Genomic DNA, 67,124 nt, shown 5'->3' with positions numbered 1-67,124 from the left:
AAATGGATAATATCATACCATTGTAGAGATTCATGGTTCCTAACATGGTATCAAAGCCATGCTTTTAACTTAGCCATGTTAACAAAATCCTTAAACGTCGAACAAAGAAGTTGTGAGCCTCGAAAGTGTAGTCAAAATTGACTCAAGTGTCGAACAAATGGTGTACTTTGTTCAAGTGCTCCAGAGAAGGAGTCGAGCCTCGACTAAGAGGAGGCTATTCGAGGGCTCCATTAGGTCTTAGGGAAAGCTCTATGATGTACTTTGTTAAAGGGAGGATTGTTGGGAAAGGAGTCTCACATAGGCTAATTAAGGGGTTGATCATGAGTTTATAAGTAAATGCGAAAAGTGGACCATTGTGATTTCTAACAAGAGGAAAATCTAGTAGCAAAAAAAGATTAATTTTCTGATTAGAGAACTGTGGCTTGAATTACATTGTTAGACAATTGACATGAACCAATTACTAATGGAAGCATTGCACAATTGTTCCTAGGACTCATAAAAGAAAGAAATGGGCTGTGGTCATGGAGTTTTTGCTAAAGCTAATGATCTATTTGAAAGTTCTCTTTGGATTATCTTGTCATCTGCTTCATGGAAGGCTTCTTCCATCACTAAGTGCATTGAGCATCGACCAACAAAGTTTTGGTGATGTGTGGACATGGATCACCGCCAAACTTATGATTCAAGATTGGAATGGAGCATTTAGCCTTCCCTAGACATAGCTGAAATAACATTAACACACAATTTTCATGTGAGTTATTGTCTTGACTACCTTATATTTAATGAGTGTTGATGTGTTTAAGGAACAAAACTCACCTGCTCTGCAACGGCTCTGGAGCTTGGGGAGTGACAGGTTCCAGTAGCGTAGCTTTGACAGTCACCAGAAGGGGTCCCGAAGCTTGCAAATAAGATGCTGGAGATGTTCTTGTTCGTAGGGCAGCTTAATCGGACCTTTGGCCTTCTACTACTCGCGCTCTGATTCTTTTCACCCATCCATGAAGCTACTAAGGGGTAATGTGATTCGGACACTTGCCCACATGTTTTGGTAATGGAAACAACATCCAAAGTGATCCCTACCGGGTTTCCTGTTTCTTCTTCAAAGATAACCAACAGGTTTCCGGTTGGCTTTAGGAAGGAACGTGGTACATGATACCTGGATTGAAACAACACAAATAATTGTATTAAAGATATGATATAATAACACCAGAGACTAAGGTCTTAATAAACTGTGTACCATTTCTGTGAAGCCTCCCCTTTTCCAGTGAGGAAGGAGACCCAGTACCGGCCAATGCCCCAGCCATTAACCCAAACTGCACCTTTCCCCATGGAACCAAGGTTCAGGGCGATAGGGTCATCACCCGGAGGTGCATCGAACTGTGTCTGTCAATTAGCAATGAATTTGGAATGATAACAGAGGTCAGTTTTTCAAAGGTCAGTTTTTCAACAATAGAATTTAAGATTGTTGTTGGAGTGTAATGGCCTAAACTTACCACTAGCAATAGATATTGTCCTCTTTGGACTTTTCCTCAAAGTTTTTAAAACGTGTCTATTAGGAAGAGGTTTTCACACCCTTATAAATAATGCTTCATTCTCCTCTCCAATCAATGTGAGATCTCACAATCCACCCTTTGGAGGCTCAGCATCTTGCTGGCACTTGTTTCCCTCTCCGATCCATGTCGTTCCCTTTTCCAATCGACGTGGGATCTCACAATGCACTCGTTCCCTTCTCTAATTGATGTCGTTCATCTTTCTTAAAAGAGGACAATATTTGCTAGCGGGTAAATTTGGGCCGTTACAAATTGTTTAGGGATTAGTACCTTATACCATGTGAGGGGCTGAGAGGATTTATCTAATTTACTCCATTGAGTATCATTTGACCCCGAGCCTGAAAATATTTGCGAGTTCTCTCCTGATAGGCCAACCTTTCGACAGATTGTAAAAAAAAAAACCAACAAAAATATGATTGAAGGTTAGCTTTTAAGTTTATATACATCAGATTCAAGTTTGTATTTATTTTCGTATTAGGAGATTAGAAAATTGAAGGACCTTGTATCCCCAAGTTTGCGCAGAGTAATCTTTGCCTCCAATTATCACTCTTAGTAGTCCAACAACTCTTCTCTCAAGATATGCTCCAGAATCCTTCACATAGAAGCTGTCAGAGCTCGCTCAGATGGTATAAATATACATCAAACTAAGGAAGAAAAGATAAAATATTCGTACCGCTAACCCGACCATCACACTGAGCAATGAGATGTTGTTGGTTCCATGTCTCAATGTAATATTATTATTTAGAGAGAAGTTTGGTTCATTTTTAGCTCCATGGGCGGAGCCTATAAAACATTAATAGATAAATGCTCAGTAATACGGTTTCTCCGAGTTTCAACCATAAAAATAAGGTCAAGACTAGCCTGCATAAACTCCATTGACGAATGCATGCACAACATGAGCTCGAGAACCCACTTCAAGTATTTGTTGAGAGTCGGGAGAATCCTGTTGAACACTGCCATTTGATAATTGTATGAGCTTATTATCTATATATTTTAGGAATGGAGATACTTAGATATTTTAGATAAAAGAATTAAGTTATTTTAGGAATAAGTGGTCAGCCATTTTAGAAATAAATTGTTTAGCTTCTACTGTAAAGACCCTCCAACCTAGGTTTTCATCCCAAAAATAAGTCTAGAGCAAAATGTAGTAGTATTCTACAAAGTGTGTTGTATTCTCCTCTCGATTAGATTGTGTTAGCAAAGAGTACAAGTATTTCCCACGAAGAGTTGTGTTCAACAATAGTTAGATTATCAACGGCAGAATTTCCACTTATAGTTTACCTCATAGTGTACCAAAGATAATCTGAGCGATCCTTTGTGGTATTTGTCTGCTCTAATAACATGTTTTCTCTTAATGTGGTTTCATCAAAGTTTGGTATCAGTTCCTTGAACTCTTGCCATTTTTCAGACGAATCAAACATTTGTACTGCCTTCATTGTTCTTGTATTGTGTTGTACGCTTACCTGATAAATAGTATTTCAAGGGTTAATATCAATAAGGAATAAGAGAAACTAGTTGTTGGTTTAAGCCTTACCCTTTTGGTGTTGAAGGCCACAGTTTTACAATCTGGTAAGATGCTGATGGAACTCGAAGGTAACTCGTATGTAACTTCCTGAAACAGAACACTCACATCCTCAGCTCCCCTATTCACCAAAAAGGCAGCACACTCTCCGGACTCAGTTTTGAACATAATGGCCTGCCAAAAGAGATTGATTAGTAAATAGGTCTATAATTTCGAAGAATTTCAACCTCAACAAGTAATCATTTACGTTCTTATAGTGTAGTCATTGTAGATGTCATTTCTTTTTCATCCTAGATTGTGTTGAACACAACTTTGAATTGCATGGAATGATGTTATTGACGGCATAAACTTACTTTTTGTAGTTGGCCGAGTGAGATGTTGGATTTTGTTCCAGAAAGCAAGGGTTTGGTACATAGCTTAACTGCAGCATGTAATTCCTTAAGATGACTCCATTTTGGTTCTCTAGGTAAACCTGTAGAAAAAAAAATGTGGTGAACAGGTTCTAGCTGATGCAAAAATTCAAATCGTTGAGCTAATTTAACGAAGATACGATTTTCGAAAATGTCATACCATATTCGTCCAGAGGTGCTTGATCATAGTAGCCTGTAATGACATATTCCGCTGTTGATCTTCCAAAATTGGTTCCTCCATGATACTATGAGAAAGTGAGTAGTGGTTTTTGGTTTAAAATAATCACATCTTTAAATAGGTTCATACGAACAAATAAAAAATTGAGAGAGAGATTTATATCAAATACCATATAATAATTGACAAAAGCCCCATTCTTTGCAGCAATGAAAAGGGCTACATGAAATGCAATATCCTCTGCTGATCTTATGTACGGTTCACCTCCATAAACTTGATAGCTGTAACCCATCACTCATAAGAAATTAATATCAATCTGGTTTGCATGATATGCAAAATATTTGGATACAATGCAAGCGCAAGACTTACTTGCTAGTCCAATTCTCAGTCCAAATAGATGGCTTATTAGGCGAGTTTGGTCCAACGAATGTTTCTCCACATTCTAGCCCATTACATGCATTTATCTACCAATTGAACATCTAAGTAAAATAGAAACAGAAAGGAAAATATAAGTCATATGGTTATGTTTACGTACATACCACAGGGTCAGGTGCATCGTCTTGCTTGCACATGGTCCATGGCACACCAGTCTGAAGGCTAACCGCCATGTTTGCTGCCCATTTAACATAAGGAGGTCCTTTCTCATGGAAGGATGCCTCCACCATCGAGTATTCATTCTCAATCTGCAATTCCATTGATGAGTTTTCTTAAAGAAGTGACATGAAAAAAGAATATAAAAGAAAAGGTTCATTGGTGGTGTTGCCCACTGGGCTCGAACCTGTGAAAGTATAATAGGCCCTCCCTGAGAAGCATATAAGCCTTCCGACTTCATCATGTTCACTATCTTCGTGGTGAAGTTTTGCATGTAAAGCTGCCATTAAAGGTGCAAGGTGACTATGAAATCGTAACAGCTTTACATTTTGATATCAATATTTCGGTACAATACCTTGAATGGTTCATTATCAGATCGATAAACAATTTCCGGAATATCATGTAGCCAAAATGGTAGACCGCTGCATTAGAAAGTTAAGACAAGGACTAAGAAATGGTCATTTTTAAAGGAAGCATATCATGTACCTCTTACCCATAATTCCATTCTGCCTCAATAAAGGGTCCAATCCTTAAGCTAGCGTATAATCCTTGTGCTTGTACTTCCTTTAAGAATCTTACTATATCGCGTCCACCACTAAAATCATACTGGACAAACAAGATTTTTATTTTTTGTTTATGCCATGGACACCTTTTTGACAAATAGAATGTATAGAAATTTAGTTACCGTTCCTCGTTGGGGTTCATGAATGTTCCAGAATACGTAGGTTTGTATCACATCTATTCCACCTGCCTTTGCTTTGGCTATCAAAGATGACCATGTCTACGTAACAACAAAAAATAATTCCCTAAATTAAAAATAATAATAATAATAATAATAAACCATACCTTTTAGTAGACATGTTCCCGTGCGCGTGAATCACTTTATTTTTATTCTTTGTTCGGTTTTGTTTATTATATTTAATATAAATTTTAAAATACACATCAATTTTAGACCCATTGCTATTATAAGAAAATACATACCATTTTTGTTTAATTCACAATATAAATTTAATATAACAAACTATAATAAAATTTATATACGTAATTTATAGATCAAACCAAAATATTTCAATTAAAAAAAAAAACAAGTATAAAAAAAATTAAATCATATTCAAATTATATTAAAATAATTAGATGCTTTTCATATTTAAAAATTATAACTAAATTGAATAAATTTATTTGAATTGATTCACCTCAAAACAAACATTTTATTGTATTATTCATTAAATGAATTTTACTTAAAATTAAATAATGTCAGAACGAGTAATCATATTCACTAAAAAATAGAAGAAAGATCGAGAAAATGTAAATTCATAAACAAACAAACATGAATGTTCGATGAACCAATACGACTATCTATTTCACTTAACAATAACACAACTAAACGCATTTTATTTCCAATTTCGAACTAACATAACACCCATTTCACTATAATGCCACATGGATGATCGATAGGAAACAAAAAAAACGTTTTCCACCAAAATTTTGAACACAGTGAAAGTTCATCCGTCTTTATTATTCAATTCAAACCAGAAACAAAAACTAAAGAACAAATGAAAAAAAGAAAGAAATCAAACTCACTTCGGGAGTACTCCGCGTATAGTGAATAGAACCAGAGAAGAGAAGTTTGTGTTCGCCGTTGATGATCAACGATCTTCCGTCGTAAGTTACATTGCTACCGTTGTGGTTGCCTCCGAGGATGTCGTCGAATAACGTTGTCATCAATACCAAAGCTGAAATCCACTGTAATCTAACTACGTTGTACTCTGTTTTCGCCATTGATTCTCGAAACTACCTTATTTTCTTCTCAGACTTTTCACTGCTGTCTTTTTATGTCAGCACCTAACAAGGTATTTTTCTTCCTTATATATAGAGCTTCATAATTAACTGTTAATTACCTTAAAAAAATTAAATTAAAATAAAAAGACTTAAGAAATTGACCGATTTGAGTCCAACTGAAATTAATTAACTAATAAAATATTAGATTAAATGCAACTTTACCTCTCCCTTATTAAAAAATAGCTACTAAATGTTTAAAATTTTAATTTATATCTATTTTTTTATTTTTTATTGAATAATCACTTTTTTATTTTAAAAAGAAGTTTAGTATTATTAAAAATAATTTATATTTAAAATTTGAATATATCATACCTACGTAAAATTACAAAATTCATTATAGGCCAGGTTACAAATTTATGGACTAAAATTGTAATTAAAAAAAAACGGGGTAATTATAAATTAATAATGGAAAGAAAAGTGAAAATAAGTAAAGTTATCAAGTATGATGGTTGAAACGTCGGTTGAGTCACGTGAGAGAGATAAGCCGACTCCCAAACATTCACACATGTGAGACTATTTTGTCGAATAATTAATTTTTTAAAATATGTTTAATTTAATAAATAATTTTTTAGTTAGTTTTTAAAATTTAAAATTTTCATTTAATTATTTTTAAAATTAAATAGGAACGAAAATTGATGTATACTTAAATTATTATTTTATTAAGATATTTAGATTTGTTTACGTATGTATAAATGCTGCATGTCTATACATTTAAATATGTAAATAAAAATAATAATTGAATGACATTATCATATAGATAAATTTGATAATTTTATTTATTTATTTATTTATAATCTGAAGATATATATGGTAATTGTTTTAATTTTTTTATTGTCAATGATGGTATGGCTTTTTGCTGTAAAAATTGCTGCCAAATTACCAAATCAACCCAATCTGAATTAAATTCAAATTTTCAGCTTAAATTTTTAAATAAGGAATTATGGTGAGATATTTTTCATGCCATAAATATTTGGAAATTTATATTTTTTATAAAATAAAAAAAAATTATTTCAATTATTGTTGAGTTTTGTTAATTTTGGTATCTTAATAAATATTTACTATAAAAATAAATACTTTTACCAAACTTGTCGAGACAATTTTGAATTTGTTTGTAATTTTCTTAAAATTAGAGTTAAACGTCAAAATTACCTAAAGTAACTTTTATGAAAAATTAGGAAGAAGACAATATGCATTAATTTTTTTTTTTCTTAAAAAAAACGGTACATCGAATTAAATATTTACTTTAAATTTGAAAGATTAAAAACAAACCACAGATTTGCCGTAAAAAAAAATTAACGAGCATGTGACCGTGAAGTTCATCTATTTCAGGAGGTTGTGTCCTCACGTTGCAAAAAATTGCTGTCAAAAAAATATATTAATATTATTTGCCAAATCAATATAATATAATTAAGAAATTAAACTGCCACGTCATTTTTTCAGGTTTATTTTAAGAATTAAATAACATATGTATATTACTTATCATTGGGTAGCCCAATTTTTTCAGGCCCAACAAAAGTGCAGCCCACTTGCACACATGAGGCCCGATTTTTTTTTTTTTTTTTAATATTCTTAAATTTTGATTGATTTTTAAAAAAAAAAAAAATTAGAAGATATTATAAGCTTTTAAAATGTAAATACAACATTTATTGGTATTTTGTATAATTAAAAATTTAGAAAATGAAAAACTTAAGAAAGGGGGAGAAGGGGTTGGAGTGAGGCCCAAGCCATTAATGGAGCTATACTAAAATCCACTCAGACTCTGGTTCCCGCATTTCTCTTTGCGATTCAACTCTCTCCTCTCTCAGGTTTGGATTTCTTCCTTCAATCTTCACAACTTCAATTCATATCTCTACATGTGTTAGTTTAGATTAGGGTTTTTGGAACAGGTTTGCGTTTCATTGATTTGATTTCGGCACAAACATGTCCGATTGCTCTGGGCTGACAATTCTCTCCTTTTTTATTTTTTTTGTTCTTATGTTGCAAAGATTTTCATACTTTGTTCCGGGGAAGCTTGAGTAGCGGACCTGATGTCGGTGCGTTTCTCTTCATTAGCATTATTGCCATTCTTTTGGAAGTTTTAGGTTGTATGTAGTTCAGACATTGTGGTATTAAATTGTTTTTGTAGATCTTTGAGTATAATGGAAGTGCCGTAGTTGCGATGGTGGGGAAGAATTGTTTTGCCATTGCTAGCGATCGTAGGTTTGGAGTTCAGCTTCAGACAATTGCCACGGATTTCCAGAAAATTTACCGGATTCATGATAAGCTATTTCTTGGCCTTTCGGGCCTCGGTACCGATGCTCAGACACTGTATGTTCCTGTGGTTGATTCTTTTCCGGTTGGTTTTCATTGCTTAACTCCTGCGTTTGAAATGAAGGTATCAACGACTTGTCTATCAGCACAAACTATACCAGCTTCGAGAAGAGAGGGACATGAAACCTGAGACATTTGCTAGCCTTGTCTCAGCTCGTCTTTATGAGAAAAGGTTGGACATCGATTGAACTTCTAGTTATCTCTTTTTCAGCTGTTTTCACGCATACTCTCTATTTTTCGCCGTAGACTGAAGAACATGGTTGGGAATGAGATTTCTATAGGATTTGTCCGAGCTTCATTTGTGTGTATATGTTGATTCTTCTACCAGTGTGATCCTCATGTTGATGTAATATTGTAAGCTGACTTGATAGAGATGTTGCCTTGCACTAAGTGTCACTCCAGAGTTTATGATGTCAACCTTCAATGCATAGTACAGATATGTCAAAGCGTGTTTATAGAATTGGTGTATGTTAAATTGACTGGCAAGATCTTTTATACGAATTTAGAAATAGGATTACAAGTTGGCTTGTTGGATATAGTTGAAAATGTGAATAAACTTGTGAACAATATTGAAAAGCGCACACAAAAAGGATGAATTCACTATTATTGTTTTGCCTTTTTAGGTCAGATTAAAAACTCATATATCAATTTTCTCATTCGTAGATTTGGTCCATACTTCTGCCAGCCTGTAATTGCTGGATTGAGTGATGAAGACAAACCCTTCATTTGCACAATGGATTGCATTGGGGCCAAGTGAGTACTCTCCTTTTTTTTTCTCTGTCTAGGTCACAACTTTTTTATTTTCTTTGGTTGGACTTTTAGCTTACATTAGTTATATGGGTATCTTCTTGTTGTTTGATTACAAAAATGTGCATCAGACTTGATGTTGCAGTCTCTGCAACGCATTGTAATGAAATATTATTTTTGGGATTAGCTTTTCTAGGTTTAGGATTATCTAATGTAAAACTAATACATCGAATTCACTGTTCCCAGAGAGCTTGCTAAGGATTTTGTTGTTTCTGGCACTGCATCAGAGTCCCTTTATGGTGCGTGTGAGGCAATGTTTAAACCTGACCTGGTATGTTGGTATAATCCATTTACATATGCTCTGTATCCATCATTGGGATTCTGATTTGCTTTGAACTGAGGAAGAAATATATGTAAGTTGCTTGTTTGCTTTGCGATTTAGCAATGTAGCCTTTCCATTGGTGTTGGTGGTTTGATTCAGGTCAATTTTTCGACCAAATGGATACTGACAGTTGAGTGTAAGATATCCAAAATAACTAAGTTGCTGATAGAATGTAAGCTTGTGTTGCAAGTAGATCTATCTGTTATAGGCATTATCATTGACCGCCCCATACCCCAAGGTAAACAATACTTTAGGAAGAGCACCTATCAGACTTGCTTTGGCATAAGAAGGAAGAATAAATGAAAATATATACCCAGAATTGAAATCATAGAAGAAAAAGGATTAAGCATATGCCCATAAAAGGAAGAGAAATTAGTGCATGTGTATGAAAGAGGAGAGAGTAGAAAAATAAAATAAAATAAAAAAGATAAGGACTCGAATCAACTTACACCATTACCTTAGACACTGGAAGAACAAATTAGGTACGGTAAAAATGTGACTTCCAGTTGGAGCTGTTAAACCAGAGAGTCATTGAACAAAGGGTCCAACAACTCTCATGGATTGAATCATTGGTCATTGTACATGTAGAAGATGAAAAATTAAGAGAATTGTTTGTCTATAGAACTACTTAATGGACTGTGATGAACATATGAAGTGCAAAAATTTGACTCACGAGAAGAAATTGAGGAGGAAGATAAGAGAGAGGAGAATGAGAGTGAGATACTGAGGGGTGGGGCGTCTGCTATTGAGGTTTCTGGAAAGGAGATGGCTAACTTAACGATGTCTCGGAATAAGAGTGGTTGAAGGTTAAGACATGTATATAGAAGTGGCAGTGGGCAGTTTATAATCAGTTGGTCAGATTGGTAGAGTAAAATATATTGAAAACTGAAACCAACCAACTCGTGTTATTTTCTTAGGGCATGTTTGGGAATGATTTTGACTGATTTGTTATTTTCTTATGCCATGTTTGGGAGTGGTTTTGGAAAATTACTTCCATACATGCCATGAAATTGGAAAAGCCGAAATTAAGTTAACCAACAGACCTATGAAACCAGTGTGTACCAACTTTGGTTTCAGTCTGTTTCCTTAATTTATTGAGTTTGACTTGCACCCTTAATTATTCAGTTGTGAGGAATTGGTCGAGCTTTTTGAAAAACAATCCAGCAGTCTTGCTGTTTCGGATTTAACTTCACCATATCTTGTTAGAATGGAAGGCACTGTAGTTTCTTTCATTTGATTATGCCAAGAGCTGAGCATGATGTTCAAATTTGTAATCTTGATAGGTAGTGGAAAATAATCTTAGTGGGGAAAACAATTCCCGTCCTAATTCTTTTGTGGGAATGTTCTTAACTTTATAATTAACTTTGTCAATTCAAATTTGTATTGGCCAGGAACCAGAGGAATTATTTGAAACCATCTCTCAAGCGCTGCTGTCTTCTGTGGATCGGGACTGTTTGAGTGGATGGGGAGGGCATGTCTATGTTGTGTAAGCCACGCGTTCTTGATTCTTGTTTAATCGTTGAGATATCTTTCTGGATTGTTTATTGGGTTTTTTCTGTTAAAAAATGAAAAAAAAGAAAAGTGGTTTGTTTATTGTTGTAAATTGTGATTATTCTGGTAGATGTTGCTTTTTCGAATATTTTGCATATCACCTGGGATAAAATGATAATATTTGTAATAGAATATTACTTTTTCTTGACACATATTAGCTCATCGTTTGTTATCGTAAAAATAACAATAATATTTGTAACAGAACTTGTTACGAGGCATTTTTGTTTAAAGTTGTGCAATTTATTAACTGTGTTTGAGGTATACATTATTTAGTCTCCTCTTTACATTTCCAATCTATATGATCCGTTGAGTGTAATTTTCAAATTGCACCCCTGTTGGTTTATGCTCTATCGTCTTTTGCTTTCTCTAGTCAATAATTTAAACCATTATGGGGCATCCAAAAATAACAATAATAATATTTTTCCAAAAAATATTAAACCATTATGTATGCCCCTGACAAACATTCCAAAAGTATCCTTTGGTATAATGCAGAATGGGTTTTTTCTTTCATTTCTACCTAATCCATTTTTTCCTTTTTGCCTTTTACCCTTATTTCTGTCGACCTTTTCCTGTCTTCCATTATATATTTGTGATTGAAATTATCCTATAATGTGTCTTTTTTCAGTACGCCAACTGAAGTAAAAGAGCGAATCTTGAAGGGACGAATGGATTGATCCTTCTTCCGATGTATGAAAGGTGACGTGTTTCGTGATTACTTCGTATTAGACTGCAGCCCAGGGATGGAGTACGCGAGTGAAATGCAAAAAACTTTCATGTTGGGCTGAAACTTGTACTCTGCTCTATATATTTGTCATGGGAATTGGCTTTATCTAGAACTGTCCACGTGAAACAAGGTTTATTAAACAAAATCTGCTTTGGTTCCAAACTTGATTAATTTAGATTCCAATTTTTCTATTTACTCTTTAATGGTAACTTAGCTTGTGCACATCTTTTACTGATCCAATTGCTTTATATTTTTCAACAACTTGTAGCCACAGTATATTCTTCCTTGTCAAAACATCCATACATTGGATCAGTTCTCGAGCGGCCTCCGGTATGGACAAAGGTTGTCAGCAAAGAGAGGCCGTCGTGGAACCGTGGAGAGGCAAGGTAAGAACTGGCTAGTATTTTGATATCTGAAATGTAGGATGGAGGTATAAAATAATGTTACTTGAGATATACAACTTTACTTTCCTTTCCTTTGCACAAAACCTGCCTTCTCTGCAAAGAAAACTAAGAACTCCTCTACTCTAAAGATTGATGGAGGGCTTGATAGGTTGAGGAACTAGAACAAGGTGGGAATCTAGAATATAGAAATGTCCATTAGAGTTGGTTTCCAGTTGCCTTCTATGAAAGTTGTCTCTCAATCAAGAAACCAGCAAAAAGTGCAACTTCATAAACCCTAAGCCATGGCTCGTGTTGCACTGCTCTCGGAGATTTTGATCATTTGTTGTAATGGAAGAGCAAGAGGATAAGCAACTCCCTCAGAGGATTTCCCGTGCTTATGTGGAACAGGTGAACACAGATTTTATTATGGCCTTGGCAATGCAGCAGCAGGAGCATGAGAGGAACTACACGATGCTCGAGACCATCGAAAGTGATAGCGAAGAAGATGAACGTTCAGATTCCAACAGCAGCAATGGTCTCGACCACACCAATGACTCCTTCCAAAGCCAAGAACTTCATTCCCCGTGGGGTTTTCTTGCAGACGACGAGGAGGAGACTACGGATGATAATGAATATATGGACGAAGACGAAGAAGAAGATATCGAGGAGTTTGATTTGGATGAGCTAAGCTATGAAGAGTTGATTGCATTAGGGGAGTTCATTGGAGAAGAAAAGAGGGGACTACCGATGAACGAAATACCTTCGTGCTTGCACTCGAGCAAGTTTCAAACCATCGAAAACAAAAGCGGTATAGATCGGTGTGTGATTTGCCAAGTTGAATATGAAGATAGTGAAGAATTGGCTGCCCTTCCTTGTGAGCATCCTTACCATTCAGAATGTATAAGCAAATGGCTTCAAATCAAAAGGGTTTGTCCAATATGTGGCACAGAAGTTTCATCTCCCAAGCCTTCTAAAAATGCTTAATATCTTCATGATTTGTTCATTAATTGAAAGGAATCTGAAGAATATCAAGAACTTCGCAAAGAAAACAGGGAGGTTTATTTCTTCATATTCATATACTTTTTAATGTCAATACCTCATCCTAAAGAACCCTCTTTAGCTTTAATTATATTGCAAATTGTTTTTATTACATTGATTGTGACTCATTGATAGTATTATATAGAATCTCCCTCACATTTTATGTATATATAATCTTCGAGCAAATAACCTCAAAATCTCTCTTCAAATAGTCTATTCGACAAAATTTAACCACAAATCAAATACGACTACTTTTCCAAGACCCGACCCATCACATCCTTGTTTCGCGCTCAAAGATTCTAAAGGTTCTGCCAACATAACTAAATCTATGCCTAATTTTACCATTTATCTTACTTAAAAATCTTCGAACCAATAAGAATACCATCTGTTTCACTAACGAGTGAGAACTCTATGTGCATCCCGAACATTGCGCTGAAAAGTAGCACCACGTGGGAAATTTAATGCAAAGAAGATAAGCCAATCCTCAATGAAGAATGGTAGACATGGGGTATGGACCAATTGGACAAGAAATTGAGTGTTTGACGGCAGAGAACTTAGTCGGCGCCGCCCTAAGAAAAGTTAAAAGGATCCACAATTTTGGAGGTCAGTTTGAAATAATAGAAATGTGTTACAATTCACTTGGACAAAATAAATAAATAAATAAATAGATAATTAGATAAATAAATAAATAAAGACAAGACATGGGCTGTCTTCTCTGGACACCACTTGAAGTCGACAAAGACAGTAATTTTGCAGCCAAGTTTGAGGTTTTCCCATTTCTTTTTATTAATTTATCTCAATTTAATTCTTTGGGTTTAATATTTACAATATGACTCACTATTTTGTAATTATTTTTTTAATTTTTAAAATTTTAAATTTTTTTTATTTACTTAATGTCAAAATATTATCAACTTGTCTACTATACGAATTTTAGTGTAATTAAATGCAATGTGACAAATTAGGACTAAATGGTTAAATTTGTCACATCGTTGATAAATATTTATTCAAATTATTTCAAGAAACTTTGGGTTCAAATATTATGGGATATATATATAAATAATTTTAAAACTAAACTTTGTTTTAATAATAAAATAAGCGTGTGGGAAAATAGTGCCAATATTTATGAAATAATATTTATATACTTTTGTCTTTTGTGTCCTTTTCTTCTAATTCTTATCCCTACCATTTACCAAACTCTCCTTCCTCCTTCGAAGGCAATATGTGAGGTGTCTACTGGACCGAACACAAACGAGGAAGGCCGTTCTTGTCTTTTCCCCCTAATTTTCCAAATCGACAAAATCTAGGATTCAGTTGAAGATTTTTTTTTTCATTTATTTTACTCTTTTAATTTTTAAATATCTATTTTAATTCATCAACTTTCATATATTAAAAAAAAAAAAAAAAAACAAGGAAGTATAAAAATGATTGTTTTTTTAAGTACAAAAATTTTAAACATTCAAACTAAAAACAATAAACATAAATTTAAAGTAAACGGAAAATAATTTAAATGTCATAAATTGGATATTTCTATTAAGGTATTTTAGAGTCAAACTTGGAAAAGAAAATTATTATTTCTTGCCCCCATAAATAAATAGATAAATAAATAAATATATATATATATATATATATATATATATATATATATATATATATATAAATAAAATTAGGTTAGGAACCACTAAAATTCATAATTATTCTTTCCCCCCAGAAATCAAATTAAACATGTTTTAAAAAACGAAAAAAAATTTTTTAACACACATAGTCCCATTAATATTATACGTGTGATGCGTGTAATTTAGAGTTAAAATATATAAATACCTATGTGGTATATAGGTTTGTTAATCCTAAATTATAAATTCTTCGTATTTTAAACTTTAAATTATTACGGTGAGATAAATATTATTTTTTAAAAAAAATTAACCTTCAACTTAAAAGAACACAAATAATTATATAATAATTTTTTAATAAATGGAATATTCGAATGTTGACCAGAATATTTCCAAGGTCATATATATATATATATAAATAAATAATTTCCTTTTAATAAAAAAATCAGACAAACTTTGTGAAAGTAAAATAGTTTCCAGTGGACCACTGGCAGAGCTTGATGTGATATATTTGTCAAATTTTTATAATATTTAATTGGTCAAACATTATTAATTATTTATTAAAAAAGGAAAGAAAAAGAATAATAGTAAACGATAGAGACGAGGAAAGCTAACCGGAAGCAGCAGGTGACTTCAAAGCCACCGTTCCAATAAACGCCAAACAACGTTCCATCCCCGCGATTTACGTGAATTCCACGGCGATTTTTTTTGGGTTGTTGGGTTATGTTTTTAATAAATATGAAAATATTTTTAATTTTCAATAATTTAGTTAATATAATTATAAATTTACTCTAATGTAAAATTAATACAATTGTAAAAATTTAGGGTTTAAATTGATAAAATTATTTATTTAGAATTTTAATATACAATTCAAAATTCAAAATTCAAAATTTAGGGTGAATTTTATTTTTGCCTAAAATTCAAGTAATAGACAAAAAATGAGAAAAAAATATTTAAACGATATTAATTAAAAAATCATAATTTATTAAACTAATTAAAATATTATTACAAAAAGAAAAGGGAATATCGGCTGATTTAAATAGTTAAATAATTATTAAAAAATAGAGATAACAGAACTTTTGACGTCGCTCTAACCCAAAACAAGATGCGTAAGCGATGACAAAATCACCTGAATGCGCGTCTATTGCTCACGCATGGACTTTCATTTGCCACGTGTCCAAGCCGGCACATATTTTCTCTCGCCGACAACTAAAACGCTTATATCCCACGTGCTTTCCCCTCTCTCTCTCCGCCACGTGTTCCTCTTCCAACTCCTATAAATACCCTTCCCATCCATTGTTTCCACGTTTGAACCGGCGACGTAGCTCACAACACACAAACGCATAGAAAGAGAAAAAAAAACCGGTTGAAGGAAAAACCACAGAGATTCAGAGAAGCGATTGAAATATACAGAACAAAAGAGATGACGGCCGGGATGATTCAGTTGCCGCCCGGTTTCCGGTTCCATCCGACCGACGAGGAGCTCGTCATTCACTATCTCTGCCGGAGATGCGCCTCGCAGCCGATTGCCGTTCCGGTCATTGCCGAAATCGATCTTTATAAGTTCGATCCTTGGGATCTTCCAGGTAAATTAATAGGAAAATTCGAATTCTGTGTCGAATTTTTTGATTTAGATGAGAAATTGAGTCTCTGATTCTAATTCTAACCGTTGATTTTGCAGAAATGGCTTTACACGGAGAGAAAGAGTGGTATTTCTTCTCGCCGAGGGAGAGGAAATATCCGAACGGTTCACGGCCGAACCGGGCGGCTGGTTCGGGTTACTGGAAGGCGACCGGAGCTGATAAGCCGATCGGACGTCCGAAACCGGTTGGAATCAAGAAGGCGTTGGTGTTTTATACCGGGAAAGCTCCGAGAGGGGAGAAAACCAATTGGATTATGCACGAGTACCGGCTCGCCGATGTGGACCGGTCGGCTCGCAACAAGAATAGCCTTAGGGTAATATTCCTCAACAAATTGAAGGGGTTTTGTTTTTAATCAATTGCGAATAAAAAATCTGAATCAACGGCTGTGATTTTGCAGTTGGACGATTGGGTTCTGTGCCGGATTTACAACAAGAAGGGCGTAATCGATAAGCGAAACCACGCTGCCGTGAATCGGAACACGAACGGCTTTAAAGTAGAGATGGAGGACGAGAAGCCGAACATTTTCGCGAATCACGGCGGCGATGGAGGGTTTATGCCGGCAGTCACGGCGGTGCCGGCGTCAGTGGACGATTGCATACATTTCGAAACATCGGATTCGATACCGCGATTGCACGCGGATTCCAGCTGTTCGGAGCACGTGGTATCGCCGGAATTCGCGACGAGCGAAGTTCAGAGCGAGCCAAAATGGAAGGAGTTTCAAAATGCCTTTGATTTTCGATATAATTACATTGATAACTCACTAGACCAGGAATTTGCGACGCCGTTTCAGGGCGGGAATCAGATGTCGCCGCTCCAGGATATGTTCATGTACCTGCAGAAGCCATTTTGAATATCCAGCGTCTGATTATTCTTTGAATCCTTAAGTGAACGAACAGTCGTTGATGGTCGTTCAATCGGACGGTCGCACGAGATTGACAGTCTGTGAGTGCGCCGCCGCGTATATAGGAAAAAAAGAAATACAGACTGGAAGCAGGAGTTGGTCATTGTGGTAGGGCCCGATTGTGGGGTCCACTTAGGTATTTAGATCAGACGGGCGCCGTTTAATCAGACGTTGCTTGTGAAAATAGGCTGTAATACACCGTATAGTTTCTTTGGAACTCCATTGGAGCCCTTGTAAGCTCCTATAATTTGTACCTAATTCTAGGTTTATTAATATTTTGAAAATTCTTACCATGCGTTTTTTTTTTTACCTCGCACTTTGCAATTTTACCAATTTTCTTATGATACTAAATTAGAATAAAAAAAAATCAAAATTTATTTATATTAAATAATAGGGTAAAAATCCATTAATTAAGCATGATACTAACCGCATTTTTATTAAAAAATTTAAAAATATTAATTAAATATTTGAAAAGTCCAAAATATTTTTTAAACCAAATTTAATTTATATTCAAAACTAAAGAGTATTTTTTTTAACCTTTTTTTTTTAGTCATATCCCTTCCTCCATAGTTTACATTCCCATATAACACCAATTATCCTCCCGTTTTCTAAAATCTAAAACTTTCTTTTTCTAAAACTTTCTTCTTGAACCAGAACTAAAAGCTCGAGTATACGTCGCTTGGCCGTAAACGACGCAAGAACGAATAGACTTAACTCACTTGTTGTTGGAAAGTGAGTACCACACAAGCGCAAATTTGCTGCCATCAAAGTGCGAAACTTAAAATTGTTTTAAAACTTTTTAAAAAAAGTTGAGAGATTATTGAAACTTCTAAAAGTTTAATATTTTTAAGACAAATTACAAACTTCGTCTTTATTAATTTAGCCTATTTTAAATTACAAATTTTTAACTAAAGGTAAAAAATTATAATTTATTTCTACCAAACCTATAAGACCAGAACACATTAGCATTAAAGAAACAAATGTCTTAGTCAATAACATTAATTGTTCAGAAAAAAAAACAAGATAATAGTAAGATAATAATTTTCATTAAAAACAAAACATAAATATTTAAGTTGGATAGCGTCTATAGATGTCTATACTATAGTGCTCTATCTACCACCTAAATTATCCATGCTTATCTAGAAGCATACTATTCTTTAACATTTACTTTTATATCTTATTTTTTTAATTAAAAGTAAAATTCAAAGGAGGAAAAATATATATATTCTAAAGTTCAATAATGCAATAAACAATGTCAGGGAGAACAAAAGATTGGTGGTTGTAGATAAACTACTATTAAAGATAAGCATGTGCCGAAATATTGGAAGTGAACCAGTCCAACTAGAACAAAGAAATACTTTAAATGTTATCTAACCTTTTTCTTGTAGACTTTCAAATATTGCATTTCCTTCCTATACACACAACATATCAATGTCAGCACTGACTTTTTGCATCAAAAGCTGGAGGTCAAATGAGGCATATGTTCATATTCTCTACAGTTTCGTACCTAATCGATGCACACGGGTGCGTGCGACAGATGGTTGGTGAGCGAACGAAGGCTCGCTTTAGCAACAAGACTAATCTGCAGCACCAACGAGTGCATATCTGGCTTGAGTAAACGATGAGATGAGCAATCCGAGTTGTAATTTGTCGTTGCATCCAAAACTCATTCTGTACCTACAAACAGCAACCGGTCAAACTGGTTAATTCAGTAACAGATCAAAAAACTTGATATGTGTCCTTTCTAGGTCTGTTTTTTTTTTAATTTGATTGAGTTAATATGTGAGATCCTACATCGGTTGGGGAGGAGAATGAAACATTGTTTATAAGGGTGTGGAAACCTCTCTCTAGCAGACGCGTTTTAAAAAACCATGAGGGGAAACCCAAAAGGGAAAATCCAAAGAAGATAATATCCATTAACAGTGGACTTGAGCTGTTACAAATGGTATCAGAGCTAGATACCGAGCGATGTGCCAGTGAGAAGACTAAGCCCCGAAGGGGGTGGACATGAGGCGGTGTGCCAGCAAGGGCGCTGGGCCCCAAAGGGGGTGGATTGAGGGGTCCCACATCGATTGGAGAAGGGAACGAGTGCCAGTAAGGACACTAGACCCCAAAGGGAAGTGGATTGTGAAATCCCACATCGATTGGGGAGGAGAATGAAGCATTCTTTACAAGGGTGTGAAAATCTCTCCCTAACATACGCGTTTTAAAAACCTCGAGGAGAAGCTCGAAAGGGAAAACCCAAAGAATTCACTACCCCTTACATAAGAAGTCACATGTTCGCAAATATTGAATTCAGTACCCTTAATTCCCTCTTCATACTTAGAAAAAAAGAATGTCATGAAATTTCGTTATCGTCTTTGGGACTTCGAAGACTTAAAAGCCTATTCTATTCTATTGATGAGTGGGATAGATTCATTGTACAGCCACGAGAAGTTCCAGCTTACAAGCAATGGAAGTATATGCTTAATTAGACAGTCTTTTTCAACTAAGGGATTGATCACTAATTCGTGATCAAAGGCTTGTTAGAAAGAATTGTGTTAGGTCTAGCAGTTGACCAGTTTTTCAAATTGAAAAGATAAGATCAAACGATGCAAATCATAGGATAGAATGTCCTTTTATCTTTATCCATAAAGAAAACTGCAGCATAATTCTATTCATTGAACTGAAGAATATGACAGAACTTTTAGCTTACAAAAGTAAAAGTAGAAATAGATGAGTAAGAATGTTTTACAAGTTAGATCAGAAAAACAGAGATTCTCTAGTCCTTTTCTACCTATATGTCACTCGTTCAACTTAGTAAGCTCCTCCCTATCCACGAAAAAGAAACCCCCAGTTTTTTAAGCCTTCCGATTTATGCGTAACAATTAAGATGAAGCGTGTATGGTGGTCGTTATTTTGCAGATCATACATATTTTTAAAGAACAAAATAATAAAACTTGACAAGAAACTAAATAAGGAGATTGATGCGTACTCTATGTCAGCCAGATCATTAATCAACTGAACTCTGACTTCCGATGGCATCTTGATCTTAAAAACAAACCTACATGAATTGAACAGTTGGGGAAGTCAAGTAAATATCATCACCCAGAAATCATGCAAAATGATGTAAAGCACTTACATAGTGACTTCTCTCACTATATCAACCAAAGCTAATCCTTTTCTGGTCTTTATTTCAGATATTCCTGAACACGGGATTAGTAGGAATTTATAAAAAAATCTGGCAAACCACATCAAAATTAATGGAAAACTCCAGAGAAAATCAATTACTCTTAAAACTGTCAGAAAATGGTTCATTCAGCAGCCAAAATGATATTTGTTCTATGTCTTTGGGCATTGGATTTCCTGTACATAGGTATACAGCCTCGTCAGTAATATGATGAGAAGCCATATGCGTTGACTGCATAAAAAAGCATCATTAGGATCACAAAGTAACAACTAAATAACATATGTAAACTTCTTCAATCGATGTGTGAGTTATAAAAGAATGTTGACATGCACCAGTGCATGTTGATTTAAGGGAGCATTGTGATCCAAATTCCAAAATATGCAGATAAGTGTGCAGCAATTTAAGAGTGCTTAGCCTTTATTATCCACACTTTGATCATTTCTCGTAGTACTAACAGAAGGTAACTGAACCATGGGTCATAAAGCATCATGAATCCAATTATTTGAATTGCTTTCTTTTTTCTTTGTTGCATTTGAAGTCAGAGCTCAATTCTATGAAAATTTTACACATGGAAATGTTGAGAACACTAGATAAAGTTGAACTATTAAATCCAACCATTAAAAAAAAAGCACCAAGGAGATGGGATGACTTGTAGTTATAGTTGCTTAAGCCTTTTCTCTAGGTTTTTCTTATCAATTCCTCCAAATTTTTAAGTAATAATGAGTGTGTATCCATACGGTCCGCTACTTTTACTAGCTAACAAGGCAAGGGTGAAAAAAGGAGGCAAAAAACCACTATAACAGTGATTGAGTTCCAGGATATCATATTCTTAATCTTTAATAGATGAGAACAACTTGCCTACATCTTTTACTACTGACATGATATGTTTCCCATTTATACTTCCATGTCCTTAATTCTCATAAAATTAAGCCATCACTTTATTCTGGCCTAATAGCTACTGAATACCGCAAAATGCAGAAAACGAAGTCAAATAAAAACCATATTACCTGCAGAATATTTAAAGCCTTTCTCATATCACCACCACAAAGTCGAACAAGGGCTGCTAAGCCACTCTCAGAGACGTCCAACCTAATTACCATTCAGGTATAGAGAATTAGACATATGTTCAGAATAGAGTTACATGTTCAAAAATATATAGGATCCAACTAACATCACCTCCAAAAACAATCTAGATTCAATAAATTACATGTTCTTTTTAAAAGAGATTGTGTATTCTACCCCCAATATTTACAAAGCTAGAATGACAAATTGAATTATATATCAGAATTAAAATGAAGGCAATTACCCTTGCACATCAATATACCGTAGATACCAGCCATCAAAGACTTTGAACGTTTGCTAGTCAGACAAATGTAAGCAATAACGAGATTAATGTGCGTATTATAAGTGAAACAAGGAAGACCTCATACCTCTCAGCCTCAATAACATATCTGAGTCGTTCGGTGACATGAAAGTTATCGAGGGGAGCAAATCGGAAGCGGGTACATCTTGATTGTAAAGCGGGAATAATCTTATTTACGTGATTACATATAAGAGTAAACCTTGTACCTTTTGTATATTTCTCAATTACTGCACGAAGGACAAATATAGCAACAATTGGTATAGGGCACTGTAGCTCAATGAAAGATGGAGGGATAAAATGAGAGTAGCAACGTATGAGATAAACCTCTACGTAAAGCAAACTGTGCATCTTTAGTCATGGCATCTGCCTCGTCCAGAAGTACCAATTTTACAGATGGTTTAACCCTGCAAATTTAGATGTTTAAGCTAAATAAAAATGTTTTCTATAGAAATTGTATCAAAATGTGGAAAACACATTTCGTATTAATACGAAATCAGCTTGATACTAACGAATTGTCAATGAATACTTCAAATCACAGTTCTACCCTGCTGTATACATGAATTGCAACGATGGCCCATCAAATGATTAAAAATGAAATGGTTTGATGCTTTGTTCACCCATCAATGGCTAAATGTAATATACCACACCCAACCTCTTCAACATAATTCCAATGATACAGAGAGTATGTTTTTGAATTCAGATAAGCGAATGATATAATTAATCATTACCCAAATGAAAAGCTTTGAGTACTGACAAAATTCTGAATCTGCTGTCTGACAACATCTATCCCTCTATCATCTGATGCGTTCAGCTCGAGTATCATCTTGTGGTAGTTTGCTCCATAAAGCTTGCGGGCAACTGCTAGAATGGTGGATGTCTTGCCAGTGCCAGGAGGGCCGTACAACAGGAGATGTGGCAGCCTATTCTCACTGGTCAGCTTGTCAACTAATTAACATCCCACATAACAGAAACAAAACCGGGAGACAACAAAAATAAGAACATGAAAATTTGAAATATGAAACATGAATTACGCAAAACATTGAAATTAATCAACAAACACATAAACTCATGATCACAATCATTCGCTGTTTTAAACTAGTCTTTCAACTACTAACGAGATACCACTTCCATATTGCAAGTGAAAATAGAAGTAAAATTGACAGTTGAAAGCGAGAACCCTAATGTATCGAGCAGTCTAATGGTGTACAAGTCTTACTGGTGTCAACAATGTCGCGGTGAGCAGCAACGTCGTCAAGAGACTTAGGCCGAAACTTCTCGACCCAGGGTATCGCTTTGCCGTCAGGTACGGCGGCAGGATTGGCGACATTGTTGCCCTTGACTCGCTTTTCAGCTTCGTTGTTGTCATCGTCGTCGTCCATATCAATGACAGTAATTACTTCCGACATTTAGAACAATTTTGGAACTGGAACTGGACCGAGCTGCTTCAGAATGTGGTTTTTCGCCCCACGTCGTGGTGGCTGCGCGATCGGTAATATGGCGCCAAACGTACGGTGGGCCAATCGAGTATATTTTTTTATGTTCTTTAAAATTATATATATATATATATATATATATATATATATATATATGTAAAACTTCTAGCTTCATCTAAAAAAATCTCTTAAAATTTTTAAAATTTGAATAATATCTTTAAATTTTAAAAACGGTTAATAATATCTTTAAATTTTTACAAAAATTTTAAAATACCCTTAGACTAAAAGATTTAATGGAAACCGTTAATATTTTGTTTAAAAAATCTTTAAAATTTTAAAAGTTTTATTAAATATCTTAAAACTTAAAAAAAAAAAAAAAAAAAAATTTAAAACACGTTTAAACCTTAAAAAAAAAAAAAAAACTTTTTATGGTTAGTATCACATTTAAGTAATATTAAAATATTTGTAGATAATATATGAGATGTCCATATATAGTTTTCGTTCATATGTTAATAGTTTTTCTAAAACAAGATATTAATGGTTTTCATCCCAATAAAGCTGAAACTAGTGTATTTTTTTTATTTTTTATTTTAATTTGAGGATATTATAAACCAAGTATATTTTTAGGCATAATTTTATTAATTTAGCTTCCATTTTTAATTAGTCCCAAAATTACAAATTAATTAGTGATGATCCACGTAATAAAATTTATTAGACGAAGACATGGTAATTAATATTTAATTACTATAATTATTGATAAATATCGATAAATATTTTGTAAACAAGTCTATAATTTTATGTTTTATCTACCTACTGATTATAAATTTAAAATTAAACATACGTCAATTTTAACTTTAATAATTAAATATGTCACCTTCAAATATTTACGAACCAATAGATACCAAATTCAAATAACGATTATTAATACTTACTTGATAGCCATTTTGATTTATTATAATTTATTTATATAATTTTTGTTGGGAGTTTTTAAAATTTTTAGATTTTGAGCCTGTAAATAGAAATTAATTAATTCAAAAAATAAGTTTTTTTTCTTTTTTAAATACATTTAAATTTAGGGGAAAATTAGATATGGTCAGAGACCATCTTAAGAAATTTTGAGGACATTAAAAAAAATTATGATAGCCATAATTCCAAATATCTCGTTTTTTATTATTTTTTTTTATAGGGATTTTACCATTATTTTCTTTTTCCAGTTGACAATTAACGTTATTGGATTTTAGCCCCAAGTCCGGCCCATGTATTATGATATTCGGCCCATCTTTAAGCCCACAATAGCCCTGCAGTTCACTCGAAACCCTAATTTATATTTCACCTCCTTCGTCAAACCTCACTCCTAGTGCCTTCTGCGGAGCGTCCATACTTGTCTCCGCCGTCCGCCGTCCGCCGATCGGCTGCTGCCGTCCCAGTGAGTATTTTCCCTCATCTTCTGTACTTAATGCACATCTCTGTCTCGTTGATGCTTGTCTCTTTCGCATTCTCTTTCTATGTTTCACGTTTGCCTTTGAAAGTTTAGGTTTAGGGTTTGAGCGGTTTCTGTCATTTTTTGTGATAGGTTGGATCAGGAACCTTAGAACTTCTCTTTGCGGAGGAGCTCTCGATTCGTCAAGATGGGTAAGTCATATGCGGACTTTTAGATTGTTTTACACATCTCCATTTGTGTGCTTGTTTTTCTTCTTTGTAATCTGGGAGAGTTTTGTGTACAGGTATTTCTCGTGATTCTATGCACAAGAGGCGTGCCACTGGAGGCAAGAAGAAGGCTTGGAGGAAGAAGCGAAAGTAACTTGCTCTGCTTGTATTTAGTTGTGTGCAATTAGATTAATCAGTTTTTACTCCATTTCCCCAAATTAGTTGCTGATCGGCATTCAAAAGATTTCATGTCTTTCTACATTTAATTTCAAAAAATTTCATGTCTTTCTACATTTAATTTTTTGGTTTTCAGTATACAATGCTAGCTTTGTGATCTTAGCTGTAACAATGCCTTTTTAATTGGATGTTAGTGACATTATTATCAAGGGTTTGCCGTTTGTTTCCTCTTGCAGTGTATATTTAAAGAACTTTAGTTAATCTGCGTTAGATACGTCATCTCCTCTGATAGATTAACGTTTTTTTTTTTACTAAAAATGTTATGACTAGCTATAATATGCTTCACATTTGATGCTTGGATGAACGGAAAATTGTAATTTCCCTTGCTGACATAGCAATTTAGTCTTTTCCAGTAATTTTTTTAAGGTGCAGCTCAAGTTTACTAATTTTTCATGTGGAAGTAGAAATATAACATTCTTTACCTGTGTTTTTGAGGTTTTGATTACTTTCTAGTAAATGGAGGATACAATTTTCATGTGCTGTGTGTCATTTTTCATGTTCTCACACGATATCATTTCTTTGTATAGGTATGAGCTTGGAAGGCAACCTGCCAACACTAAGATATCCAGTGACAAGTCAATCCGGAGGATTAGAGTTCGTGGGGGTAATGTGAAGTGGCGTGCTTTTAGGCTTGATACTGGTAATTACTCATGGGGTAGTGAGGCCGTGACTAGGAAGACCCGTATTCTTGATGTGGTGTACAATGCATCGAACAATGAGCTTGTTCGTACTCAAACTTTGGTGAAGAGTGCCATTGTTCAGGTTGATGCTGCACCATTTAAGCAATGGTATCTTCAACACTATGGTGTGGATATTGGAAGGAAGAAGAAGACCTCAGCACCTGCCAAGAAGGAAGAGGTAGAGCAAGCTTGGTCTAAGTTCGATTGTTTGATTTTGTTTATAGAAATTTCAAATATGAGTTTTGATGTGTTTAAAATAAGTTCGATGGACAATGTTAATGGCATTCTAGCATGATCCATAAGAGAGCTTTTTTTAATGGTTGATAGGAAGGTGAGGCTGCTGCTGCTGCGGAGGAGTTGAAGAAGAGTAACCACGTTCAGCGCAAGTTGGAGAAACGTCAACAGGATCGTAAGCTCGACCCACATATCGAGGAGCAATTCAGCAGTGGTCGTTTGATGGCTTGTATCTCATCAAGACCAGGTCAATGTGGCCGAGCAGATGGGTAAGCACGATCATTGAAGGATTTTTGTTCTTTTGAACTCGTCTTGGCAGACGTTGGCTGATGTTTTACGAATTTTTTGCAGGTATATCTTGGAGGGGAAAGAACTCGAGTTCTACATGAAGAAGCTCCAGAGGAAGAAGGGGAAAGGTGCTGGTGCTGCATAAGTTTTGTCGTTGAGATATGTTGTGGCCGTGTTTCATTTTCTATGATTCTATCTGCCTTTTTTGTCTTATGAAGACGATGATTTGCAGCCAAGAGGATAGAATTATTTATGAACTTCAATTTTGCTGGTATTAGTTGTTTAATTACAATACTTTATTTGAGTCTGTTTCGTGATTATAACAGTTCGTTTATTAGCCTCAGAATTTTCAAATGCCCCAACCTATTTCTTTGCCTACTGATTTAATTTGGTCTAGTTGAGTTAAATCTTGTTCTTTTTTGGCTTGCATTCTGATTATTTCTTTCCTTAGAATAATCTAGCCATCAATTATTTCTTCCTGGTTAATAATATAATAATTTAGCCTATATTATTATTACAAACATTCATTTTAAAAAAATTATTATTATTACTATGTTGAGTTTGGGAAATACCATTATTAGTTGCTTTACGGGGTTCTTTTTCCTAGTTCAAATAAAAGGGTTGGAAATTTGGATTGAAGGTTTGATATTTTCAAGTTTGGTAATCATAAGGTGCCAGTAAGATTTGTATGTATTATTTGTATGCATCTCTTTTTGGCTAAATTAATAAAAGAACGAAATATCATTTTTTTCATATTGTATTTTGTCTTGAAATGCTTTAAAGGAGAGGAGGCTTTTCCCAATCCATGGCTTTGATGATTTCCCATTTCCCAGCTTTATTTCTAAGGAAACAATTTTAATCTTTAGAGGCTGAAATTTTTGTTCTGATTTAAATTTTACAGATAGGTTTGATACAAAATTTACATCTCTAAAAAAAAAAAAAAAAAAACTAAAATGTACATATTTATTTTTAATAGATCAATTAATTTTTTAAAATTGAATTTGTTAGACCCATTAAATACATATAAAAGTTGATATATTAGACACTTTTTAGAATTTAAGAATATAAAATTTGAAAATTGAATAAAAAAGAACAAATTCTACCTTGATTCATCTTTGAATGTGATGCTCTAGTGAATGTGATATTCTAGTAAAAAAAATGATGTGATGCTCTAGTAAAAAAAATGTACATAAATGAACTAAGAAGATATTGAAATGAGTGATTCCGATAATATGAAATTACGGTTAATAAACACAACAATATAGAATTGATGCCATTCCCGAACTAGCAGGCAGGCAACCACCTGAAATGGACAGATAAAGCGCAGTGCCAATTTGGGGTTCTTGTGTCAAAATAAGGAAGCCTGATGATATGCGCGTAACTTGACAAACATAGTGTCTATGTCACGCAGCTAGTGTATAAACCTAAGAATCCACCAAATAAGTAACAAGATGCAGAAAGAAATTTTGTATACTATATAGCATCATGCTTGATTTTCGAGGGCGCAATCGAGAACGTTTATACAGAATTTTCTTTCATGATCTCGGTACATTATACAACTAGCATATTGGCTAACAAAAAAAAGTATACGCATGCTCGGTAAACTTCATTGGAATATACAAAATTTTCTGTCCAAGTTTCTGTAATTCTAAGTATTTCTTCATTAATATACTCACCATCGCTAAAAGATCTTGGGGATGTACTCATAATAATTACCTGATAGGATACTAAGCGGACCTTCTGGTTCACAAAAACTTTGGCCTTCCCTGAAAAAATAGAGGCAACCAGAAAAGGCTTGTAAGATGAGGGATATCCACAAAGCAATGCGACCATCAAAACAAAGAAGGCAATGAGAGAATGGTAATCTACTTTTGAAATTTGTTGCAACTGGTCGAAAACCATCCGATCTTACGCCGCTCGTTGTCATAGATCACCATTTTATCTTGCAGAGAGACGTCTGAATGAGAAACGAAGTCAGCCAATGTAACAATTAAGGCAACTAAGGTATGAGAGTGCTGTTGGCATGAGAAAGTGCTTTTTCTATCATGACCAAAACTCAGAAGCATTCTAAACTAGAAATCATCTGATTTACTTGTGCTTCTAAAAAATAGTAAAAACTGCTTAAAACTACATGAAAAGGCACTTGTTGAGTGCTTTAATCTCAACTATTGTAAGAAAGGCATCTTGAAAGTATTTTTAAGAGTGTAGTGACACTTTTTTCTAAAGCTTGTATAATTTAAGTACTTATTGGCTAAAATTACTTAGCCATGTTTGTTGATCATTTGATTTTTTTTTTTTTTTTTTTTTGCTTTTGAAAAGTAACCATAAACGTACTACTTCCACTTACTAGTTCTTTATTTTATTATCTATTTTTTGGACACGTTTTCATAATTCAATANTTTTTTTTTTTTTTTTTTTTTTTTTTTTTTTTTTTTTTTTTTTTTTTTTTTTGCTTTTGAAAAGTAACCATAAACGTACTACTTCCACTTACTAGTTCTTTATTTTATTATCTATTTTTTGGACACGTTTTCATAATTCAATAGATTTTGTTTCTTTAAAATTTAACTAGGAATTCTGAAGTTTGAAAAAGATGAAAATAGTAGTGCATAAGTGGTAAGGAAACAAACACAATTTTCAAAAACAGAAAACTAAAAACAAAATCATTATCAAACGAGCCTAGGTAGTCTCAAATCTAACTTATACAAAGAGGGGAGGGGGGATTCTTACTTTCCAGATTATTACTTACCACCAATAATGTTGAGATCCCCAAGTCCAACTTCAGTGCCATTCAGAATCCCAAAGCAAACATTCCCATATTTCTGGAGGACAACTTGGTTAGACACTTAATATTTAAAGCAGAAACCTGCAACGAATTAGAGATTGAGTTGTGTACTCACAGTTACGATTAGATAAGATTCTGGAGGCAATTGAATTTGAGCATTCTTAGTTTTTGTAAAGTGCAACGCCAAGGGCCTGAAGTAGTTCTTTACATCACGCAACGACTTGAAAGGTTGTGGGCCTCTCCAGCATATCGGAAGAGATTTATCCTCTGGTGCATCTTCCAGAGGTTTTCCTTTCAAATCATCTCTCACCTGAGGTAAAAAGATCTCATATCTGACACAACAATTTCACAAAAAATGTTGCTAAAGAAACTAGTTCCTTGTCTGTGCTTTTACCAGAGCAAGAACGGAATCGTAAACTTGAGAGGTGAAGTAAGTGTAAGAGCTCCCACTGTCAAAAACTAATGTAAGACCTTTGATACCAGCAGCCTTTCCACCAAAATAGACTTCTGCAGGTCCGGAAGAGTAGTGATTTCTGAGATAAGATTGGATGTCATAAGGACCTACAGTTACATGTGTTGCAAAAAGATACATGATGATAAAGGTCTACTCACCCTATGGATTCAGAAGACATACTTGTCCACGCTACTCCAGAAGAAGGTATGAGTTCATCACCAAAAAATAGAAATCCACCTTGCTCACTTAGACAGTGGCCTACAACGTTTCGCATTATGCCCATGTTGCTTAGTTGTGAGATAATGCTAACTTCACCATTGCCAAGGCCAAGAACTCCAGCTGTAGGAGGAGGTGGGTTTGGAACAGAATATTTATGATCATATCCACATCTGCAGACAAAGGATTAAAAGATATGTCCTCCAATTCAACCAGATAGAAGCAAAATCAATTTCACTATTTAGGTAAAGCCAGGTCCAAAACTTTGATACGTATAAAGAAAATGGTACCTCTGGGGATTGCAACCATGATTAATTAGGATTATAAGCATGTGAAAGACCCCGGATTATAAAGGTGTATCGACGTAAGCGTGCGAAAGGAAAGGGGGTCGTGCAAAGTTATATTGTTATGTGCGTGTGGACCCGATATATTTTGTTAGTTCGGGTGCACCCCCGTGTGAGAAGGGATATAGAGCAGTGTAGTTTGTATAAAGGTCATTCTCTATTGAGAATTAGAGAGAGGGGGGGAGCTATCAAATCTCCCTTTCTGATTTTGTTCATAAATAAAGTTGTGGCCTAGGGGGGGAGATATCACAGGTTATAATGTGATATATCCACACAACTCACCCAAATGCTATGCGGGGAGCTGCAAGAGAACCATTGGTGAGCTTCAAAGGAAAATGGTCATTGACCAACACGCCCAACGAGGATCCATGGTCAGCATACTCAATTTCATACTGGCACTGTTCATCTGCGGACTCACATTGTTGATCAGCAGTCAGGTGGAGCGATGCACACAATGGTTCAAAACAAGTCAACGCATTGTTGTCAGGTTTATATAACTGTCCACGAGGCTGCAGATACACGTAAAATTTATAAAAACGGATGAGCAAAGAGAACAAACATCAAATTGGTTATCTTTATCATTGAATCCGCTAACCTTTGTGCAACCTGTACAGGGGGCATCACATTGGACCCAAGTGAGGTCACTGCCAGAATCGATATCAAATTCAAAAGCCTCATCTCCTTTGCCAATGTTAATAGACACAGAGTAGTAACTGCAGATATAGAAAAGAATTTACAATGAACAAACGCTTTATTTGCTAGCTTTTTATGATATACAATCGAAGCAGTGATAAATAGGCCAATAATCAAACAAAACCAGAGAACTGAAAGACAAACTGAATTCATAACATTTTGAAACACCTGAAAAGAAACACTTCACCATTGAAAAACTTCTCTGTATCGAAATTTCCAAATTTCTAAACGGACGAAAAATAGATACCAAACATTATATTGTACGTTGAATAAATCAAACCAATAGTTCAAAAATATAGAACAGAGAACATAAAAGAAATGCTAGAATCGTTGAGTGAACATAGACTAAAGAGAAAGGTAAAAAAAAAAAAAGGAAACAAGTGGATTTCCTGACCTTACATAAACTCAATAGAATGAAACAAGAGAAAACGAGTAACAAAAACATTCAAAGAACTGAATAAGACAACTTCATGAAATCAAATTGGCCGACAACAGAACAGATTCATGAATCGAATAGAAGGACGTAGTTAAAACTGAAAAATCAGTAGCAAGTACAACAAATTCCAATATAGATGGAGAATCGATGCCAGAACAATAAGTGAAACAAAATAGACAGAAAATCGAATTATGCAATGGTGAAATTTATTCAAAGCAATCACGATTACAGAGTCGCGACGATTACCCGAGCGGATAAACATTTCCTTTGAGAGGAAACACAGCCGAGGAGAGGAGGCGATCAGAATTTTTCTTGCGCAAAGAAAAAATGTTGGCGGAGAAGCAGACAGAAAAGGTTGCCAAAAGAGGTAAAAGAAACAAAATTAGAGTTGGTGTTCTTGCCATTTTTTTACCTTTTTTCTTCGAATTCCGAAGAACTTTGACGAAAAAGGGAGCTCGAAAAGTTTCTGCGATTCAGAGTGTCAAATCGCCTATGATTTAGCGTTGGCTACTTTCAACTCTCCTTTAAGACGGACAGTTGAAAAGATCATCAACAAAAAAAAAAAAAAATGAAGACTTGTTGAATTATAATAAAATCTCTTTTCTAATTTTAAAAATATTTATATTCTTTCAAATTTACAATAATAAATTTATAATCTTTTAACTAATTATTTTAATAATAATTATGTTCTTAAACCAACCAATCTACCTAGTCGGATTGAGTTTAATTTTTTAGGAACTAAGTGAATCGAGTCAGATCCATGTTTAGTGTGCTTAAGGGTTGTTTGACCCTAAACAAACCGAATATATATATATATATATAGTCATAGCTATTCAACCATAGTTATCTGCCGTGAATTTGCAGTAACATTTTTCCGTCGTCTAAAGGTTTAAAAAATAATTTGACCCGACTCGAAAATGGAGGATTGGGTTGGGTTACCAATTTAACAAACTCGAATTTTTGGGTTTGTCCAAAAATATTCCTCAACCTGACTCAATCTGTAATAACTCAAGCCTACCGCTAGCAGATATTGTACTTGTTGGGTTTTCTCTTTCGAACTTCCCCTCAAAGTTTTTAAAATACGTATGTTAAGGAGAGGTTTTCACGCCCTTATAAGAAATGCTTCGTTCCCCTATTTAATCGATGTTGGAGAGAGGAACGAACATTTCTTATAAGGGTGTGGAAACCTTTCCCTGTATTAAAATTTAGAGGGAAAATTCGAAAGGGAAACCCTGAAAAGAACAGTATCTGTTAACAGTGATTTTGGGTCATTACACAATTCGACTCAAGTTCACCTGTAATTAAATTGTATCAATTAATTAAAACCTTCTAATTTTAAACAAGTGATTATGAGAAAAATGTTTTTTTTTTTAATTTTAAATAATTAATATTTTCTATACACTAAAAGGGTATCTACTAACATCAAATTACCATAAATGACACTGTTAAATACAATTACTTTTTATATTGTTTATAAATTTAAATACTAAATTTGAACATTTAGATACTAAATAAAAGTATAATCAATATTAAATAAATATAAATTTATTTAAATAAAAAATAAAAAAGAGTACGTATCAATTAGCTTACTTAATCATGTTATTAACTCACTTAATCTCATATTATTTTTGGATTATATTCCAAACACATTAATTATCAAACAAATCCCAATCAAAGATAGGATTACAGTCGAGACCAGGAGTGGAATTGCAGAACCGTGTTGCCAAACAAGGTGGTTTCGTAGGCCAGGTTGATCCGAAACAAAAGGAGAGAGACCGCATATAGCGAAAGCCCCAAACGGCCAAGCATTTGTTGCTCCGACTGACACTTCTTCCCTCGCGTTCATTTCCAGTTGCTGCTCCGACGAACACAATTTCAACAAAATTCATGGCTGCTACTGCTCTTGGAAGCGTCGCCGCCTCCTCCGCCTCGTCAACCACTCGTTTCCTCTCCTCAGCGACCAGAGCTACATTGCCGTTCTCTTCACGTTCATCGTCTTTGTCCTCTTTCAAGTTTCTCAGATCGGCTCCTCTCATTTCTCACCTTTTTCTGAATCAGGTTCTCTCTCTCTTTCTCTCTCCGTGCAAGTATGTATTTACGGTGTTTTAATTTGCTAATCGCTTTGATTTCTTATGGTTTTCATTGGTTTTAGGGAAGGCCGAGTTCTTGTGTATCGAGTAGAAGATTCAATGCGGCGTCTCATCCGAAATGCTTAGCGTCGGACCCTGAGCAGCTGAAGAGTGCCAGAGAAGATATCAAGGAGCTCCTGAAGACTACATTCTGCCATCCTATTTTGGTAATTTTGTGGTTCATAATACAAAGTGCTGTTAGCTATTATCTATTAACTATTGTTTTCTCAGTTCAACTTGAATCGTGTGGAACTAATTGTTTAGGTCCTAATTTCCCATGATAGCAATTGAATGTTTTACTATTTAATAATTGCGTGTTTATATTTGTCCCAAATTGCTTACTACCGTGCTCAAGTGGAACTGGATAAAGTAATGTCCGTGGTGGAGTTTTTGAACTTTGGAAGAAAGACTAGGGTCATTTCCTCCAAAGAACTGTTTTGTCAATTTATTTGGTGGACTTCTTTCCTGTTGACATGTGATTTGACGTCTCTTCTTTCCCTCAAGGTACGCCTGGGTTGGCATGATGCTGGAACTTACAATAAAAATATTGAGGAATGGCCGCAGAGAGGTGGAGCTAATGGAAGTTTAAGATTTGATGTTGAGCTGGGACATGGTGCTAATGCTGGTAATTCTTCAACAATAACTGTGCATTACAGGTTGACGGTGTTCATTCTAATTGACTCGTTTTACAGGTCTTGTTAATGCCTTGAAACTCATTGAGCCTATCAAAAAGAAGTATTCTAACGTGACATATGCTGACCTATTTCAGTTGGCTAGTGCTACAGCTATCGAGGTCATTAATTATGTCTCTGGAACTAAGATGAACCCTTGACTGAAATTAGATGGATGAATGTTCTAATGATTTGATTTAACTCCAATACAGGAAGCTGGGGGACCCAAAATCCCCATGAAGTATGGAAGGGTGGATGTTGTGGGGCCAGAGCAATGCCCTGAAGAGGGGAGGCTTCCTGGTTAGTAGACTATGTGGGCTGGCTCACAAGGGCCAATTCTGATTTCTGTTTAATATCAATTAAATTTTAGTTATTGGCTTACTTATGGGTGTCCTAGTATTTGAATTTGCAGCAGGAATTATTCTGATGCTAAAATCCAATTGAATGTTTCATTGACAATAACTTTTTGAATCTATATGATTTCATTCTGTGGTACCAAAAACGAAATAGGAGCAGCTATGTTATAATGTCATGTGCTGTATCATTGAAATATTGTGACGTGAATTATGGACATGCCATCATGATAGGGAATATGTCGAACCTATTGAAATGGCTGACCAAGTTCCTATGTTGATTTACCTGCATTGTCATCTTGACCCCTTTTTAATTACATTATTTCTAGGTGTTTTCTTTTACATAATCATGAATTAGACTAGATTGCTTTGGAGGATGATTATCTGGAATTCAGCATAGGAAGTAATCCCAATTATATACTTTGAAGATGAAATGTTAAGTGTGGAACAAGTGAAAGAAAGAGGATGCGAAAGACATGTTGTCTTGCCTTTTAACAACTTCCTTGTTGCTCTGAAAATTTTCAAAAAAGTGCATGCATTTCATCATCCTGCTTGAACTTGCTTTTAGGATGAATTACAAAGGGTAATTTTCTTGTTTCTTTATATTAGTCTTGTGAGCAGTTTCTAATCTTTTATTGCAAGATGACGTGTGTATCAACGGACTCTTGTGTCATGCTTTTCCACAAATTGTTAATAACTAGTCTTTTTTTAGATGCTGGTCCTCCATCACCTGCTGCACACCTACGAGAAGTTTTCTACCGAATGGGGTTGAATGATAGGGTAACGTGAATCAGTCTGCAATTTGAGTAAATACACTCTGCATCAGCATGCTTGATTTGTTTCATACAAGTTTTCTGGATCTTTAGGAAATTGTTGCATTATCGGGGGCACACACATTGGGGAGATCTAGGCCAGAGCGCAGTGGTTGGGGCAAGCCAGAGACCAAATATACGGTATATTACCATCATGTTGTGAATGGTTAAATTATTTTGTATTTTGTCTTTCCGACACAGTAATATTGTGGAATGAACGTTTTCTTATTGTGTTTGGGTCTTTAACATACCATTAATAAACCTACTCCTTTTTTTTCAAGATGAAACCTTACGTTAATTTTGGAAGAAAATATGAAAGATAGGGAAGATATAATGAACTCCCAAACAAAGTCCGAAAGCTAAAGTCTGAGAGCTATTATAGATTCACTCCAATTTGTGTCAATTGAGAAAGGGTAGTAATTACAAAGGGTTTTGGTAAAAGAACTCCAAGAAGATGCTCTAAGTCATATGAGATTCCGAAGATCCTTACAAAGCTGCAAAAGAGTAGCCATGAAAGCATTAATCCGGAAAACCACAAAGCATATGGAGAATGATATCTTTAACATTGTTTGAGAAGGGCGCATAATAGTTGAAGTAGTTCAAGAAATGGCTCCAAAACCTATAATAGATTCTGTACATGCTGCACCACCAAGATGGCATTCGTCTTTTGAATTTTATCCTCAAGGATTACTCAACTTAGAGATAAGGACCAAATAAAACTTCTAATCTTTGTGGGCACTTAGATTTCTGACAATTTTCTTCATAACCATACCACGTTTGTGGCAGTGAAGTCATAATATAAAAAATCCGATGTTGAAGAAACTGAACTCAACCAACTTCCATCAACTAGTCCAGAAGATTATGACTTAGTTTGAACTAATCTGTACAATAAAGTGACAAGTTATTCAATTTATCTTTTATTTAAATATTCTAACATCAATTAAGCTGCCTTTGATCTTGCCATCTCTGACATTCTTGGATCTTCAACCACGGGATCTTAGGAGCTACTATGGCTCTCAACCCTGTAGACCACCCGGATATTCTATTTCATATTTTCTAGCAATGTTTTTGATGTTGGATATTGAAATCAATTCTCTCAAAAGCCTTACCAAATGGGAGAGAGCTTGATGTATTTATACATAGTAGGCAGGACCAAGCTTGGGGGCATTTCTTACAAACTTAATTGACTCACTCAGTGAGTGAATGAAAATATTACTAATAAGCCCCTCTCCCCCATGTTCCTTATGCCATCCCACATCATTCTCCTCTCTTTGGAGAAATCCCATTCTATTGCACATCATGCTTGAAAGAGCATTCCAACCTATTCTCAAGTCTAGTATCAACTGGCATAGGATAGATTAAAAAATTCCCTTCTAGGGCATGCATTGTCTTGACGGGAGGAATTAGCGCTAATTAGTGTGAGAAGTGCATGCTGCTCAAGCTTTTTTTTATTGTTCAACCAGATTATTTAAATACCCAGTTTTAATTAATGTAAAACTCAGCAATAGCTTATAAATCTTTCTTGAAATTCTATAGTTGAGACATGCTATGCTGTATTTGGTTTTGGACCTTCTGGAAAATGGTTAATGTCTCCATATGAGGAGAAGATTCCTTCTATTGTGAGGTCACCACTAGTTTCCATACGATGAAGTGCAGATGGATCGGTTGATGGGTTTAACCTTATCTCCTTTAGCTCTTTTCCCGGGTCTTTCATGCTTTAGTTTACCTTGTCTTTCCACCCATATTTTATTTTGAATCAATGTCACCGCTTTAAATTTTTTACAGCATTGTAGTTGCAATTCTCAGGAGATTCCTGTTTTGATTTTTCCTTACAGAAAAATGGACCTGGTGCACCTGGTGGACAATCCTGGACTGTACAATGGCTGAAGTTCGACAACTCATATTTTAAGGTTTATACCATGTTGGTTTCATTTTATATGTGCTGATGTCGAACCATTTTTTGCTTACTTTTTTTGGTCTGTGGCAATAGGATATCAAAGAAAGGAGAGATGAAGAATTACTGGTGTTGCCAACCGATGCTGCTCTCTTTGAAGATCCATCATTCAAGGTAAAACAGAGCCACACATCCCCCCCACCCCATCATTGATCCCTTTAGTAGGCTTTATCTTGGTAAACAAGAAGCTTCTTCATGGAGTTGGTCTTTCATAAGGCAATCAAAAGACTCAAATGTGGTTTTCATTTATTAATGCTGTGTTGCAGGTATATGCTGAGAAATATGTTGAAGATCAAGAAGCCTTCTTCAAAGACTATGCTGAAGCCCACGCCAAGCTCAGCAACCTTGGTGCTAAGTTTGACCCTCCAGAGGTTTGTCGCCCTTGTTGATAAATTGTAGATCTTGTCTAGGTGGCAGGCTTCCTTTTATAGAATATTTTTCCTTTGTGATGAATTTTCCTCTTATTGACGCCCTTCAAAGTCATCCAACTAAAATAATATTGTACCATCAAATATTCTGATTCTCCCAGAATTACACTTTATAGAACTATGAGGTGTTCTTTCAAATTTGTCCAGTTGCTTATAGAAAAGCTTATGGACTCCAAGTTTATGTCTACTCAAACCTCACCGAAACTGCATTTTGTTGATCACAGGGTATTGTGATTGATGATGCATCATCAAAACCTGCAGGAGAGAAGTTTGATGCCGCCAAATACTCATACGGGAAGGTTGTATACATTACAAACTTTCTTATTTCCATTTCATTTAATTGCATGATAAATTTCTTAAAAAAATCTCGTCTTCATAAAATGTTTATCTTCTCTACTTTTGGTTGTCTACTGCAGGATTGATTAGAAACAAGTTTCATGTTTTGTTGTGCCGTGTCTTTTAATAATACGAGTTGAGAAGATATATTCAAATCCTGACATCTGTGATGTCGCGTCTAAAACTTGGAAGTCTAAAATGAAGCAGAATGGAATAAAATTCAATAGTGTATTGCCTATTTGAATTGCAGAGAGAGCTATCAGATTCAATGAAGCAGAAGATTCGGGCAGAATACGAAAGCTTTGGTGGAAGTCCAGATAAGCCTTTACCAACAAACTACTTCCTAAATATCATACTTGTGATTGCTGTTTTGGCAATTTTGACATCTCTTCTAGGAAACTGAGGTTTTGAATCTACCTTTATTTCTCAACACAATGTCTTCTGATTTCACGATCCATTTCTAATGCTTACCTACTTGAAATTAACCACATCTTTGGTCAACTAACTACAATGGTCTGTGAACAGGTAAAATATCTAGGACGAGTTAATTGCTTTAACCTTTTGTTACACACACGACAAATTATTGAATGTGGTTTTCATTGCTCCTGTCACTTTCGTATTTAGTCAACTTGAACTTGACTCAACTAGTTGAAACATATTTTAGGTATACATAAAGTATCACCCGTTTTATGCTTGCCTAGGCAGTCAATAGGCAGCGGAATCATTAAGCATATGACATATATTGGACTTATAGGCAGGACTGACTTGTTTTAATGTTGCTTATTATGGCACTTATACTTCTCAGCAGGCTAACTATTTGGTGTATGTATTAAAGATATTTCTATCCAATTCAAATTTGGCCATGCTGTAGGTTGGATAGGTGGAAGCTAATTTGGTGAAATTTGTACATTTTTACTGATCCAGTGTTTATATTTGTAGTATAGAAAAGGGATGGCCTTTAGAACTTCCAATAATGTGGGAATAGGCTTGATTCTCGTCATTTCAGAGTTATTAGAATAAACGCACTTTTGAAAGGCATCTTTGGCTCACAGGCACCATGTTTCAAAATTGTCTTGGCTAACTCTTCGTTGATTTTATTCTCCATTTGTTTCTCCAGAAACTTGAAGGAATCCGCATGTTAATTCAAAAGAAGAAAAAATTTAGGCTCAAATGTTTGGACAAAATTTGAATTTATACCGAGTTTTGGAAGGCACGGAACAAACATTTAGGGGTTGCTACCTAAGTCGTGTCACCACATTTGTTCAGTCGGGTCAACAAGAGCCTTTAGAATTTGTAACGATTGGTGCGCATGTGTTAAAAGTTGTTATCCGAAACTGATAGAAATTTTTCGGGAATTGGTTGCCACACTTTTTCCTTATTTGGAAGGAGATTGATTGGCCTACCATATGAACAACAAAACTTCGACTTTTTATGAGTTAAAGTTGATGTTAATTAGTCTTTTGCTTATGGGATGAAATTGAAATTTTGTCCAAATTATGGGACTAAATGAATAATTTAACTTATAATTCTTTATTAGTAAAGTTGGATGGTAAGATAATATTATCAAACCTATTATTTTCATTACCTCTGTAGCCAACATCCAAATGATAAATCATGCTTTTATTTCAATACATGAATAATAATTTTAAATCATTTTCAAATTTCAATATTTCAATATCTTTTTTTTTCATTCTAAGGTACAAAGGGGTTAATAAATAGATTTTCTAAATTTTTATGAAAAAAAGTCAATTTATATCTCTAAGATATGTATTAATTCTCACGCGTAGGTAAACTTGTTACAAAATCGAGTGTAAATTGATATAATTATTAAAATTAAGATTTAAATTATAAAATTATTAGTCTAATTTAAAATTTTTATTGAAAATTTCCATAAATTAACTTCTTGTCTAATTTTTACTGATAATCTAATATTTATCGAAGACAATACTATAGGGATAAGAATGAATTATATTGTTATTTTCTCCTCCCAACGGGACATCACAATCCACCCTCCTTCGGGGTCTAGCGCTCGTTTCTTTCTTCAATCGACAATCCACTTCCTTCGAGGCCCAACGTCAACGTCTTTACTGGCACATCGTTCGATATCTGGCTCAGATATCATTTGTAATGTGGGCCCACCGCTAGAATATATTGTTTTCTTTGGACTTCCCTTTTGAACTTCCCCTCAAAATTTTAAAACAGGTCTGAAGAAGGTTTTCACACACCTTATGATGGTTTGTTCTTCTCCCTAGTGAGACGTCACATTCAAATATTCTAAAAATGCTGAATATTTATAATTGAAATATACATTGCAACTTAAATAATAATAATATATATATGGAAAATTAATTAATGTGGTTGGTGGCTTTCCCTATAATAATTTTATTAATTATCATTACATCTACTTTTTTGCTTAAGATTTATCCCCAAAGACCGTTTCAAGTGGACAAATTGGATTAGAAAGTAAATAATACTATAAAAGTTAATATATATATATATATATATATATATATATATATATATATATATATTATAACGATTTTCATAATTACAATATACTATCCTTAATGTCTTAAAATTATTGTTGAAATAAAAAATTATTTAAATGTTAAATAAAAATCGACTTAAACTTAATTCAAATAAGTGTTTATAGTCATCCTTTAATTTTTTATATAATATTAAAAGATTTATAATAAATAATAATTTTAAAATAATTATGAAATATTAAGGTGTAATAATGGTAAGAATTAAAAATATATTTTTTTACCATAAAATTTCAAATCCAAGGGAGAACTGTTCCAGTACACGCAAGACCAGGATAACCAAACAAAACAACAAATCAGTTTCAATTGAATAGATATTTGCCACTTTTAGAAAAGTCGCCACGATTTAATTGGCCATCGACATTTCAAATTCTTCTAGCAGCCGGTAATAGTTTTTAATCGCCGATTTAATCGCCAAGCGTGCGAGCCCTCGGATGAAAAACCAATACGAATGACGAGTATTATCCAATAGAAGAACGCCACGTCGAGTAGTGTCCACGTGTAGCGCCAGCGTTGATTTTTAATGCGTAGATCCGATGACTCACGAGAAGTCACGTGCGAGTACCATATTTTCATCGTTTTTTATCTAACTCCTTTAGCCGGATTTTTAAAAATTAATTAATAATTAAAAAAAAAAACTGCTTCAGCCGGTCCCCCTTAAAACCCCCCCGCGCGTCTGAACTTTTCTTAATATCGTTTAGTTTTACGGAAAGCTTCTTCTTCTTCCATTGCATTGACAATGGCGTCTTCACATTTGATTCGGTTCTCTGTGCTTGTTTTTGTTCTTCTTTCTGCTTCTTTCACTGAGATCTACGCGGACAAGGCTGAGGCGAAGGAATTTGTTCTCACTTTGGACCATTCGAACTTCTCGGATGTTGTTGCCAAGCATGATTTCATTGTCGTTGAGTTCTACGCCCCGTGGTATGGTTTTTTTTAGATTGTCCTTTAGGGTTTTTTTTACTGCCATTTCCTTCTCGTTGGTCAAATTTCCGTTTCCGATCTTTTTACGGCTGCTATGTGATTTGATTTTGTGATTTTTGTGAGGATCTCATTTTTATGTCTTGAATGTAGTGTTGTTTTCTTGATTCATTTTTCGCATTCATTGTGTAAATTGGCCTCTGTGCTCTGTTTCTATAGGTTGGTTTTAGTGCATTGTTGTTGAACAATCTTGGTGATGTTATTTGGATATTAGCATTTGGGAATGATTGTATGGCTGCCTTTTGTTTGTTACCCCGATGTGTGTAATTGAGTGCGCAATCAACGACAGTGAGGATTTTTGTTTTTTTTTTTTTTTTAAACTTTTGCGTACCCTTGAAGAACTGGATCTTAGTACCCTTGTCGTTGGTTTTTGGACTTCTTTTTTTCTTTATGTATGAAGAACTGGAATCAGAGGCTAGTTGTTGGCTTAGTTATATGTTGATTTTTTCTCCTTGGTGTATCCTTCATCTTGGAACATTTTTTCACTCCTTTCCCTTGAGAAGCAATGGAGATTTATGGAATTGATTCAGACTTCAACCTTCTAATCGTATTATCATGTTTTAATTTGCCATTATTACTGCATGAAATGTCATTGAGATGACCCCTTCTTTTAACGTTTTCCCCCCAATGTTCTAGGTGTGGACATTGTATGAAATTGGCACCAGAGGTAAACTAATTCTCTTATCTCAGCTGTTTTGGTTGAATTGTCCTTGAGCATCTTGTTTCTTATGGTCTCATGATCTTTTCATATTTTACAGTATGAAAAAGCTGCGTCTATTTTGAGCAGTCACGACCCGCCAATTGTTTTAGCCAAAATTGATGTAAACGAAGAGTCAAACAGAGGGCTGGCTAGTCAATTTGAAATTAGGGGATTCCCCACTATTAAGATATTGAGAAATGGGGGCAAATCGAGTCAGGATTACAAGGGACCTCGCGAAGCAGATGGGATTGTTGACTACTTAAAGCAGCAAAATGGGCCTGCATCTGCTGAAATAAAATCTGCTGAGGATGCTAGTAATCTCATTAAGGACGTTTTCATCGTATGAACTAAATCTCTCATCTTTTCTTCCTTTCCTAGTTTGTGCTGCCATTTTCATTTTTCTGAGTAGCTACGAAAATTGATTTTTCCCTGTCTTAGGTTGGAATATTTCCTAAACTTTCTGGAGAAGAGTTCGATACCTACATTGCTTTGGCTGAGAAGTTGCGTTCTGACTATGCTTTTGGCCACACTTTGGATGCTAAGCTACTTCCACGTGGAGAAACATCTGTATCTGGCCCAATTGTCAGGCTTTTCAAGCCATTCGATGAGCTATTTGTGGATTTTAAGGTACCAAAATTTAATATCATTATGTGTGCTAAATTTGTAGGTTTGGCTTTTTGTGATTTAATTTTTGCACGCTGATCTTATTGGAGCTATGAACTCAGGATTTTGATGTAGCTAAGTTGGAGAAGTTCATTGAAGAATCTAGCATTCCCTTGGTAACGGTTTTCGATAATGATCCTAACAATCACGTCTACCTTTCCAAGTTCTTCTCCAGTTCTAATGATAAGGTAAAGAGGCATGATCCGCTGTGAGAATCGTTCTCCATTTTAGTCAGAGACTTCTTTCCATTGTTTGCATGGAGTTAATTGTGCACTAATGTTCACCGCTCACTTTCTGTGGTTCAATAAATGTGTCTGTTTCTTATCAATTTTATTGATCTTTCATACTCAAAACAACTTTCAGACTTTTTTCCCCTTCTGGGGGTACAAAGTAAATATTTACAATTGAACAAATAAATAAATATTCTCCATTGATAAGCAATGGCGTTTGATTAATGTTTCTCTTTTGTTGGGTAGGCTATGTTGTTTCTGAATTACACCACCGAGGCTGCTGAATCTTTAAAATTGAAGTACCGTGAAGTTGCTGAGCAGTACAAAGGAGAGGGAATAAGTTTCCTAATTGGAGACAGTCAATCCAGTGAAGCTGCCCTAAAAGTTCGTATACTTTGGTGTTTCGGGTGGCTATTTAAGTTGCTTACTTTGTTCTACATCATGCATGTTTGGTACCTTATTGTTTTGCATTACAGTATTTTCGACTCAAGGAAGATCAAGTCCCTATCATTCTTGTGCAAAGAAATGATAGGTTCAAGTACGTGAAATTCAATGTAGAGCCTGAACAGATTGCTCCTTGGTTGAAGGACTACAAGGTCAAACTCACTTACATTTTATGTGTTTTCATGACCCTTGATGGTGTTTAGATTTAACAACATTTGTACTGTGAATGCTAGTATATGTATGAAAATGATTTTTCCATGAAAGGTTAGTTGTTTCAATTAGACGTTTCAAACGTAGTTAAATTACGTGTTATGATCCTAGAGATGGAGAGAAATGTACGAACGTATAGTGATGGGTAAGTAGTTTCAAATGAAAATGACCAAGGAAACTTGATAGATGACAATATCTTATAGTTTGCTATAGATATTAAAAGTGGTAGTGTCGAAAGAACATTTCGTCACTATGAAGTAGGTAAATATGAAGTCTATCTATAACTCTGATTTCACAACTGCAGAACGGCAATGTGCCACAATACATTAAGTCAGAACCCATTCCTGAGAGTAACGATGAACCTGTGAAAGTGGTCGTTGCTGATAGCCTTCAGGATGTAGTCTACAAATCTGGTAAAAATGGTGAGTATCACAGTTCCCTAATATGATCTAAGAAAATATGTGCTAGAAATATTCTCATCATGCTTGTATGTATGCAGCAGTATTCATATATACTCATCAATCCCAAGGCTATTCTTATTATGAAATCGTTAATTTTCATTTGATCATCACTAGCTAGGCATTTAAGTACCCAATTTAACTTAATTTATCTCATATCTCATGGTGTTGCAAAGAGGCCTCTTATGATTTTCCTTTATTTTTAGAAATTTTGAGCCACTAAACTGATTTGCCATTCATACATAATTGATTCTTCTCCCATTTTTTTTGAACTTTTGTTCTTGATCGTATTTCTATTTAACCATCCTCTAGTTGTATAGTGCAAGATCATTAACTAGCTTTTTTTGTGGGGCAGTTTTACTGGAATTTTATTCTCCATGGTGCGGTCACTGCAAAAAACTTGCTCCAATTTTAGAGGAAGTGGCTGTCTCATATGAAAGCGATCCTGATGTTGTCATTGCTAAGTTTGTAAGATCCATTACCTGTGAATTTTCCTGTGAATTTTGAACTTTGGAATTGATATCTGCATTTTCACTTGAAATGGGTTGTCTGCAAATTTGATCCGTTAGACAATTCAAATATGTATATGATCAACAACTTGTTTCTCTTGGTAGGATGCCAGCGCGAATGACATCGCAAATGGTGAGTTCGAGGTCGAAGGTTACCCGACTGTGTATCTCAGGACAGCAAGCGGAAAGCTGGTTGACTACAACGGCGATAGAACAAAGGAAGACATCATAAATTTCATTGAGATAAATCGTGATAAAACCGAGCAGGTAGATTCAGAACCCAAGGACACCGAGGCTGATTCGAAACCCAAGGACTCAAAACCAGCCAAGGATGAGCTCTAAAAATGGTAAGAAGTAAAAAAGATCTCTTAACCTTTTATCTAATGAAACCCTCTGAAACTTGCATGGTAGAAAATAGCATCATCATGATCACCAACCGCATTACCATAATCATCATCCTTCTAATAGTGTTTGGAGTTTCGTCCACTTTTTTGGAATTAGGTTAAGAATTATTATCATCATCATTATTTTGCTAAGAAAGATGAGATCTGTGGTAGTAAATCCGGATAAAACAAGCACAAAAACTAAATGGTTGGTTGGTTGGTTATCAGATTGAGTGATTGGAATTTGTTGGGGGTATCTTTCAACGATTTTGAGTACTAAACACGAAGAACCAACTTGTGAACATCTGCACCTTGTGAATCATAACCTTGGTTTTGTGTAGGAAGAGAGCTTTTTGTTGATGGAGGAGTGCAGATCTCAAGATCTTCTGGGGGCAGGCGGCTTGAGAGCTTTGGTTGTTTGGCATGTTTTGGCAGCTGCGATTCCTATAGAAGTTGACAACATAATAGTATCATCACCACCACAGAGCATGTGATCGCCTTTTCAATTCTCTCTATAGAAGTTGACAAGAAATAAACCAAACAATAATATGCGACGCAAGCTCTTTGCTTTTGGAGTAGCTCTTAGTTCTACAGTATTATCCCTGTTATCCTTACTACACTTTTAACCCTTATGTGATCATATCAACATTTTACTATTTTTAATTTACCGGCTGAGTTTAGCGCTTTCATTTTTTATCTTACAATTTTATGTTCTAATACTCTAGATAATTCGAGACTTAGCCTACACTTGCTCTTGTCTCTGACATTGGTTCATGGGGAGCGAGTACACTCGATCTTGTCTCTGACATTGGCTCGTGGGGAGCGAGTACACTCGATCTTGTCTCTGACATTGGCTCGTGGGGAGCGAGTACACTCGATCTTGTCTCTGACATTGGCTCGTGGGGAGCGAGTACACTCGATCTTGTCTCTGACATTGGCTCGTGGGGAGCGAGTACACTCGATCTTGTCTCTGACATTGGCTCGTGGGGAGCGAGTACACTCGATCTTGTCTCTGACATTGGCTCGTGGGGAGAGAGTACACTCATGACATTGTCTCTGACATTGGCTCGTGGGGAGAGAGTACACTCATGACATTGGCTCGTGGGGAGAGAGTACACTCATGACATTGGCTCGTGGGGAGAGAGTACACTCATGACATTGGCTAGTGGGGAGAGAGTACACTCATGACATTGGCTCGTGGGGAGAGAGTACACTCATGACATTGGCTCGTGGGGAGAGAGTACACTCATGACATTGGCTCGTGGGGAGAGAGTACACTCATGACATTGGCTCGTGGGGAGAGAGTACACTCATGACATTGGCTAGTGGGGAGAGAGTACACTCATGACATTGGCTCGTGGGGAGAGAGTACACTCATGACATTGGCTCGTGGGGAGAGAGTACACTCATGACATTGGCTCGTGGGGAGAGAGTACACTCATGACATTGGCTCGTGGGGAGAGAGTACACTCATGACATTGGCTCGTGGGGAGAGAGTACACTCATGACATTGGCTAGTGGGGAGCGAGTACACTCATGACATTGGCTCGTGGGGAGCGAGTACACTCATGACATTGGCTCGTGGGGAGCGAGTACACTCGGAGCTCTTGTCTCTGACATTGGCTCGTGGTGAGCGAGTACACTCGGAGCTCTTGTCTCTGACATTGGCTCGTGGTGAGCGAGTACACTCGGAGATCTTGTCTCTGCCATTGGCTCGTGGTGAGCGAGTACACTCGGAGATCTTGTCTCTGACATTGGCTCGTGGTGAGCGAGTACACTCGGAGATCTTGTCTCTGACATTGGCTCGTGGTGAGCGAGTACACTCGGAGATCTTGTCTCTGCCATTGGCTCGTGGTGAGCGAGTACACTCGGAGATCTTGTCTCTGCCATTGGCTCGTGGTGAGCGAGTACACTCGGAGATCTTGTCTCTGACATTGGCTCGTGGTGAGCGAGTACACTCGGAGCTCTTGTCTCTGACATTGGCTCGTGGTGAGCGAGTACACTCGGAGATCTTGTCTCTGCCATTGGCTCGTGGTGAGCGAGTACACTCGGAGATCTTGTCTCTGCCATTGGCTCGTGGTGAGCGAGTACACTCAGAGATCTTGTCTCTGCCATTGGCTCGTGGTGAGCGAGTACACTCGGAGATCTTGTCTCTGCCATTGTCTCTAGGGTGAGAGATTTCACCTAGAGCTCTCGTCTCTTACATTGGCTCGTGTACTTTATTACCATTTGAAGGGGCTGAATCCAATCATGAAATAACGGTAGAAAACAAAATCCAAATAACCCATATAATAATTTGAAATAAAAAAAAAATAGAAAAGTAATGATTTCAGAATATTCCAAAAATATTTAAGATGCTTTTAAAAAAGATTTTTATAAAAATACTAATAAAATATGGAAAATTAATATTAAATTCATTAATGAAATATAGGAAAATTTTAAAATAATTTAAGTGGAACACGGCCACTACCGGTTTAGGAGGATGGCAACAAGTATATTGGGAGAAGTTGGTGAATTCAAGTGCGTGGGAGTCAGTGCACTGATTGCGTAAATGTTTTCCATTCTCATTTTGCCTTTTTAGTTTTTTAATCTTTTTTTAATAACATAACATTCAATTACATTTCTACCCAACAAAGATCTGACATAATTACATTTCAAACTGCCCTCAATAATTCAAATATTGTGTTCTAAAACTCATCTAATAATAACTAATATAATCTAACCTTGTCAAATAATTTTGATATTGAAAATTGTCTGTAGAATAGTCTGGAATTGTTGTGCGTAGATCAATGGGATGAATGTAGATATCATGAATACAGAGTATAGGTGTTGCTCGAAATGTGTCATTCACTCACTTTTACTCTGAAGATTAGACGAAAAGCCGCAATTACAAAAACATCGGGATACACAATGAATTTCATATGAAACCGCACTTTACTATGATTGATAAATGGCACAAACCTATCTCGCCGAATTTGAAAAATTCTAGAATAGAAAAGCAAAATCGACGCATCCATTAACGAATCAAAATTTGGGTAGTCATAGCTCCTCTAGCCTTGTTATTTCGTATAGTTGGCAAGATTTTTTCTCGAACTAACCCACTTCCTGGTCTTTGCCAAACGGTCGCTAGAACATCCAAATCATTTGTGTCAAAATAGCTAAAATGACCCAACAAAAAAATACATATTTCAATTGTATCAATATTTTACCATAAATATTTTTATAAGATAGTTATTCAAAATTTTATATAGTTTAAATTACAAATTATAATCAATATTTTTATATAAACATTTGATAATAAATTTTCTTTAGTTATTAATTTTAGCAATAAATATTATTGTATAATATTATGTGATTTATAAGGTATTATATGATATACATATTTTAACTTTAAACGAAAATTAAATAAATTTATAATATGGAATAGTATATTCATTAAAGTCATTGATTCTGAGAATATAGGAAATGTAAAGTATTATTTTTTAAATTTTCACTATTATATAATTTTTCAAAAACAAATATGACTCATTTCTTTTCTTTAATTATTATTATTTTTTTAATTCCTCGCGCGCGCGCGTCCTTTTAAGGTTCCAAAACAAAAACCTCTTGTTTGTTGTGATTAGAAATTGATTAACGAACTTGAAAGACAAAAAGGAAACTTCATTTGATATTTTAATCCGAGTTGTAAACCCTAGATTGATTTCCCTCGAAAACGTCCCATTGCAGGAGATTCTTCAATCTCGATCCACAAACCAGACATTATCAAGGACGACGACGGTATACAAACCATTTTACATCTCCAATTTCCTCTTTACGACCTGGAAACTTCTCCGTATAATGCCGCAGAAACTCGAGAATATTATCGCAGCGAAGGTGTTCGACGAAATCGTATCTGTATTCTGTGCCAATGGCGGATGCCTTTGCACCATTTTTCTTATACTGCAGCTTGCAGTTCTTTCAGTTTTGGTCGTCTTTCAGATGGCTCTGGATTCGCGGCTTTTCTCTTGCTGAAGGTATTGTTATTGTCGTTTTTGTTATTTTCTTCTTTCGTGCTGTTTTCGTCGTCAATGGCGTCGGAATTAGTGATTCCGATTTCGACGGTTTCTTCTTCCTTTATTTCAGTAGATGAACGGCTGAGGGACCTCTGAAGGTGAGGCTCGAGCTTCTTCACGTCTGATAGTTGAAGAGGCTTCAAAAGGAATTCCTCTGCTCCTTCTTCCAAGCACCTGTAAGTAAATTGCATTTATTAGAAAGCAATACTTAGCGAATTGAACCGAAAAGTGAATAATATAAAACAAATCGAGTGAGAGAATTAAATATTTACATGTGGATTCTTGAAGGTTCATTCTCCGATGACATGACAACAACAGGAATATCTTTCCAAGAAGATCCCTGCAAATGCACGTATCATGTAAGCACTCATAAATCTTCTAATTAATATTTTAGTGATCAAATGATCGGTTGGAAATATCAAATCATTTAGATTTCAAATATTTGTGCTCTTTCCTTACAAAACATCGGATTATTTAATTCTTTGAATCATTTCAAATACTTTTCAGAAAATAGATGTCTAGAGAAGGATACCGAATATTGCAGTTTATGTGCATATGAACAAGTAAAACTTTTCAAATTTGGATGCCTGGACTTTAGTATACGGTGAAATTTTTGTCCATCATTTCCTTTCTTATTGACTTAGAATATCATTCTGATATCGATCTCTTTGTTTTTTTAATACCATGCTTTAATATAACCGAAAATTCAGAGAACAAGAATAACATTACCTTGAGTCGTTTGAGTAGATCATAACCAGTCATCCCAGGCATACAGTAGTCTGTCATGATTAAGTTGACTTTGACTTCCTGTGTATCATTATAATGGAAAATCAATATGAAAATGATTTATTAAATAATAAAATTAAAAACAAATCAACCCTTAAGAAACACATGCTAACACGACATAGGGGTCCCCCGTCCAAAATCTTTTCCACAGGAAATCTTCATCAATTCCCGGCTGATTGAATGCCGTTGAAAAGTGATAAATTTTAAATTGTATTGTAGCTAAAATTTTCTTCACATGTGATGCACGTAAAAGTATGCAACTTGCACTGTCTTTATCAGGACTTCCCTCCAAGACTCTGCTTGATGAAGGCACCAAATAACAGAAACTTCAATTTTAGAAGAAATACATTGTTTGCTGTTTTTTCCCCTCTTCTTTCTTTTCCCTTTGAAGATGATCTCGATTGGGATGTTGATTCATTATTAATCAATCAATTCTTATGATATATAGATAATTCACTTGGACATGAAGTTCATTTAGGAAAGAGACAGAAATTGGTGTTGCTATATGCAGAAATTTGTTCATAGTTTTAAGTTGCTTGTCTTCTTTAGTATGAGTTGAAGAAAATGAAAAGAGAGAGAGAGAGGATCTTGGCTGGAGAGAAGAAGGGAAAATTACCTGTTGGTGGGAGAGTTGTGGGGAAGAAAATGAAGCAGCAGAGGAAGAAAATTTGTCAAGGTCATCAAGCAGACCCAGGTATCTAAGAGCTTTGTCTCCAGACTCCACGCAGGTCACTGCTGGGTATTGGAAAAAGAAAATAGTTATAGAAAAAGATGCGAGAGGTAAGAATTTAGGAAGAAAATTTGGTAATTAGATGGGCAACTATATGTTTACCTTCGCATGAAGAAATTCTTAGGAGCTTTTCCAAAAGTTTTCTGTCTATAAGGCTATCATCGACAGCCAACACATGGAAATGTTGCTGTATTTGTTGAACTTCCGCTACATCTGCTGCTTTCAACTCCATTATCCCCAAGAAAAACACCCAGCTATTAGAGAAGAATGGTTTCTTTTTCCTCTGATCTATTTACAAAATTACAATGGTTTTGCCATTATCAGTTTCAACAACTGGAGAGAGATCAGAAAAAAAGAGGTGGGATGAGAGGAGTGGGAGGGGGGTAATATTGCAGGTCTTTATGAAGTGGGTGAGGAGAGAGAGAGAGAGAGAGAGAGAGAGAGAGAGAGAGAGAGAGAGAGGAGAAGAAGAAGAAGTTAAAGAATAGTTACAGAAGAAGATGTCGTGTGTGTGGGGGGGTGGGGGATTGTATTTTCTGTCATGCTGAGATCTCTCTCTAGATTCTGTATACCCCATTGGTACAACAACCACTTATCTCTTTCTTTCAACTCTCTATTCTCTCTCTCTCTCTTTTCTTTGCTTTCCTATGCTCTTTTTTCCACTTTTACTTTCTTGGTTAAGATTTTGTTTGATTGCCAAGAAAAATCCCAAGATCTTTGTTCCCATTCGGTCATCATGATGATGGAAAAGAGTTGATTTTGGGTGTTAGTTGGATTTGAATCAATTAACTAAAGACCTTTCTGATATTAATTAGAAGCGTACTTAACTAATCAAACTATCAATGAATTGGATTCCCCTCCATTTCCCATGGTTCTTCTCCCTCTTTTCTAATTTGTAATTAGTGCACTATTGCTTAATTACTTGCAATTTGGGTTTGGAAGGTTGGCTTTTCTTTATAAACTTAGGTCGGATAATTTCATTTTAACTAATATAACACATACCCTTTACCTGTCTTCTATGAATTTCTCTCTCTAACTATTAGGAAATGATAGATGTGACCCATTTTAGGAGCCATTCTACATTACCAAGTGCCACCATATCATCTTTATTTTCCTTTAATTCACACCGACCTTTGTTTGCCAAAGACATTGATATATGTTCTTTGTTTTTATCAGTAGGCCTAACAACTAGGTGTTTATTTTGTTTCTAGCATCTTCTAACATAAATCCATCAACGAATTGACTTTTGTTTCTAGCATCTTCCAACATAAATCCATCGATATTAACTTGTTGGGGTCGAATAGAATTGACTTTTTAGACCATTTTCAATGAAGTCGTTGTTTATGTTGACGATATTTAGTCATGAATTATGGTTTATCATATATATCATATTTGACCGTTTATTATAAGCAAATATGTTGTATGATTGAGGATATTTTATCTTTCATTCCCGTTTATCATAGGTCCCATATTTGACTATTTATTATAGATAAATATCTGGTATGATATTTAGTTTTCTAGTTTATCCTATATATCATATTTGCTCTTCTATTATAGGCAAAATATATTGTATCCATTTATGATTGATTCTATATATATATATATATATATATTGTAATTTACTTGATTTTATAAATGATTATAAACAGAGAATTTCACCACTATTTAGGTGGTAATTTTAACAAATATTCTCAATTTACAACATGTTTGGATGTGAATTCGAAATTTTGATTTCTAGGTCGAGAATGTATATGTTAGCCCATTGAACTGTAACGTAACAAGGTTAGCCAGTTCATTTTTTTCTTTAGGATTTACTTATTTTCTCTTTCTTTACTTGATTCAAAAACAAATTTGCTATGAAAATTCTTAAAAGAGTGTCCAAGACAAAACTAGCTTATTAAACTCTCAGTATTTAATAGGTAATAACTTCACAGTTGTGAAATTAAAACCATCAATTTTATTTCTTTAAACTCATAAATTTGTCGTAAAAAAAAAAAAATTCATAAACCAATGACATCTGGAACAAAATCCACACCAAATCTCTGAAGTTGACTTTAAGACACAACCTTTTGGTGAAAATTCTAGAAGGGGTTTCTTAAATGGGCATGCCAAATCCAAATCTTGATGAAAAAGATGTGTATATATATATATATACCTACAAGTCCGTTGCCCTCGACCCATTATTGGAGTTGTGGCTTAAACCACAAGCAATACAATCCCCGTTAACTTCTCAAACAAAAATAATTGAAATCATTGACAAAAGTGCTTACCTCAATTAATGACAACTACTATTTGGGGCTCAATTGGTCCTCCCATTTTTCAACCCCCAATCTTACAAAACCTCATAATAACTCAACTAATTCTCACATTTTCAATCATTTTCCTAATAAATATATTATCATATTTTCTTTTTCTTTCAATTTTAAATAGCATAAAAAAAAAAAAAAGCCGTGTTTTGGACAGGCAAATTCACGTACACCCAACATAATTATTAGAATTTTGAGCACCGGAAAGGCAAAAAAAAAAAAGGACGGTTTTTTAGAATGATGTGTAGAATTTTTTAATTATAATAATTATTAGCATTATTTGTATATTTATATATATATATATATATATATATATATATATATATATAAATTCTTCTACAGGGACAAAGCGTGGGAGGGACCTCCGACGGTAACATAGACGGAGACATGAAATAAATAAAGGTAATTTTGGGTGTGGGGAGTGGGGTCCACTCCACCTCACCTTGCTCTATGTTGCAATTCCTTCACGATTTTGGTTTTTTCCTTTTTATCTATGAAAAATCTCTTGTGGGTCCACTTTTCAAGATCTTTGGTGGGCCCTGCAATTTCCTTCTTCTTCTTTTCTTTTTTTTCTTTTTTTTTTTTCGAATTGGCCGAAAAATAATAATGATAAATATTAAAATTAAAAAATTATCCTAATTTATATTTTTTTAAAAAATAAATTGTAACGAATTCAAAATTTTTAAACTTATTATTTAGATTTATGAATTTTAAAAATTAAAATATAAAATGGGTAAATTTATTTCTTTGAAGCTTATTCTCCGCCTCATATGGCGATTGTCTGTAAAATGTAAATAGACTTTTATATTTTATATTTAAGAGGAAAAAAGTCTGTTTTACGATTATGATTTTTGTAAAAAGAAAAAGAAAATATAAATATGTATATATATTATTCTCACGCTCCCAATTGTGGGTTCCTCGTTCTTGTCTGCCACGTGTTACTGTTCCCATGTGTTGTTACTCAATCATACGTCTGTCAGCCAGTAATTAGCTATCTGACGTGGATCGATCTCAATACCTCATGACTGGATCTTATCATCCTCTTCCCTCCTCATTATTCTATTCCGTACAGCAACCTTCTTGTCTTGCTTTTCAAACGATAACAATAAATAAATAAATAATTTAACAAAATTTAAATTTTAAAAATTTATTATTCACTTTTTAAAGAACTTATAGACCTAACCTTGAAATTACAGTGTCAATTGAACTATACTCGTATTTGTGTTAGCATAATTAAAATAAAGACGTGTGAGAGAAAGTGAGTATCAATAAAGGTTAGTAGTGGGTAAGGAAAACGTAAACAAAACTTAAACAGAAACCAAATTTATGCTAGAGATTTAAATATAATGTTTTTTTTTAGTTCAATTTCGGGTATATATATCTTAATCAATTTGACTAAGTGAGTAGGAGATTGAAGCCGTGATATTTAGGATAATATTATTATTTTATTAAATAAATTGTATACTCGAATTGACCTTACATTAATAACTTATGCATGTGATACTAGTCTAGTCGTATAAAGTAAATATTCCATAAATATCAATAAAATAAATAAATATAACGACAACCGACTTTTTATATAAAAAAAAAGAAAATAATTATTCATTTAGCCACGTCATAGTCAAAATAGGAGAAATTTTATGTTGCCATCAAACCATATATTAATAAAATACACAAGCAAATCCAAGTAGGTGATCGCAAAATATTTAAAATAAAAATAAAAAGTGTATTAATAAGGTTGGTTATTTTTAATTATTTTAAAATTTTTTAAAGTTATTGACAGTTAAGGAAAAAAAGAAAGGTGGGGCCCATTCGTACACAAAATCAAGATCTTATTGACCAATCTTTTCTTAATAAGGTCATCCAAGAATCATATTCAGAGATTTCACTCCATCTACTTTCTGGGCCCCACCTCAATCCTCCACTCTTCACAATTCCTTGCATTTACATTTTTATTGGTCAACTCTATTCTTCATGATCACTACGACGTCGTTTTCAACAACAAGTGATTCCTTAGCCTCGTGCTTACCCTAATTTGGTGAAAGGATGGATTGCCTCAAATCATTTTAGCTCAATTTACGAGTTTACCTTATTTTTTAAAATTATGCCTAAAATTCTATTTTTATTCGGTATTCTTCATTTTTTACCTATGCTTTTAAATATCGAGCCAAATTTTTAAAAAGGAAAATATTTTTTCAAAACAATTTTTTTTATTTAAATTTTGTCTAAAAATTCAAATATTTTGTTTATAGAAATGATAGAAAATAAATACCAATTATTAAATGAGGTTTTATCCAAAATTTAAAAATAAAAAAATGTTTTTAGTTTTCAAAAATTTTAATTAAAAGGTCAAATTTAATGGTATACAAATTTATTGTTAAGGATATTTATTACTAAATTACAGTTTACCGTATATATATCATATTTGATATTTTATTATAAGTAAATAATATCTAGATATTTACTTCTATTACATATTACCGTATGTATCTTTCATTTATTGCTCTTTCCATGTCTGGTAATTTATTTGATTATAAATAAATGACTTTCACATCATTTACGTGGTTTAATCAAACATTCTCATAATATTAGAACCCTTTCGATTTAGCAACTTCGATTCTTTCATTAGCTTTTGAATCTACCGTTCTTCTCCACCACCATTGTTGGCTTTGACACTGCATGGGCAGTCTTCATAGCTGCCGCAGACGAAGCTAATTGATTACTCTTTGACTCCACTCTTTTGACCTCCAAATCACCTTTCGCTATGGCTTGCGTATACCAATTAATTAGGGTTTAGCAAACATTCTCATTTATTAAGAAACACGAGATATACAATTAAATAAAAAGCTATAATAAATCGATAATTCACTTCATATATACCCGTCACTCGACGAATTAAGAGTATATGTCCTTAAAACTTAAAAGTTACAGAGAAAATCAATATATTTATTATTTTTGTGTGAACGCGTTTTAAAGAAAAATATTAATATAAGAGAAGTGTAGGAGAAGGAAGAATTTAAAATCTTTTAAAAATTAAAAAATTAAAAAAGAAAAAGAAACCCTAATTAGCTTGCTTAAAGCATGGGAAAAAGGGGTTTGACAAAATGGGAAAGCCCAAGTATGAAAGCCGTGCAAGGAGACGACCGACTTTAAATCAAATCCATATTAATTCTTTTACGCTTTAAACAAAATAATAATAATAAATAATAAAATAATAAATAAAATAAATAAATAAGAAGCATGATGATCACACAAGATTTGATCGGTTGACAAACATTAAACAGAATCCATCACTTTGTCTTCTCTTCTCTATGATGAATCTTAATCTTGTGGGGTCCACTTTTTTTCCACGTTTGGTAGCCCACAGATAACACTTTTCCATAATTAAGGTTACTTTTCTCTTTTTACTTTTTTTTTAATACTTTTATTTGATTCTCGAGTTCGTTTCAATTTCATGTTCGTTTGAGCGATAATTTTAGTTGACGTGTGTTAATTGTAATAGCTCAAGCTCACCGCTAATAGATATTGTCCACTTTAGTCCATTACGTATCGCCGTTCGACTCACAGTTTTTCACGTTTATAAATAATGTTTCGTTCTTCTCTCCAACCGATGTGAGATCTCACAATCCACTTCCTTAGGTGCCTAACGTTCTCACTGGCACACCGCCCCGTGTATGGCTTTAATACCATTTTGTAACAACTTAAGCCCATTATTAATAGATATTGTCTGTTTTAACCTACTACATATCGTTGTTAGCCTTATAGATTTTAAAACGTGTCTGTTATAGAAGAATTTTCACACGTTTATAAGGAATGTTTTGTTCTCCTCTCCAAGCGATGTGCGATCTCACATTGATCAACAAAAAAAAAAAATTAAAATTAACAGGAAAATAACATTAAATGGGATGCTATGGTGGTCCTTCTAACTAGACGTTGATACAAGTCAATAAACCTACTTAGTTTAACGATTGTAATTATGATTAAATATTTATTAAGGACATGCTTACCCAATTAATTTTAAAATGACTGTATCATACTAAATAAGCTACAAAAATAATCTTAAATCATGAAATTCAAATCCACCTAATCCAAAAATTAATGGAATCAATTTTGTCATTTAACATTAAATATATAATTATATAATATAAAATTTAATTTATTGCCCCCACAAGTGTTATCATTCTTTTACGCATCAATTTGTCGTGAAGCCATTCTTTTCTTATTCCTTTCTTAATCATTTGAGGACCACAATTTCTTGAGTAACGCTGTCGGCCGGCAGGTGCTCTCAGGTGGCGACCTCGCCGGAACTGCAACTAGTCCGGCGTATCTAGGCACCTCCCCTTAATTGAGGCGGGACTCCTTTTCTTTTGGAGTTTTAGTCATTTTTACTATGCCTTCGAGGCTCATAATACTAAGTTTAGAGCTTGACTCTAATACCATGTTAGATGAACACGACTCTCCATAATTGTATGATATTGTTAAGCTCTCGTGGCTTAACATATCTTGTCTCATTTAAATTTTAATTATAACGACTCAAGTTTGAGAGCTAGTTACTGTTAGAGATCGGATTAGCAATCGACGCTTTAGTCATCTCTCCCCAAATTTAATTGTATTTATTAATAAAAATAATGAATAAATTTATATGATATTATATTACAAATATTTTTATATTTTATACGCAAAGTAACTAAATAAATATATATTTTTTCCATTGTTAAATAAAGATTTGTAGATGACTATTTATAAGTTTAAAAACATTTAAGTTTTGGGCCTAGAAGCCCAACTAATGCCATTATAGATCGGGCCGAAGCTGATTGAATAGATATCTGGCCCAGTTTGTTTGTATGGCCCAATTATTTAAAAAACGAAATTGAGTCATAATTGATTTTTTTTTTATTAATTAATTTATTTATTTGTTTCAACACTACCTTCAAATCTCTTTTACTCGACCATATATTAAAATCAATTTTTTTAATGCACGAAATAAATAAATTTCAGTTATGACTAATTAAAGGATTTTAACAATTAATAAAGAAAATTATAATTTACATTTTGTATACTTTAAACATAATATTTATTTTTCATATACTAATAATTAATGATATTTAATTGTTCATATTAAATTACGATAATTTTAAAATTTCAAATTAAATTATCGACTTACTCCTAATGTATTAAAACTATCCACTTTTTTTCATTGAAAAATAATGATATTTTATTGAATCATTATAATATGAACATATTTGGATACCTACGTTACCTAACACATTCAATTGTTATTTTATTAACAAAATTTTAAATATAGATAAAAGTCAAAGTTGTATGCCAATCTTGAAAGTTGTTTAGATAGTTTTCGGTTCCAAGCTTTATTGACCTTACGAATCCATTTTCGATGGCTAGAAAAGCATTGTAGGGTACCTTACGTTCAATTATATATATATATATATATATATATATATATCAATCTATTTGATTTTTACATCGCGGTCTAATAAAAAATATAGAGGACTATAAATATTTTTAATATCAATTCAAATAAATATGACTCAACGATAATATATATATATTTTAAAATTAGAGATACAAATTTTCGTACTCTAGTATGTTAAATATAATTAAAAACTATGAAAGTAATTATAATTTAACTATACAACATATAAGTATGTTGGACGATGAAAATCCTAATTTAAGGAATGATCATAAGTTTATAATACTATCGAACGAGTAACAAGCCCAGAGTAAAATTACCATCGTAGAATCATTCTTTTGTACGCAGTAAAAGTCACGGATTGGCCGAATTTGAATTTGTCCAAGTTCATGCTCCTTCTCTCTTTTTTTCTCTCTCTCTGAAATCTTGGTAAAAAATTGCCACCTCCTCCACGGCAGCGTTTCTAGAATCCTGATTGGTTGTTCAGCGCGCCTTACCAAATACTCAATCCGATAAGGTCTCTACTTCTCCTCCGTCATTCTCTTTCTCTCTCTCAATCCGAATCCTTCCGCTTCTTGATTCAGCTTCACGGTGAGAGTTCTTCTCCTATTCTCCTTACTTTTTTTTTTGTGTCTCTTTTTCTTGATTCCGATCGAAAAGCAATATACGATTCTCTGATTTAATTCGGTCTGAGTTTTCTTGAATTTGTTTCATTCTGGTCCTCCTCGTCTTGGTTCTGCTCACCGGCTATTGTTGATAGCGACTTTTCAGTTTTCGGTTTTGAGATTTTTTTTTTTTCGTTTTTGTTGATTTTCTGTTTGGATTCTATTTAACACTCTGCTGTCGCGGTGATCTATTCTGTAATCAGGAAGGGTATGATGATTTCTTCATCTTCTTTAGTGTGCATGATCTTATCACTCTGGATTGTTTTGTTGCTTCTAATTATTTTGCTTGGATGTGCAGGTTTTTTCCACCTCTCTGGTGCTTGGAATTAATTTATGGCTTCAACAGTTCTGAATGTGCCGAGTAGTGTTCGAAGAATTAACGGTTTGGATTGCGGCTCCTATGTCGGCCTAAGACATTCTCCAGATTCAAATTTCCTCTGCGTCCGGACCTCGGCCAATGTGCGTCCTCCGCGTCTTTTCGTTGTTAGAGCTAGCGATGGGGGGGATGCACCTATGAAGAAGCTAGGACGAAGTGATGCAGAATGTGAAGCCGCTGTCGTGGCTGGCAACGTGCCAGAAGCGCCTCCTGTGCCGCCAAAACCAGCATCGCCTGCTGGAACTCCAGTGGTTCCTTTGCTGGTTCGTGTTAAAGATATAACTGGATTTTCAAATAAATTAAAACTAGAAGTAGACGAGGCAGGAGAAATTAGTTTTAGAGATAGGTAACATTATAAACTCGGTGAAATTTGCAAGTCATAGTTGTTTTCGAAATGATATTTGACATTCCAATCATGTTTTCCTTAACGGCACATTGAATTTAATTAAAAAACTAATGGCTCTAGTTAACTTATTTTTGGATTTTATAAGTGATAGAAATGTTGAAGTAAATGATTGACATAATCTGCACACACTTCACTTTTATGGAAGTTTAAAGAATTTTGCAGTTGCCTCCAGTCTTTCAAGAATTAATATGTTTGAAATTTTGGAATTAGCTCCCTTCTCCTTACTTGCAATGAATTTTCCATCAGCCTCTCAGCCGTCGTCCCCGCCGTAACCGGAGATCCCCAGCACTCAGAGCATCATTTCAGGAAACCAACCTATCACCTGCTAATTTTGTATATCCACTTTTCATTCATGAAGGTACGCACTAATGCAACCATAATACCTTCATTCTTTTCTTATTTACATACTCTATTATGGCATGGCGTTGTTTGCACGGACCTCTATTAGTTTGTAGGTAATGCAGGCCTAAAAATTAGGAAATTTGCAGGTGAGGAGGACACACCGATTGGAGCTATGCCTGGATGTTATAGACTTGGATGGAGACATGGACTTTTGGAAGAGGTAACTTAACCGTATCGACTCTACTTATCTCTGATCATAAAGGAGGTTGTTACATTGTTGGAATTTTCACTTTTGCACGTTGCTTAGGTGTTTGCCCTTGTTTTTTCCGAGTCTTCGTTGCTTGGATAGTTTTGAGGTTTATATTTAGCGACAATATATGCTTTTCATATGGACTCTGGGATTTTGTTTCAACCTTCTGGAAATATTCCTAGAAGGAATTGACTTTGTCTAAGCAATACTTGAAAGTAAAGGGGAAAGTTTCCTTTTGGTACTTCAGGGTAAAAAGATTTGGATGAAATCTTTCTTGCAGGTTTCAAAGGCTCGGGATGTTGGAGTCAATTCTGTCGTGCTATTCCCCAAAGTTCCAGATGCGTTGAAGGTTTTCACTCTTCATTCTTATTCCATTTGTGTGCTACTAAGAAGCATAAGATGATCGCTTTTGTTTCAGAATCCAACAGGGGATGAAGCTTACAATGATAATGGTTTAGTGCCTCGAACAATTCGATTGCTCAAGGACAAATACCCTGATCTTGTAAGTGAACTATATTCTGTTTGATTATTCAAGCTATGGAATTATCATGGGTTTCATGTGTGGAAATATCATAATCGTATGTTGTACAAATCTATCATTTTCAGGTTATCTACACTGATGTTGCTTTAGATCCGTACTCTTCTGATGGCCATGATGGTATAGTTAGAGAGGATGGTAAGAGCGATATACCTTTTCGTAGATGATACTATACTTGTAGAAGCATTATATACAAACTTGATGGAAATATCTACATTAAGAGTTGAGATAACTTGGTCAACTGCAAACGTTTAATGATATTAGAACTTCCATCTTTCCATACACAATCTCAATATGTAAAAAATATATAGATATTTTGTAAACTATGGTTCTGTTTGCAGATCAAATATTTGAAAGTACATGATTATGCATCTATGCTGATGCATCCATGACTCTATAAAGTTTCTCCAAATCTAATCTTTTTACAGAAGAAACTTGAATGTCAAAATAATCGTGTGAAAATGTGCCGACGTGCATGTGTTAGTGTATTTAATGTCTGAACTGCTTTGTGATGATATATAGGTAGATTTCTTTGCTGAACTTCTCTCAAAATAAGATCTATTTTCTGATGTGTTATGACAACGGTTGTAATTTTTAGGGGAAAATATCTCTTTAGCAGCGGAAGCTGTTATTGGGACTCTTCTTCCAAATTCGATTTGTTAGAATTTTATACCCAATATTCCAATGTTGATCAATGTTACATTTACCATTCATCAGCTCTAATTCAGAATTGACCTCTCAATGTAAGTAGGTATATACGGTTACAGAGTTTATTTCAAATTTTGCAGGAGTTATAATGAATGATGAGACTGTACATCAATTATGCAAACAGGCTGTCTCCCAGGTAACTTTCTGGGATCGTTCTCTATGTAAATTCATCCTTCGAATGCTATAGCTTTATTGCTCATATATGAATTACTGAGTATTGAAATTAGACAAATATGCCCAATTATCTTTTAGAAACAACTTCTCATTGCAGTGATGAAAAGGAATTTTTTTCAAAGGATACAAGCTCCCAAGCGGAGTGAAAAAGTAAATAGAACCAAAAAACAGATAAGATCATAAAACGACTTCAAACAAAAGAGAATAACCAGGAAACAAAAAGGATCCATCAAACCGAAGCTCAGTTCCAAAAGAAAACTTGAACACCAACCACAACAACTGAAGAGAAAAATAAAAAAGAACCAGAACAAAAAGAAGCTGACTAAAAACCTAAAAAAATTAGCAATCCGACTGAGAAACTCCGAGAATGAAAGCCCCAAAAATCGAACTGTCAAAATAGAATTCAGAAACCAAAGAAGAGCTCTCTGGAAACTTGATAAAAAAAAAAGCTAATTCTTATGAAGTTGAAGAAGAAATTTCTCGTAATTCATGACCATAAGTTTTGATAAGAGATACAAATTTGTCAGACACCGAAGATGGATGAGGGACAATCTCCTTATCATTTTCCTGAATAGAATCTCAAAAGCATTGGAAAGGGAGTCTTCAATCCATATCTTCAAAGGGATGAATCATTGGATGGACAAGAAATTCCATACTGCTTAGGCTAACTACAGAGTCACCACCAAAGGCATCGCAATGGGAGGAAAAAATATGAACTGTAAGGTCTTTCGTAGAGAATCACCTCAGGAATATAAAATGTACTTCTGGCAATAAAATCTTATGGCTACTAGAAGGGATTGAAGGTTTTGATGGAACTAATGTTGATAAGTTCAAACTGCCCCTTGTCTTACAGAGGAAACCAAGAGACATGAACAATTCTCTTCAACTAAATTACGATTCACAATATTATCTGCAATAGGTGATTGATAAGAAATGATTGGTTCACTTCTTTGAGTATTGTGTAAGGGATAAGTAACAATGTAATACATTTTAACCTCTTTAACAGACAAAGACTTGAGGACTTGAGAGTATTAATGGATGCTTCAAAAGGGAACTCATGCATCTCGAAAAACAATCCCTCCCTTAGCAACTTCAAGCTCCCAATTCTTTGGAACTAAAGCTAATGGATGATTAAAACGATGCAAATCCAGAGAATTAGAAAAGTTTTAAGGAGAGAGCTCCATCAGTAATATTTGGAGGATCTAAGGCAGTGTGTCATGAGTTCCAGATTGGTGTATCACGTGGTTGTAAATTTTTTGAGACGAGTGGATGTTGCCTTTGTTGAATGGGTTATTAAACACAGGCATAGAGTATTTACCTTACTAACTTCCCCCACACGTACACAACATCTTTCCTTATGTCCTATTACCGGAGATTTATTGGTTTATTTTATGGCTTACTTCCTTCATCACTAGGCTCGTGCTGGAGCAGACGTTGTCAGTCCTAGTGATATGATGGATGGTCGCGTAGGAGCAATTAGAAGGGCTCTTGATGCTGAGGGATTTTATCATGTCTCCATCATGTCTTACACAGCAAAGTAATTTACTATCTTCTATTTTGCATTTTCTCCCTTTTCTTGTTTTCTTTTCTAATCCACATGAATATGTAAATTTCATTCTAGCTTTGTTCTACTTAATTTGATTAGAATATATACACTCGAGCTGCTGCCTGTTAAAATAAAAATGAAATGATGTTTAATCCTGGATGCTTTACAAAGCTATGAGTTACAATTGTTGCAACATTGAGAGGGACAAAAGAATTACCAGATGCTTCGATCATATTTTGCCTCTAATATGTTACAAAATTGGAAGTCTATTGTAATGAGCTACATTTCGCCGATAGGATTCAGTTACCTAACAGAACCCTGAAGCTAAGTTAACGTTTCAATGAGATACCCGATGCCGAATTTTTTTATCTCCATGTGGATCAACTACTTTAATATTGCTGAATGTTTTCCAGTTCCTTGTCACTTAGAAGGGTGAAAATTGAACAATATGTCAAGCCAATACTTTAACCCAGTTTATATATGTCAAGCCAATTGGCATGAGTATAGATTTTGACACTGCTGCCCCTACTCACTCTCTCTCTTTTTCTTTTTAATTTATGAACGCTCCAATTACTTCTGTTATCAATATCAATAATGTTTTTTCTGCTTCTTTTGAACAGGTATGCAAGTTCATTTTATGGTCCATTCCGTGAAGCACTGGATTCGAATCCTCGTTTTGGAGACAAAAAGACGTATGTAATATATTACAGTATTACGAACTGAATTTTTTGTTTTGTTTTGTTTTTTTTTTTTCTCTAGGTTCCTACTTAGCTAACTGATCTTGCTTGCTTAACAAAAGTTACCAGATGAATCCAGCAAATTATAGAGAGGCTTTGATTGAAACCCGTGAAGATGAATCTGAAGGAGCTGATATTCTTCTGGTCAGTTGTCTTTTCTTGGACCCTTTGCAAAAGTTTACTTGGTGCAGACTCCAATTTGGCTAAACCTACTTCTAATTGGTTGCAGGTGAAACCTGGTCTACCCTATTTGGATATCATAAAACTTCTCAGGGATAATTCTCCTTTACCTATTGCAGCATATCAGGTATTATTAAGTGTTTTTTTGTCAAATATTATCTATGATTTACCTATTTTTTTATACGTCCTCACATGTAACATTGGCATTAAATATCAAATGAGATTGCACGACTCGAGTCTTACTTTGTAGAACGAGAACTTTTGTCAGGTTTAAATACTTGTAATGATTACAAAGTGAGTTATATCAATAGTGTTACAGGATAAGACACCCAACCTCTTATCGATATACTATAGACCTTTTAGGTTATTACTTGAACATGATCCTCTTATATGTCAACCACATGATTACAAAGTGAGTTATATCAATAGTGTTACCAGGATAAGACGCCCAACCTCTTATCGATATACTATAGACCTTTTAAGTTATTACTTAAACATGATCCTCTTATATGTCAACCACATACTGTGCAAGATTACATCAATAACCTTGAGTTTTCATACCATAGATAATATTAAATTGTAAATAAAATATTAAAAATTAAATAATTAATTACAAGGTTTTAGGCATAAATCCCAATAGTCTCCCACTTGCACTAAATTTTGTGAGACATGTGTCTTAGAGCATACTCTATATCCAACATGTTCTCCCACTAACCTTAGAGAAGATGAAACAAGTCTCGTAATCTTAGACATTCTAGATAACCCTCAAGCACTTTAGTCTAGAGAGTCATTTTATATAAATCAAAACAACTATCATTGAAAGTCATCTTTGTGAATCAATTTAGTCCTTGTTCTTAGATCTTAGAATGCCTGCTAGGAAGTACTAAAGGATGTATTTAGCTAATTAGCTCACATAAATAAACGTCTTGCCGCTGATGCTAGTGACTAATGCCGCCGTGAATTAACACTAGTCGTAATTTGATTTCCTTGAGTTGACTTTTCCATGGAAACATTGGTCAAGCAAATGGGAGATTCTCAACATAGTTTGACTCTGTATATGTAATCCTTTCAAACAATTTTTCGTTGTTTTCGTTAGGTTTCGGGTGAATACTCGATGATCAAGGCCGGAGGGGTTCTCAAAATGATCGATGAAGAAAAGGTCATGATGGAGTCCCTCATGTGTCTCCGACGGGCAGGAGCAGACATAATCCTCACATATTTTGCTCTACAGGCAGCTAGATGTTTGTGCGGTGAGAAGAGGTGAAACTTGTTAAACCATATGCTGTTCTAGAGGATGTTAAGTCGTCAAAACTTCAAATCCGAGTGAGTTATCTCTTTCGTAATAAAATCTGTTACATTGTTAGAATTCTGTTTCGTAATTTAATTCAATGCCCAGTTTGCCAATATATTAGTTTTGGAGGCCGTTGGTGATAGGGAATGAATCGGGCAGGGCGTTCTATCTCGTCCGTAGCTCGATTTTGATCATTAGTTTAGAGGTAAAAACCAAACCATATTTTACCAACTTTACACAAACCTTGGATTCCTGAGTCCTTCACGGATCAACTCTCTTATCTTCATCAATGCAATTGCTTGTGGTGAAGTTCGATTTAGGTCGTTCAAGGTTACACGTTATAATAACATCTACCAGACGTAATACACGTAAAAAAATCATACAAAAATGAATCATATAGCTGTAGCTGTAGCTGTAGCTGTGACGTCCCGAATCATATACAACAGGAAGGGGGCACAACGAACTTTCCCTTCTCAACGTATCGGCCCCAGGTACTTGCAATACGACATTTTGATTGAAGTGGAAGAGTGGTAGAAACTGCTTTCTTGAACTTGTTGCTGCTTCTCATTCTCCATGCTCGTACAGATACCTCTCGGCGATGGTTGCATGAGTGGCAGCGCCAATGGGTAGCATGTCTTCGTCGATCATGAAATAGGGAGAGTGGCCTGTGTGGATGGAGCCTAAGGTCTCGTTCCTGACTCCTATGTAATAGTATGCTGTAGGAACAAACTCCGAGTAAAAGGAAAAATCTTCGGCCCCCATCATTGGTGGGACCACCCTGTAATTGTGTGAGCCATGTAGATCGGTGGCCACTTTCTTCACATGCTCATACATCTTTTCGTCGTTCACGGTTGGAGGGTATATGGTGTATTCTTTTTCAAAGAAGTCCACCGTTGTCGAGCATCTATAAACTCTGGCCTGCTCCACAATAACCTGTAGGGTAGATCGTTTATGAGCAAAATTTAAACTTTAGTTAACTTTCGTACAAGAGATGCACGTCTATTGAAAAGGGGAGGGAAAATGAAACATTATGTACAGGGGTGTAGAAACTTCGCCTTAGCATATGCGTTTTGAGAGAAAATCTGAAAGAAAAACTTAAAAGAGGATAATATCTGCTAACGGTGAGTTTGGGCTATTACAAATGGTATCAGAGTCAGATATCGAACGGTGTGCTAACTAGGACACTGAGCTGAAGGGGGTAGACACCGAGCGGTGTGAGATCTCACATCAATGGGAGAGAGGAACCATTGTCACGAAGATGCTAGACCCCAAATAGGGTGAATTGTGAAATCCCATATCGGTGAAACATTCATTATAAAGGTGTTGAAACCTCTCCCTAGTAGAGAACATTTTAAAAATCGTGAAGAAACCCAAAGAACATAATATCTTAAAGCGGTAGACTTAGATTATTAAGTAATGTGATCTTGAGATAAATTTTCGGGGAAAGAAAAAAAAAAAAAAAAAA

The 67,124-nt window shown here is 34.7% G+C and overlaps 12 protein-coding genes across 16 annotated transcripts in view; 7 read left to right on the top strand and 5 right to left on the bottom strand.

Moving 5' to 3' along the window:
- The window catches only part of LOC111457011 (proteasome subunit beta type-3-A-like), a 32,140-nt gene extending 20,136 nt beyond the window's left edge, over window positions 1-12,004 (top strand). The window contains exons 1-8 of one of the 3 annotated variants that reach the window (XM_023099139.1): window positions 7,779-7,886; window positions 8,067-8,114; window positions 8,207-8,388; window positions 8,456-8,563; window positions 9,055-9,144; window positions 9,385-9,469; window positions 10,912-11,033; window positions 11,103-11,219. In XM_023099139.1, the coding sequence (XP_022954907.1) occupies window positions 8,109-8,114; window positions 8,207-8,388; window positions 8,456-8,563; window positions 9,055-9,144; window positions 9,385-9,469; window positions 10,912-11,010 (570 nt within the window). In that variant the 5' untranslated portion in view covers window positions 7,779-7,886; window positions 8,067-8,108 and the 3' untranslated portion in view covers window positions 11,011-11,033; window positions 11,103-11,219. Of the gene's footprint in view, window positions 1-7,778; window positions 7,887-8,066; window positions 8,115-8,206; window positions 8,389-8,455; window positions 8,564-9,054; window positions 9,145-9,384; window positions 9,470-10,911; window positions 11,034-11,102; window positions 11,220-11,696 lie in introns of those variants that run through there. The other 2 variants (XM_023099121.1, XM_023099130.1) reach the window with 2 other exon arrangements.
- On the bottom strand, window positions 157-6,068 carry LOC111457030 (beta-galactosidase 16-like). Its single transcript, XM_023099152.1, has 19 exons — window positions 5,824-6,068; window positions 4,928-5,023; window positions 4,736-4,848; window positions 4,598-4,664; window positions 4,430-4,522; window positions 4,191-4,334; window positions 4,021-4,115; window positions 3,824-3,932; window positions 3,637-3,721; window positions 3,420-3,538; window positions 3,079-3,240; window positions 2,826-3,007; window positions 2,406-2,497; window positions 2,218-2,327; window positions 2,044-2,136; window positions 1,815-1,919; window positions 1,232-1,377; window positions 814-1,150; window positions 157-719 (listed from the first exon to the last, which is right to left on the bottom strand). The coding sequence occupies exons 1-19, from the start codon at window positions 6,019-6,021 to the stop codon at window positions 609-611; spliced, it is 2,457 nt and encodes an 818-aa protein (XP_022954920.1). The 5' UTR covers window positions 6,022-6,068; the 3' UTR covers window positions 157-608.
- Window positions 12,005-12,483: 479 nt separating the features above from the next.
- LOC111457005 (E3 ubiquitin ligase BIG BROTHER-related) lies at window positions 12,484-13,385 on the top strand. The gene has a single exon (XM_023099112.1). The coding sequence runs from the start codon at window positions 12,527-12,529 to the stop codon at window positions 13,160-13,162; it is 636 nt and encodes a 211-aa protein (XP_022954880.1). The 5' UTR covers window positions 12,484-12,526; the 3' UTR covers window positions 13,163-13,385.
- Window positions 13,386-16,124: 2,739 nt separating this feature from the next.
- Window positions 16,125-17,672, top strand: LOC111456996 (NAC domain-containing protein 2-like). The gene is made up of 3 exons (XM_023099100.1): window positions 16,125-16,409; window positions 16,505-16,779; window positions 16,864-17,672. The coding sequence occupies exons 1-3, from the start codon at window positions 16,247-16,249 to the stop codon at window positions 17,314-17,316; spliced, it is 891 nt and encodes a 296-aa protein (XP_022954868.1). The 5' UTR covers window positions 16,125-16,246; the 3' UTR covers window positions 17,317-17,672.
- Window positions 17,673-18,520: 848 nt separating this feature from the next.
- Window positions 18,521-23,415, bottom strand: LOC111458994 (replication factor C subunit 3-like). The gene is made up of 10 exons (XM_023101833.1): window positions 23,116-23,415; window positions 22,628-22,844; window positions 22,224-22,303; window positions 21,967-22,126; window positions 21,544-21,625; window positions 20,638-20,767; window positions 20,489-20,552; window positions 20,342-20,410; window positions 18,875-19,044; window positions 18,521-18,779 (listed from the first exon to the last, which is right to left on the bottom strand). The coding sequence occupies exons 1-9, from the start codon at window positions 23,303-23,305 to the stop codon at window positions 18,945-18,947; spliced, it is 1,092 nt and encodes a 363-aa protein (XP_022957601.1). The 5' UTR covers window positions 23,306-23,415; the 3' UTR covers window positions 18,521-18,779; window positions 18,875-18,944.
- A 1,226-nt stretch (window positions 23,416-24,641) lies between these two features.
- On the top strand, window positions 24,642-26,800 carry LOC111459010 (40S ribosomal protein S8-like). Its single transcript, XM_023101834.1, has 6 exons — window positions 24,642-24,758; window positions 24,906-24,964; window positions 25,057-25,129; window positions 25,744-26,074; window positions 26,224-26,399; window positions 26,482-26,800. Exons 2-6 carry the CDS (start codon window positions 24,961-24,963, stop codon window positions 26,561-26,563), a joined length of 666 nt encoding a protein of 221 aa, XP_022957602.1. The 5' UTR covers window positions 24,642-24,758; window positions 24,906-24,960; the 3' UTR covers window positions 26,564-26,800.
- Window positions 26,801-27,870: 1,070 nt separating this feature from the next.
- Window positions 27,871-31,880, bottom strand: LOC111458951 (aspartic proteinase Asp1-like). Its single transcript, XM_023101830.1, has 9 exons — window positions 31,590-31,880; window positions 30,810-30,927; window positions 30,497-30,723; window positions 29,813-30,043; window positions 29,595-29,733; window positions 29,316-29,510; window positions 29,165-29,237; window positions 28,288-28,375; window positions 27,871-28,184 (listed from the first exon to the last, which is right to left on the bottom strand). Exons 1-9 carry the CDS (start codon window positions 31,745-31,747, stop codon window positions 28,100-28,102), a joined length of 1,314 nt encoding a protein of 437 aa, XP_022957598.1. The 5' UTR covers window positions 31,748-31,880; the 3' UTR covers window positions 27,871-28,099.
- Window positions 31,881-33,051: 1,171 nt separating this feature from the next.
- On the top strand, window positions 33,052-38,527 carry LOC111458967 (probable L-ascorbate peroxidase 6, chloroplastic/mitochondrial). Of its 2 annotated transcripts, none has more exons than XM_023101831.1 (12): window positions 33,052-33,401; window positions 33,496-33,639; window positions 33,977-34,097; window positions 34,165-34,265; window positions 34,356-34,443; window positions 35,209-35,276; window positions 35,363-35,449; window positions 37,144-37,218; window positions 37,299-37,376; window positions 37,529-37,633; window positions 37,915-37,989; window positions 38,277-38,527. In XM_023101831.1, exons 1-12 carry the CDS (start codon window positions 33,231-33,233, stop codon window positions 38,427-38,429), a joined length of 1,266 nt encoding a protein of 421 aa, XP_022957599.1. In that variant the 5' UTR covers window positions 33,052-33,230; the 3' UTR covers window positions 38,430-38,527. The 2 variants fall into 2 exon arrangements, with proteins under 2 accessions (XP_022957599.1, XP_022957600.1); XM_023101832.1 differs by having other exon boundaries at window positions 33,054-33,401; window positions 38,107-38,527.
- A 2,722-nt stretch (window positions 38,528-41,249) lies between these two features.
- LOC111463816 (protein disulfide-isomerase-like) lies at window positions 41,250-45,833 on the top strand. The gene is made up of 11 exons (XM_023107742.1): window positions 41,250-41,490; window positions 42,184-42,214; window positions 42,306-42,587; window positions 42,686-42,874; window positions 42,973-43,098; window positions 43,387-43,524; window positions 43,617-43,736; window positions 44,099-44,216; window positions 44,608-44,720; window positions 44,867-45,108; window positions 45,486-45,833. The coding sequence occupies exons 1-10, from the start codon at window positions 41,309-41,311 to the stop codon at window positions 45,101-45,103; spliced, it is 1,536 nt and encodes a 511-aa protein (XP_022963510.1). The 5' UTR covers window positions 41,250-41,308; the 3' UTR covers window positions 45,104-45,108; window positions 45,486-45,833.
- A 2,953-nt stretch (window positions 45,834-48,786) lies between these two features.
- Window positions 48,787-51,183, bottom strand: LOC111457717 (two-component response regulator ARR17-like). Of its 2 annotated transcripts, none has more exons than XM_023100089.1 (5): window positions 50,815-51,183; window positions 50,599-50,717; window positions 49,926-50,003; window positions 49,469-49,536; window positions 48,787-49,370 (listed from the first exon to the last, which is right to left on the bottom strand). In XM_023100089.1, exons 1-5 carry the CDS (start codon window positions 50,942-50,944, stop codon window positions 49,079-49,081), a joined length of 687 nt encoding a protein of 228 aa, XP_022955857.1. In that variant the 5' UTR covers window positions 50,945-51,183; the 3' UTR covers window positions 48,787-49,078. The 2 variants fall into 2 exon arrangements, with proteins under 2 accessions (XP_022955857.1, XP_022955867.1); XM_023100099.1 differs by having other exon boundaries at window positions 50,599-50,714; window positions 50,815-51,174.
- Window positions 51,184-58,852: 7,669 nt separating this feature from the next.
- On the top strand, window positions 58,853-65,774 carry LOC111457708 (delta-aminolevulinic acid dehydratase, chloroplastic). The gene is made up of 13 exons (XM_023100078.1): window positions 58,853-59,037; window positions 59,410-59,750; window positions 60,140-60,251; window positions 60,382-60,455; window positions 60,766-60,834; window positions 60,904-60,987; window positions 61,092-61,161; window positions 61,812-61,867; window positions 63,321-63,442; window positions 64,072-64,143; window positions 64,251-64,332; window positions 64,418-64,495; window positions 65,465-65,774. The coding sequence occupies exons 2-13, from the start codon at window positions 59,445-59,447 to the stop codon at window positions 65,630-65,632; spliced, it is 1,293 nt and encodes a 430-aa protein (XP_022955846.1). The 5' UTR covers window positions 58,853-59,037; window positions 59,410-59,444; the 3' UTR covers window positions 65,633-65,774.
- Window positions 65,775-65,881: 107 nt separating this feature from the next.
- The window catches only part of LOC111457704 (IAA-amino acid hydrolase ILR1-like 6), a 5,518-nt gene continuing 4,275 nt past the window's right edge, over window positions 65,882-67,124 (bottom strand). The window contains exon 5 of the mRNA XM_023100064.1: window positions 65,882-66,592. Coding sequence (XP_022955832.1) covers window positions 66,224-66,592 — 369 coding nt within the window. The 3' untranslated portion in view covers window positions 65,882-66,223. The remainder of the gene's footprint in view (window positions 66,593-67,124) is intronic.

The sequence above is a fragment of the Cucurbita moschata genome, unplaced genomic scaffold (assembly GCF_002738365.1).
Source record: "Cucurbita moschata cultivar Rifu unplaced genomic scaffold, Cmos_1.0 Cmo_Scf00002, whole genome shotgun sequence".
NCBI lineage: Eukaryota > Viridiplantae > Streptophyta > Magnoliopsida > Cucurbitales > Cucurbitaceae > Cucurbita > Cucurbita moschata.
Note: the sequence above shows the minus strand (reverse complement) of the source record. Positions and strands in the feature narration are given on the sequence as shown.

Excerpts from the sequence above, each read along its gene's own strand:
- LOC111457030 (XM_023099152.1), bottom strand. The coding sequence starts at position 6,021 with ATGGCGAAAACAGAGTACAACGTAGTTAGATTACAGTGGATTTCAGCT. Across the intron at positions 4,116-4,190 it reads ACGATGCACCTGACCCTGTG|ATAAATGCATGTAATGGGCT; the intron begins GTATGTACGTAA and ends TTCAATTGGTAG. Across the intron at positions 2,137-2,217 it reads GTGTGATGGTCGGGTTAGCG|GATTCTGGAGCATATCTTGA; the intron begins GTACGAATATTT and ends TTCTATGTGAAG.
- LOC111457708 (XM_023100078.1), top strand. The coding sequence starts at position 59,445 with ATGGCTTCAACAGTTCTGAATGTGCCGAGTAGTGTTCGAAGAATTAAC. Across the intron at positions 61,868-63,320 it reads GCAAACAGGCTGTCTCCCAG|GCTCGTGCTGGAGCAGACGT; the intron begins GTAACTTTCTGG and ends CTTCATCACTAG. Across the intron at positions 63,443-64,071 it reads ATCATGTCTTACACAGCAAA|GTATGCAAGTTCATTTTATG; the intron begins GTAATTTACTAT and ends TCTTTTGAACAG.
- LOC111463816 (XM_023107742.1), top strand. The coding sequence starts at position 41,309 with ATGGCGTCTTCACATTTGATTCGGTTCTCTGTGCTTGTTTTTGTTCTT. Across the intron at positions 43,525-43,616 it reads CCAGTGAAGCTGCCCTAAAA|TATTTTCGACTCAAGGAAGA; the intron begins GTTCGTATACTT and ends TTTGCATTACAG. Across the intron at positions 44,217-44,607 it reads CTACAAATCTGGTAAAAATG|TTTTACTGGAATTTTATTCT; the intron begins GTGAGTATCACA and ends TTTGTGGGGCAG.
- LOC111458994 (XM_023101833.1), bottom strand. The coding sequence starts at position 23,305 with ATGTCGGAAGTAATTACTGTCATTGATATGGACGACGACGATGACAAC. Across the intron at positions 20,553-20,637 it reads ATTTTCTGACAGTTTTAAGA|GAATATCTGAAATAAAGACC; the intron begins GTAATTGATTTT and ends TCCCGTGTTCAG. Across the intron at positions 19,045-20,341 it reads AATGATCTGGCTGACATAGA|GTACAGAATGAGTTTTGGAT; the intron begins GTACGCATCAAT and ends TGCTGTTTGTAG.
- LOC111458951 (XM_023101830.1), bottom strand. The coding sequence starts at position 31,747 with ATGGCAAGAACACCAACTCTAATTTTGTTTCTTTTACCTCTTTTGGCA. Across the intron at positions 29,511-29,594 it reads ACGATTCCGTTCTTGCTCTG|GTGAGAGATGATTTGAAAGG; the intron begins GTAAAAGCACAG and ends TTTTTACCTCAG. Across the intron at positions 29,238-29,315 it reads AATCTTATCTAATCGTAACT|AAATATGGGAATGTTTGCTT; the intron begins GTGAGTACACAA and ends GTTGTCCTCCAG.
- LOC111457005 (XM_023099112.1), top strand. The coding sequence starts at position 12,527 with ATGGAAGAGCAAGAGGATAAGCAACTCCCTCAGAGGATTTCCCGTGCT.
- LOC111456996 (XM_023099100.1), top strand. The coding sequence starts at position 16,247 with ATGACGGCCGGGATGATTCAGTTGCCGCCCGGTTTCCGGTTCCATCCG. Across the intron at positions 16,410-16,504 it reads CGATCCTTGGGATCTTCCAG|AAATGGCTTTACACGGAGAG; the intron begins GTAAATTAATAG and ends TTGATTTTGCAG. Across the intron at positions 16,780-16,863 it reads GCAACAAGAATAGCCTTAGG|TTGGACGATTGGGTTCTGTG; the intron begins GTAATATTCCTC and ends GTGATTTTGCAG.
- LOC111457717 (XM_023100089.1), bottom strand. The coding sequence starts at position 50,944 with ATGGAGTTGAAAGCAGCAGATGTAGCGGAAGTTCAACAAATACAGCAA. Across the intron at positions 50,718-50,814 it reads AAGAATTTCTTCATGCGAAG|CAGTGACCTGCGTGGAGTCT; the intron begins GTAAACATATAG and ends TCCAATACCCAG. Across the intron at positions 50,004-50,598 it reads CACAACTCTCCCACCAACAG|GAAGTCAAAGTCAACTTAAT; the intron begins GTAATTTTCCCT and ends AATGATACACAG.
- LOC111458967 (XM_023101831.1), top strand. The coding sequence starts at position 33,231 with ATGGCTGCTACTGCTCTTGGAAGCGTCGCCGCCTCCTCCGCCTCGTCA. Across the intron at positions 33,640-33,976 it reads CATTCTGCCATCCTATTTTG|GTACGCCTGGGTTGGCATGA; the intron begins GTAATTTTGTGG and ends CTTTCCCTCAAG. Across the intron at positions 35,277-35,362 it reads GAATGGGGTTGAATGATAGG|GAAATTGTTGCATTATCGGG; the intron begins GTAACGTGAATC and ends CTGGATCTTTAG.
- LOC111459010 (XM_023101834.1), top strand. Across the intron at positions 26,075-26,223 it reads CACCTGCCAAGAAGGAAGAG|GAAGGTGAGGCTGCTGCTGC; the intron begins GTAGAGCAAGCT and ends AATGGTTGATAG. Across the intron at positions 26,400-26,481 it reads CAATGTGGCCGAGCAGATGG|GTATATCTTGGAGGGGAAAG; the intron begins GTAAGCACGATC and ends AATTTTTTGCAG.